The sequence below is a fragment of the Panicum virgatum genome, chromosome 6N (assembly GCF_016808335.1).
Source record: "Panicum virgatum strain AP13 chromosome 6N, P.virgatum_v5, whole genome shotgun sequence".
NCBI lineage: Eukaryota > Viridiplantae > Streptophyta > Magnoliopsida > Poales > Poaceae > Panicum > Panicum virgatum.
This window is the reverse complement of record NC_053150.1, coordinates 981,047-1,053,135: the sequence shown is the minus strand read 5'-3', so window position 1 is coordinate 1,053,135 and position 72,089 is coordinate 981,047. Positions and strand designations below refer to the sequence as shown.

General features: G+C 45.7%; 2 protein-coding genes and 3 pseudogenes across 2 annotated transcripts in view; 2 read left to right on the top strand and 3 right to left on the bottom strand.

The window, feature by feature from the left end:
- Window positions 1-1,551, top strand: part of LOC120679567 (GDP-mannose transporter GONST1-like) — a 4,873-nt gene extending 3,322 nt beyond the window's left edge. The window contains exons 7-10 of the mRNA XM_039961176.1: window positions 73-227; window positions 625-741; window positions 910-1,007; window positions 1,103-1,551. Coding sequence (XP_039817110.1) covers window positions 73-227; window positions 625-741; window positions 910-1,007; window positions 1,103-1,161 — 429 coding nt within the window. The 3' untranslated portion in view covers window positions 1,162-1,551. The remainder of the gene's footprint in view (window positions 1-72; window positions 228-624; window positions 742-909; window positions 1,008-1,102) is intronic.
- A 15,198-nt stretch (window positions 1,552-16,749) lies between these two features.
- On the top strand, window positions 16,750-21,090 carry LOC120679293 (annotated as a pseudogene).
- Window positions 21,091-35,305: 14,215 nt separating this feature from the next.
- LOC120679694 (wiskott-Aldrich syndrome protein family member 2-like) lies at window positions 35,306-35,725 on the bottom strand. The gene has a single exon (XM_039961348.1). It carries the CDS (start codon window positions 35,723-35,725, stop codon window positions 35,306-35,308), a length of 420 nt encoding a protein of 139 aa, XP_039817282.1.
- A 10,179-nt stretch (window positions 35,726-45,904) lies between these two features.
- LOC120679692 lies at window positions 45,905-50,607 on the bottom strand (annotated as a pseudogene).
- Window positions 50,608-56,358: 5,751 nt separating this feature from the next.
- LOC120679689 lies at window positions 56,359-61,603 on the bottom strand (annotated as a pseudogene).
- Between the last annotated feature and the right edge of the window lie 10,486 nt (window positions 61,604-72,089).

Genomic DNA, 72,089 nt, shown 5'->3' with positions numbered 1-72,089 from the left:
TGCACGGCTAGTAGTATATTTAGCTGTAAAGGTGTTCAACATTTACTTCAACTAATTAGCTATTCCTTTCAGCTTACATTGCGGCATGTCATGGACAGCGCTAAACAAGCCACCAAGTCTGGGAATTTGAACGAGCTCTCAATGGTGTTACTGAATAACATTCTTTCGCTGCCATTGGGAATTATTCTTGTTCTTGGTTTTAATGAAGTGGATTACCTTTTGGAGACGTAAGCTATTGATTCAAGCTTCACTCATTTCTCGTTTCTCTATCATAAACCTATGGAACTACCTGCAAACTGCTGCAATCTCCAATTCTCCATTATATGTAGCAATATTCATTTTTCATCAATAATTGTCATGTTTGTCTGTTCTGCCCTTCCTGGCCATGCAAATCATTTTAGGCATGTAAATGTGAACATGTAAATGTGAAATAAAACTGGAAGGACCTCTATTGTCGTACCTACTGTAAACTTAATAGGAAGGCAAATCCGAAGATAAGAAAAGACCAATAAATGTTGTCTCTTCTACTGTGGAACCATTACTCCATTGGTTCGGCTACTTCGAAATATTTACACATTTACTCTTTCATCTTGTGAGTTATATATTTGTGAACTGAATCTGCAGATCTCTCCTAAGGATGCCTGAATTTTGGCTGGTCATCACGGTCAGTGGAGTTTTGGGGCTTGGAATCAGTTTTACCTCAATGTGGTTTCTTCATCAGACAAGCGCGACTACATACAGGTACTAAGTGCATTATAATTTTGGAACTATTAATGTGAACACAGATAAGTTTCCTTACAACTAACCGGCAGTCAATAAAGGGCCACTAGTGGAATTCTCTAAAGTTGCTTTGCTGTTTATATTCTATACATCCTGTGTTTTCTGATGCCATTATTGCTTCTGATGCAGCCTTATAGGCTCCCTAAATAAGATCCCCCTCTCTGTTGCTGGCATTGTTCTTTTCAATGTTCGAACAAGCATGCAGAATTCGTTGAGTATTCTGTTCGGTATGTTATATTCACGACAGGGCTAAAGGTTTTGTTAGTGTTTCTTTTATCTACCATGTATCACTAATGAGTATGCTAAACACGTAACCATGCAGGTCTATTGGCAGGAGTATTTTTCGCAAGGGCCAAATTGCGAGATAACTCACCAACCTAGATTTTGGGCAGGCTTTATAGTGTGTAGATGGCACGACTTGGACAATCAACACAGAATGTTCCCTCAAACTCTCTCTCTGGGAAATTTGTGCAGATGCAATGGTTGTTTTCCCACTTGACTAGGCAAAGGGGCAACATTTCTAACTAGGCGGTTATCCTGGGGCTCTCCGGTTCCTTTTTTCCAAGCTGACCTGGACCCCCAGCTGTTGCTTTTGTGGTGGTATACGTCTTCATTGTTGTGTGTAACGGTGTAAGATACAAAAACGGATGAAACCGAAATCCCAGGCAGTTTCGGATAAAAAGCTCATTCAGTCGGTATATGTTGTAAAATTACGGTGGTTGGATCAAAGGGGCATGTACATTCTCGAGTACAGCAAACTTGTTTGTTGTTTTTTGGTTGTCTGTGATTCCACTTGAGCGTCGTCACTTTTCTTTTTTCTTCAGGAGTAGTAATATCCAAAATATGGATGTGAATATTTTTTAAAAAATATTATTTTAATAAATAATTGCAGAAATAAATGTTGTATAGAAAGAATTATAAGAATAGGTGCTTGTCGGCTCCCCAACAGCCGACAGGACATCCTTCCAGACGATATCCTACGTGGATGCCTGCGTGTCATCCTTCCAGACGAGTTGACCGCGGGCGCACTGGGCAGTCGGCGCCAGACTGGACCTATCGACTATTGCACTGCCGACAGGCCCCTATCGGGCCGACAGGCCAATCACTCTGTCGGCTCTTGAGTAGCCGACAGGTACATGGCTATGGCTAGCTTGTCGGCTTACCCAGGGCCGACTGGTGCATGCAGAGCAAAATGGCCATGGCCCTGCCTTTTCTCCTGCGGTCGTGGGCATGCATGCGCACGGCCCCTGCGTGCGAGTCCACTCTCTCTGTCTCTGGTCAAGCAAGGTGCATGCACCGCGTATCTGTCTCTCCAAGGAGCAGTCCGCGTTCCTAGAGGAGGAGCACAGCACCCTCTACCCCGTAAGCATCCTTCCAAAAGATTCGACATTTCTGATCGCAGCAAGCTTGTATAGTATTCCTACCTCGTTCTTGGTCTTGACGCTGACGGAACTTGCTGCCGCCGGGGGGCAGAAGCAGAAGGCGGCGCTGGAGAAGCTGCTCAACCTCCGGCCGCGCCAGGACCCTCCGCGGTGCACCCACGAGGAGCTGCTCATCAGGGGCTCGGCTAACCTTATCTTCTCCGTCCGGCAATGGGCGGACACACGCGTGCATGATGAAGCTGAAGCAGACGGACGCGCGTGTGCATGACGAAGCTGCGAGTACCTCGCTGCTCCTGCGAGCGAGTCGCCTCCTGCCCATGTGCCCCTCCTACGAGCGCGTCGGCTCCACCTCGGCGCCCGCATCATCTGTGCCGTCGGCCCCAACCGCCGTCGCAGCAGCCGCTACCGCCCTTGTCGTGCGCCCAGCTGCGTGGTGGGGGTGATGGCGGCCGGTCAGCTTTTAGGCCCATCGGCTACCAAGGAGCCGACGACGCCCCATATTGGTGCGACTGGCCTGTCGGCTACGCAGAGCCGATAGGATACTAGTCGGCGCCGACTACCAATGTGGCTCACTAATCGGCTGTTCACGCGCCAACGTGGCTCACTAATCGGCTAGTCACGAGCTGATAGGTGCCTGTCGGCGGTGCAGGGGCCGATAGGTCACCTATCAGCTATTGGGTAGTCGACAGACTACTAGATTTGCTATTTTTCTTTTTTACTATTTATTTCTTCAATTTTTTATTAAAATACTATTATTTAAAAAAAGTTCCGAGCAGTAGAAAAAATTTGTCCAACCAAAATGCAGTCTTGCCAAAAAAAAATGAAATGGAGTAAACTTGGAGACGAACAGTATTCCAGTGAGCAAATGTTTCAAAAACATTTTCCGGCAAGTAAGCATTCAAAAAGTGTAGTCAGCACAATAGTGAACATTTGAAAAGTGTAGTCAGCAAGGCCAAGGAAGTGGATTTCGAATGAGCGGTGAGCGGATCGAACACGCGACCTTCAGATCTTCAGTGTGACGCTCTCCCAACTGAACTATCCCCTCCTGCACGTACAGATCCACGACGCAGGATTCATCACCAGTTTAGCCGCTAATTACAGGGGGAGAAAAAAAAAATACTCCGACCCGCATCCGCAGCCGTCCGCGTCGAGGCCCGCGGCGGCCCCCGCCCGTGACGGAGGAGCATTACGCCGCCACCGTCATCCAAACCGCGTTCCGGGGCTACCTGGGTGCGGCGCGCTGCAGGTTGACAAGGCAGCAACGCTAGCGGTGGTCGGCGGGCGGCAGCGCAGCATCGCCGGGGGCCATCGCCGCCGGCGCCCAAGGTCTTGCAAAACTGTCCCTGATCCGATTTGGATCCGATTATTTGCAGACTGCCCCTCAGTTATTTACAAATAATTTGTTTCAAAAAAGTTATTTACATATAACCCCCTAGTTCAGTAGTTTGGATCACGATTAAGACTTGACCTCGCGTGGAGGAGGACTGGGAACACAAACAGCATCTCCTCCTGCATGCACGGCGGCGGCTGGAACCCGTGCGGCAACCACGGCGGATGCAGTCTGGGACCATGAACAGGGCAACTTGCCCATGAACTCGGCAGGATCAGCAATGTTGGTTCGAAACCTCGTTCAATTGTACATAGTTTTACCATGGACATTCTATTCAGCTGGCTGTGGCTGGCGGCTGGTGCTGATTTGTTGTGAGAGAAAAATACTGTTGGCTGGCTGGTGGCTGGTGCTAGGTTGTTGTGAAAGAAAAATACTGTTGGCTGGTTGCAGCGAACAGAATGGACTCGTTCACTTGCACTCTTATAAGAATACCATCCGCCTTCGGAGCCACGGGCCATCGCTGCCGGCCGCTGCTGCAGGTGCAGCCGTGGCAACGAAGCCGAGGAACCGCCGCGCCACAGGCCACCGGCTCTAGATCTACAGCCCCATCATGGAGGGATTCGCCAAATCGACCACCTCGCCTAGACACCGCCCCTGAGGGCCACGCTAGGACCCAGGCCACCAGACCCTGGCTGCATCAAGCACGCCTCGTCGTCGTGTTGGAGGTGAACCTGTCGCCCCACGATGCCAAACTCCTCCACCGATGCGCACACCACGTGCGCCGGGCTCGCGACGGCGTAGAACCCGGCGCAGTTGCTGCTATTGCTGGTGGTAGTGGGTTCGCCGCAGGGAGCGGAGGAGGGGGGGTGCACAATCAGGAGCGCGGACAGAGGAGCGGCGGGCAGGAGGCGCGTGAGGGCGATGTAGGGCAGCGAGGAGGAGAGGTGGCGGGCGCGGCCACAGAGCGGTGAGGGGACGTGGGCGGCCATGAATTGAACTAGAACATGAGGCGGGCTTTGCGCTCCTTATCTTTAGCAATAGGAACATAAATACACCTCTCATCAAAGGTCTAACTCAAGATGGACAAATTCAAGTATATATATATTATGCTATAAAAAATATATAGATTGTAACAAGGATTGAAAAGTTAATATTAATACATGGTATATAATTGCACCTAAAAGATTTTAGGCACACAGGAAAATATAAATTATATTGTCCCTGTTTTTCTGATCGGAGACTGTTGAAGCTGTCTCTGTAAGATTGCATTTGAGGTTCACTCACATGGCTTTTGCCTGCAGCTGTGAAGGTATCCTGATCGAAGAGTGCAACTGAAAAAAATACATTAATAAACAAATTGCTTCAAATTTCAGATCTAGGAGTGTGTAACAGAAGGTTACATTTTATAGCTGCAGACACAAACTCCTTGCAAAGGTGTGATTACCCAATCCAAGGGCGGGTCCAGATTGTAAAATTATCCAATTTCCCGTGCCCCTTGGATGTTGATCCGATAACCCAGATTGAAGTTTTCATAGTTTGTACGGAAAGGTTGGTTTGCACTTGATATGTTCCCTTTGTTACTGTAGATATATTTTGATTTAAGATCTGGGCAAAATTGCCTGGAATTCAAGTTTTCATCGTGTTAAGTCTAAGAAATAGAGTATAACCTTGTTTGTAGTCCTACAAATAATCAACACCATCATTAGATTGAAGCATCCCATTCTCCTCCAAGCTCCAAGTGCCTATCCATTTGTATGTGTTTATATAGAAAAAGTAAAAAAGCTTTAATAACTTATGGCATATGACCAACCATATCTTACATACAGGGTACAAATGGAAAAGATTTGAATTGGAGCAGATGGCACAATGTGCAAGCTTGTTTCTACTAAGTTCAGAGAGAAAGCAACTGGTACAATTTCAAATGTATGTGTTGACAGCCAATTCTGGCAGTTCAGAGGCCGACCGGTCAGACCGGTCTGTCCAGTTGTAATTCGAGTAGGCTTCGTTTTATTTTGGAAATTCTTGTACAAACCGACTTAGAGAGGGTACGACTTCCCCGGCCTATAAATATGAAGGCTAAGGCCGATTGAGGTATTCCCAATCGAATCAAATCAAAATACATCTACTTTTTGTTTCTTTCAAACCCTAGCTTTTCCAAACCCTAATTTGTTGTTCTTCTTGTGTCCCGGCGACGTTCGAAGGCGTTCTGAGTGGCCTGACCGGTCAGACCGGTTACCAGACCGGTCAGCCTGGTTACTCAGTACCATCGCCGGTGCCTCTTGAGACAATTCCAGGTTCGGCTGCCCCTGGCCGAACTAATGAATTGTCATTGTATACACCACCTCGCACCACTACTGTAGCAAGTGGATCACGAGGATCCGGGCCTAGTCAAGGACCGATCCCAAACTCCTCACAGACGTTGCCACATGGAAATCCTAATGCACATCGTCAGTTTTCTGAGTTTTATACCAGCCAGCACTATCAAGCCATTCTCCTTAAGTTTAAAGCAGATCTGGCTAATGCAATTAAGAGTAAGCTTGGGGTGGATATGGGTACTACGTGTTTATATCAAAAACCTTATCCCGCTGAGTTTGATTTTGTTTCTTTTTCTGCTGGTTGGCGTATTCCTGAGTTTACTAAATTTAATGGTGATGATTCTCGTACAACTTGGGAACATATTAGTCAGTATATCTTGCAGTTGGGAGAAGCCGGTTTCAATGATGCTTTGCGTGTGCATTTATTTTCTTTATCTTTGACTGGAACGGCTTTCTCTTGGTTTTCCTCGCTTGCTCCTAATTCTATTCGCAATTGGGCTCAATTGGAGCATAAATTTCATGATCACTTTTTTAGTGGGGAGACCGAAGCGAAATTGTTGGATTTGACATCGATTAAGCAACCGTGATGAATCGGCTTCAGATTATTTCAAAAGGTTTAAAGAAATTAAAAATCGGTGTTTTAGTTTGACAATTTCTGAAAAAGATTTGGCGGATTTGGCGTTTAATGGCTTACGTTCTTATTTGAAAGAGAAACTCGAGGGCTTTGAATACCATACCGTGAATTTCTTGCAAGTCAAAGTCATGGGTTTAGAATTTAAGCTTAAAAATGCCAAAGATACCTTTAAGCCTCATCGGTCCAATACTCATGTTCTTGACCACGATTCAGAAAGTTCGAATGATAAGAGCAAAGGAGTGTATGCCGCTGAGTTTGTTTGGCCATCAAAGGCCAAACCCGGTTCAGTTCCGTCTCTCAAGCCGATTCAAAAGAATCGGCAAGAGGAGCTGAAATTTACGTTTGATGTTTCTAAGTGTGATCGGATTTTTGATGAATTGCTTTAGAATGGTAATATCTGATTGTCACATGCTATTCCATCTCCTGATGAGCTTAAACGACATGCATATTGTAAGTGGCATAATTCTACATCTCATGCTACTAATGATTGTAATGTTTTCCGTCGACAGGTACAATCAGCCATTAATGAAGGACGATTGGTACTTTCTGAGATGCAAATTGACAAGGCTCATTTCCCTGTTCATACACTGGAATTGAACAATCCAAAGGTGCTCATTCGGTCGGAATAAGCCGAAGGAGCTAAGGGGAAGAATGTTGTCATCGGTGATCCAAGACCGATGAATACAAGTGATAAGATTCTTGCCAAGGAGGTTATCAAGGAAAAGACTGATGATGGCAAGGATACTCTGAATATCATAGTCAGAAATCCCAGACTCGGGGGGCAAGGAAGCTCTCCACTAGATAATCGGTCTGCTGATCAGGCACGACCGGTCAGACCGGTCCGACTGGTCAGACCGGTGCCTCAGGCCGGTCAGGCCGGTCTGGTGACCGTCCCCGGACTTTCAAGCCAAAGCATCCGGAAGTGGGTACTTGGAAGACGAACGAGGTGAAGGTGTAGGGAAGAGCTGCTAATCAGAAGCCCACCTTCAACCAGTTATTGAACAAGTACACAAAGGTCGTTCAAAAGGATCGGCCGCTAAAAAAGAGTCCGCGATCACCGCCGCGCCAAGATCGTCCAGTGTCCCCAAGAAGGGAATCCAGCAGGCGCAGGTGAAAGGATCTTGATGTCGCCTAGAGGGGGGGTGAATAGGTGTGATCTGAAAAATTACAACTAAAGCAGCGGATTAAAACTTACTGCCAGTCAAAATTTGTGCCACCGGTTTTGCAAAACCGGTGCCACCGGTTTTACTCTTAGCAGTGAACCTCTTAAAATCAAAAGTGAGGCTAATGAACTCAGTTGCAAACCAAAATTGGAGATGATGATCAGAGTGACTTTGTTGCCTATATCTCCAAGTACCTGCACTCAACAAGCATATAGAACACAAATGAGCAACTTCACAAAATTACAAGTAAGAGCAAGGAGACACAATATTTGCTTCACCGAAGTTCGGTCCACTGATTGTGCTACACAAGCACGCGCTACACAAGCACAGTGGACCTACTCTCCATTGAGGAATTCTCGTTGAGTCCGAGTTGACTCCCCCTCGTGGGTCGCAATCTCTTTCAATCGCGTTCCTCACTTCACTAGGGGGCTTCTTCCCTTGCGGAGGCGAAGCGCAACCTGCACAAACTTTCCAAGACTCGCCACAACCTTGGGAGCTCTTGGACAACGCCTAGCCGTTTAGGAGGATCACCTCCAAGAGTAGCAAATGCTTCACACGAGCTCAATGACGTCCAACAGTGCTCAAGGTGTTTGATTTCTCTCAGATCTGCTCACAAAGGCTTCTCTCTACTACCCAACTCCAAGGATCACACAAGATCAATCTACCTCACAAAGAGGGGTTGGGGAGAGCTAGAATGAGCTTTGGCTTGGTTTAGAACAACAAGGAATAACAGCAATAACCTCAGAACCAGCAGCAAGCCACGGTGGGGGACCAAGGCCTTAAATACCCATTCCCCCAAAAACTAGCCGTTGCAACCCAGAGAAATCCGGTGCCACCGGTTTTCCAAAACCGGTACCACCGAGATTTCAAACAACTAGCCGTTGGCTCAGCTGACACAAAACCGGTGCCACCGGTTTCCCAAAACCGGTTCCACCGGGTTTGCCTCTGTCAAACCCGAGTCATGTGTACGTGTGGCTTTTGTGTCTCTCATCAACTCTCTTGGGTTACTTGAGCACTGAGACATAATCAAGACTTCTTGTGATACATCCCTCTTGATAGTACGACATTCCTAAACTAAAGATCAAATATAAAATCAATATCATGCACTTGAGCTTCAGCAACATGAACCATGCCATACTCTGTCAATATGTCTATCTTGAGAGTTGCATCCATCTTTGTCTTTTTTGAAATGAGCATTTCAACCTTGAGCTAGTGACTTGAACCTTTGTCTTTCAATGAAATCCACTTCTAGTTCAACTCACTATGTAATTCTTGGAATAATTGACACTTGATTATATGAGCACCATACATGACCAAGATTCATCAAGTTGAACCCGAAGAAAGTTTCTTCGCCCTAGCATTGGTTCCTCGGCACAAACCAATTGCCCTTCTCCAAGCTTAGTTCCTCGAAACACTATCCCGAATTCCAACTCTTCATACTTGCGTCACATAGAGCTCCATCAAAGCTTGTATCACATTAAAATCAACTATGAAAACCATTTCTTCCTATATTCCTCATCACTAGCAAGCTCAACCAATTTGAGACCATATATATGCAACAAACCATGTCTCACTCTCATATGCTTTGCTTGCTTTCCTTGTACAACTTTGCTTTCATAAATAATTCCATAGCAACTATACAATCCTCTGAAATCTTAGAGCCAACATATCTATCAATAATTATTTGCTCAATGATATTTCTCATTTTGCTTGTAATACATCTAAATCGTGTTATATGGAATCACAACCTTGATCTTTTTAACACATGAGCTTCATATATAAATAACCATAAAAAATTACTTTGATATTCGACAATCTCCATAAAGCCTGCTCACATGCTTGAACCAAATTATTAGTCCATTAATCATGTTGTCATACAATACACCAAAACCCACTAGGGGCCTAGATGTTCTTTCAGCAGGGGTGATGTTGTCACATTGTATCCTCCCCAGATATGTGCTACTATGCCATGGGTACCTCCGGCGTCAAATGCAACAAATCCAGTGTGGGAGCATGGGGGGATATGGATGCAGTGCTTTCCAATGCCTTACCCTCCATATTATCAGGGGAAAAGCTTCAGAGTACCCGTGCATGACCGATTGGGATCATGCCAATCTAGTCCAGTGCAGCAGGCTGCACCGGTCAGACCGGTCGCCGCCGACCGGTCAGACCGGTCTCTTCAGAGGCCGGGCCAAGATACTGTTCCAAGATTTGAGTATCGCATCAAGGAGAGGAAGGAGGAGCAGAAGCTTGTTGTTAATCCAGAGAAGCCTGAAACCGATGCTGTTCAAATCGGTGAAATCAAGGTGCCCATAAAGGATACGGGCAAAAAGCCGATGGACATAGAGAAGTCGGTTGATGTTCCTTCATAGAAGCCGGTTATGGCCAATGACCATGAAGCCGGTGTTGTAAATATGCCCTAGAGGCAATCATAGAGATGATCATATTTCCTTGTATTCATGATTAATGAAGTGTTCCTTGAATATCCATGAAAGACAACTTGTATTGATTGACAATTATGTGAATTGTCTGTGAGACTGTTTACTTGTATGATTATTCTAAAGCTGTTCCTAGTCGGAGTTCATGTGAGGACACACATGGATTTTAGACTAGCACATGTATTAGTTGATGACTATGTTTCACAAGTCATGGACATGTAGATGTCAAACTAATAATGTTGGCTCATGTGGGACATGAGTCTGAATTGACCCAACACGAGATGATGACTTCTCATTACACAATATGTACGGTGTGTCCTAAGACCTGAGATCGTCGTATGTACTCAAGATGTGAACCGACTTACTTAGGAGCCATCAAACGCTGCACCGTAACAGGGTAGTCATAAAGGTGGCTTTCGGGTCTGTCAAGAAGCATGTTGTGAGACATAGTCGGTCAAGATGGGATTTGCCCCTCTCTACAAGAGAGGATATCTCTGGGCCCCTCGAGTGATTCGGATCAGGAAATGCATGGCCATGCTGGGGTTAAGAGTTAACAAAGGATTTCAAATCACAGAATCGAGAAAGAGCGGTTGGCTTGGAGCAAAAGGAACAACATGTATATGATATTGTGGCGGCTCGTCTGATATGATCTTTGTGTGCGTATAGGAGTTGACATGTCTTGCTAGAGGCCACTGTCTACTATTGGGCCGAGTAAGAGTACTCGGGCCATGTCTATTCGCATGTGAGCCCATAGGGTCACACACTTAAGGGAAAGAAGCCTGATAAGGATGAGATCCGAATTAGACTGGGCTTAGGTGCACTAATGGGCCTTTTCGGCCCAAAAGGGGGCGCCCAAGGTGGGGCCCAAGGCAGCCCACCTAAGGGGCTATATAAACAGAGGAGAGGGGGGGCGCCTAAACCCTAGACCGTTTACTATTCACGGTGCCATGAACAGTTGCCGCGGCGCGCTACAGTACCTCCCCTCCTTCGTGCCCAAGCCCTAGGTCGCCTTCGCGGATCTAGCAATCCGGATCGCGACGCTTCTTCCCATACGTGTGGATACCTTGGAGGTGCCGCATCTGCTGCACAAGGACGAGCCGCACGTGAGGAGGTTCTCGCAACTGCACTGCCGGCTTCCATCTGTTCGACTACATCGACGCGCGATAGAAGTTCCGCATCCGCGCGTCTAGTGGTAATCCCGTGATCTATAACTGTAGTAATCCTGGTTTATGCGGTAGAAATTTTTTTTGTTTTTGCTACCCCATATTTCTACAGCCAGTATCAGCAAGAGCGCAGCAGACAAGTATCATCAGCCTAGGTGGTGCCCATCAGGCTTGACTCACACACACAAGAGGAAGCTGCAACTCCTTCGCAACAAGGAAAGGAAGGAGAAGGAAGAAGAAATGCTGAGGGATGAAGACTTCAATAGATACAGACCCATGTTCCCTCAAGGCAAAGTCTGGAAGATCAAGGCAGTTGATCAGCCAGACAGACCGGTCGAACCGCCGCAGACGACCGGTCAGACCGGTCAGGAGGACCGGTCAGACCGCTTTGACCAAACAGTCAGACTGGTTGAGCCTACTGCAGAGCCAACAGCCAAATCGGTACAGCCCGTTTCAGTTTCTTCCATTGATGAAGTCCCAACGGTTCCTCTGACAGCAGAAGATGAGGAATTGGTGGATTATGAAGCGTCTCCGGAGTGCACCAACTTGGAGATCAACGTGGTGCACTTATCTTCAGATTACTTCGTGGTTCCGAAAGAGGATATGGCTCATCTTCAGTTCGGGCCCCGTGAAGCTGTGTTGCAGAAGCCAAGCGAGAAGGACAATCATCTCAAGGCTCTTTACGTGAGGGGACACATCAATGAAAGGCCGGTGACACGCATGCTAGTGGATGGTGGGGCCGTTGTAAATCTTATGCCCTACTCATTGTACCAGAAACTCGGTGGCCAAGACGAAGATTTAATCAAGATGAACATGACGGTCAGCGGCGTTGGAGGGAGCGAGCCCCTTAGCGCCAAAGGAGTTGCTTCCATGGACCTTACCATTGGGAGTAAGACGCTTGCTACGGCCTTCTTCGTCTCGGAGGTGTAAGATAATTACAATTTGATTCTTGGAAGGGATTGTATTCATGCAAATCAGTGCGTTCCTTTTACCTTGCATCAGTTTCTTGTTCAATGGATCGGCGATGCGGTTGAGATTGTCCATGGAGAGACTTCATCCTTTGTTGCTTTAGCCGATTCGGATTCTATTAGTGCACACAACAATATCAAGTGCTTATCGGGTGTGGATCTGTCCGATTATGATTTGATCAGTTGCACTAAGGATGGTTTTGTTTCTGCTGTATTAAAGTCGATGGATAATCGGATAAATCATTTAATGTAAATCAAATGAGTACAATAGAAGCTCCAGAAGCAATCGGTCAGACCGCTAGTGCCGGCCGGTTAGACCGGTCCAGTCCCGTTCGGCGCACAGAGCCGACCGGTCAGACCGGACCCCCCGACCGGTCAGACCGATCCAACGCAGAGTGGTTGCAGCAGAGGCTAGATCAATATCTGGCGCGTACGAACGATGTGTGTGAAGCCATTGAAGATTCTGATGATCTAGACAAGCTGGGCCAAGGGTTTACATCGGCCGTTCCTTTAGAAAAGGTAGACATTGGTGATGGAACTATTCCTAGGCCGACCTTTGTAAACAAAAATTTATCGGCTGAATATAAAGCCGATTTGGTTAATTTGTTGAAAGAATATGTTGATTGCTTTGCTTGGGAGTATCATGAAATGCCTGGTTTAAGTCGTGATCTTGTTGAGCATCGTTTACCGATTGAAGCCGGTTTTAGACCTTATAAGCAACTAGTTAGGCGTTTCAATCCTATTATTTATGACCGAATTAAAGCTGAAATTAATCATTTACTTGATGCTAGATTTGTTGGGTCTTGTCGTTATGCTGATTGGATCTCTAATATTGTGCCCGTTGAGAAAAAAATTCGGGGAAATTAGAGTGTGCATTGATTTTAGAGATCTTAATAAAGCTACTCCCAAGGATGAATATCCTATGCCCATAGCCGATATGTTGATCAATGAGGCTTCCGGACATCGTGTCATTAGTTTTCTTGATGGTAACGCCGGTTACAATCAAATATTTATGGCTGAGAAGATATATCTAAAACGGCCTTTAGATGTCTGGGATTTGTCAGTTTATTTGAGTGGGTTGTTATGACTTTTGGTTTGAAAAATGCGGGTGCTACTTATCAAAGAGCTATGAATTTAATCTTCCATGATTTGCTTGGTGTCATTTTGAAGTGTACATTGATGATATTGTCATTAAATCGGCCGGTTTGGATCATCATTTAGCCGATTTGAGACTTGCTCTTGAGAGGATGCGCCGGTATGGTTTGAAGATGAATCCACTCAAATGTGCTTTTGGTGTATCGGCTGGAAAGTTTCTTGGCTTCATTATTCATGAGAAGGGAATAGAGGTTGATCCTAAAAGAATTGAAGCCATGAAGAATGTTGAGGCCCCTACATGCAAGAAGGATTTACAAAAGTTCTTGGCCAAGGCAAATTTCTTGAGAAGGTTTATATCTAACTTGTCCGGGAAGATCGATGTTTTTACTCCTATTCTTTGGTTAAAGGATGAAACCGAATTTACTTGGGGGGCAAAACAGCAAGAAGCGTTTGAGAAGATCAAGATTTATTTGTCTTCACCACCCGTGCTCAAGGCGCCTAGGAGAGGAGTACCTTTCAGGCTTTATGTGGCTGCTGAAGACAAGGTTATTGGGGCTGTTTTGACTCAAGAAACCGAAGGGAAGGAGTATATCATTACATACTTAAGCTGACGACTTATTGATGCGGAGACAAGGTATACATTTATTGAGAAGTTGTGTTTGTCTCTTTATTATGCTTGTACCAAATTGAGACATTATCTACTATCTAGTACTTGCATAGTAGTATGTCAAACCGATGTGATCAAACATATGTTACAAAAGCCGATTTTGAGTGGTAGAATTGGCAAGTGGGCTTATGCGTTGGTTGAGTATGATTTGGCTTGTGAACCTTTAAAATCTATGAAAGGCCAAACTATAGCGGATTTTATTGTTGAGCATCGGATTAATGACAAGCATGATTTAGAAGTTGGCTATATTACTTGCACACCGTGGAAGTTGTACTTTGATGGATCGGTTTGTGATGATGGTCAAGGAATTGGTGCTGTTCTTATCTCTCCGAATGGTGCTGTTTTTGAGTTTTCAAATCGATTAGAAGAAGAGTGCACAAATAACCAAGTTGAATATGAAGCGCTTCTATTTGGCTTGGAATTCTTGCAATCCATGGGCGTGAAGCATGTTGAAGCCTTTGGAGACTCTCTTCTGGTGGTGCAGCAAGTATCCAAGGTATTCCAATGCTATAATGGTTCTCTAAATGCATATCTTGATAAATGCTTCGATATTATTTCTTCCTTCGATGAATTTATTATTAAACATATTCCGAGGGAAGAGAATGGAAAGACAAACACTCTTGCTCAGCAAACATCTGGCTATAATGTTACGAAAAAATATTTCAACATTCGCAAGCTGATGCAAACAAAAGCCGACTTTCTGGTTCTGGACCAACCGGTCCGACCGGTATGTGAAACCGGTCTGACCGCTCTCACCGGTCTAACCGGTCCAGAGACCGGTCTAACCGACAGTGCTGCTGTCAGTTCTGATTCGGCCAATAAAGATGATTCAGTTGTTTCGGCCGAAGCCCAGGATTGGAGGGTTCCTCTTATATCATATGTGAGAGATCCTGGTTGTGGTACGGAGAGAAATATTCGGCGTTTGGCTTTCAAGTATGTTTTAATTGACGATGAGTTTTATTGTCGAACTGCCGAAGATTTGCTTCTCAAGTGTTTAGACTCGGATCAAACCCGGGTTGCTATGGGTGAGGTTCATGAAGGTATTTGCGGTACTCATCAATCGGCTCCCAAGATGAAGTGGTTACTTAGAAGAGCCAGTTTCTATTGGCCCACCATGCTATCCGATTATTTCAAATACTATAAAGGGTGTGAAGAATGTCAGCGGTTTGGTGATTTACAATTGGTACCCGCTGCGTTGATGCATCCTATTATTAAACCATGGCCGTTCTGAGGTTGGGGGTTGGATTTTATTGGGCAAATTAATCCTCCATCTTCAAAGGGACATCGCTTCGTGTTAGTTGCTACGGATTATTTTACTAAGTGGACCGAAGCGGTTCCTTTGAATAATATGACACATAAGGAGGTAATTGAGTTTATTACTGAGCATATTATTCATATATTCGGTATTCCACAAACTTTGACGACGGATCAAGGTTCTTCATTTATATCATAAGAGGTGCGTGCCTTTGCCGAGTCTTACAAGATTAAGTTGCTCAATTCATCTCCATACTATGCTCAGGCCAATGGACAGGACGAGTCTAGTAATAAGATTTTGATCAAACTTGTCAAGAAGAAGATAGAAGAAAATCCTAGGAGGTGGCATGAAGTGTTATCCGAAGCATTATGGGCTCATCGTATATCTAGACATAGTGCTAATAAGGTTACTCCTTTTGAGCTTGTGTATGGTCAATAGGCCATTTTACCCGCTGTGGTAAATCTGGACGCTTATAGATTAGCAAAACAAAATGACCTCTCCGCTGTTGATTACCATGATTTGATGATGGATAATATTGATGAGGTAACCGATAAATATTTCAAGGCTTTGATGGAAATTGAGAAAGACAAGCTTCGGGTGGCCAGAGCATACAACAAAAAGGTAAAACTTAAATCTTTTCAGGTTGGGGATCTGGTTTGGAAAACAATTTTGCCTCTTGGGATGAAAAGCAACAAGTTTGGCAATTGGTCGCCAAGTTGGGAGGGTCCATACAAGATTATCAAGGTTATCTCCGGTAATTCATACATGATGGAGACGGTGCAAGGGGAGCGTTTACCAAGGGCTATCAATGGGAGATACTTGAAGAAGTTCTATCCTAGCGCGTGGCAAAGTGCATGAAGACAAAGACGGCCAGTATTGGATATCGCCCTTAGTTTTATTTTTAGACTTGTATGCTCTGTGTAAAACATGTACATCAGGATATTTCTTGCTTTTTGGCTTGTGAAACTCACCAAAAAACAGGGGGGCATATTTTGACAACCAATTATGGCAGTTCAGAGGCCGATCGGTCTGACCGGTCGGTCCAGTTGTAATCCAAGTAGCCTTCGTTTTATTTTGGAAATTCTTGTACAAACCGACTTGGAGAGGGGTACGACTTCCCCGGCCTATAAATATGAAGGATAAGGCCGATTGAGGTATTCCTAATCGAATCAAATCAAAATACATCTACTTTTTGTTCCTTTCAAACCCTAGCTTTTCCAAACCCAAATTTTTTTCTTCTTGCGTCCCGGCGACGTTCGAAGGTGTTATGAGTGGCCAAACCGAAACCCTTCCTTCCTTCCCCAAGCTCCCGCCACCGCCGCCTGCCCCCTTCCTTTCCCACCGGAGCTGCCGCTTGCTTGAAGAGATGGGTAATCGCCCCCGTCACCAGTTATAGTCGACGTCCTCCGTTTGTACCATTTGCCGCCTCATACGGAAAGGCGGCGGTGTCGCTGTCCTCGGCTCCTCTGCGGAGGACGTCGCCGACACCCTCCGCATCCAACGCCCCGAGCTCCGCCGCAAGAAGCTCAAACCCTTCATCGAACTAGTTCGCCGCATCCTAGCCACCATCCCCTCTCCTGATGACTCCGCCAACTGCCGCCGCCAATATGCCCACGCCACCTCCTCCTCCACCACCTCCGTCGGAGATTCGGATGTCAAGTACGCCTCGCAAACGCCCAAACAGAACCCCTGCACTAACCAGCAGGTGGAGATTGAGACATCTGACGGTGGGGGCGGCGGCGGCGATGCTAAGCCAGAGGCTCCTGTCTCCTCCGAACAAGTTGTCAGTAGTGTGGACAAGTGGCCGAGTTTTGCTCATCTCGGCGGAATGGAGGAGGTGATTGAGAAGCTGCTGGTGGAAGTGGTGGTGCCCCTGTGCTGTCCGGAGCTGCCGCGTAACCTTGGGGTTAGGCCTGTTGCCGGGCTACTACTGCACGGACCGCTCGGTTGTGGGAAGACCACCCTTGTACATGCCATTGCCAATGGGACTGGTGTGCCCTTCTACAAGATCTCAGCCCCCGACATCGTGTCTGGGGTATCTGGTACGTTTTCAACTCTTTCCCATCACAGATTGGGAACGTATTTGGACATATAGTTTTGAACTGATGCATCATGTTTGATGCTAGAAATGATTAAAATGAGGGCAATGGTCAGTGGTAGACCTGCGATTTAGATGTTCTAGCTTCTGAAACCTTATAGTCTTCATTAGGTACAATTTGACAAGGCTGCTCATTCTTTTCGTTGTTGTTTCTTCTGAAACCTTTTTCGTATAGTCTTCATTAGGTGCAATAGGTTGCGCATTCTTTTCATTGCTGCTTGAATATAAGCTATAAACTGCTTTTTATCGGGAACCCAAAATTACTTCAGTCACAAGTTAGAATGTAAAACCAATAATATGTGCTGCCCTTTTGAGCAACAAATGCAGCTGCACAAGATTAGGATTGTCAATTGCCGCAGAAAGTCAGTAGTTGAACGTATCATATGCATAGTGATTGATCAATAGAATATTGAAAAGGTGTTGCCACGGATGAAACTTGTCACTGCAATCATGAAATCATTATCACACTGAATAGCTTCTCAAGGTTCACAAATGATTTGCAGTTGAAAACAATTGATATCGCCTTAAACAATGAAGGAAAGGATATGCAGTTTCCCCCCTCAAAATTTATCAATGGTCTCCTGTTTTCCTTCTGATAAGTTGTGGTGTCAGGATTCATGCGTCAGATCATCACATACATAATGCCTATGTTCTTGTAGGAGGTTCTGAAGAGAACATCAGGGGCTTGTTTCAGAAGGCATATAGGACTGCTCCCTCAATTCTATTCATAGATGAGATAGACGCAATTGCATCCAAGAGGGAGAATCTGCAACGAGAGATGGAGCGACGGATAGTTACTCAACTGATGACATGCATGGATGAATTCCACCGGAACATTGGTGGCGATGATTCTGACGCCGCTTCATCTGAAAAGAATCCAGGTTATGTTATAGTCATTGACTCATTGGAGCTACGAATAGGCCTGATGCCGTGGACCAAGCTCTTCGAAGGCCAGGAAGGTTTGATCGAGAGATATATCTTGGCGTTCCAGATGAGAAGGCACGGAATCAGATACTGAGGATGCTTGCTCGGAAGCTTCGACTTGAAGGCCAGATTGACTTTTTCAAGATAGCAAGGGCCACGGCAGGTTTTGTTGGTGCTGACTTGGAGGCATTAGTCAATAATGTTGGGTATCTGGCAATGAGGAGAATGATTAATGACAAAAAAGTTCAATATTGTTGTGAGCATGAGGTAAACATGAAATGGTGGAAGAAGCTGTCTTGGGATGCAGGCGAGAGTGTACATGCTACCATGAATGACTTTGAGGTATAACTTTTATATGTAGAGCTTATGCCGAGAATTCTATTTAATTTCAACCAGTGCAAGCTCAATTTAGATTTTAACTTGACCTGTTTTTTCCGTAACAATATTTTTTTCCTTCCATATTGTTTAGTACAAGAGTTCCACTGTTAATTTTGTGTTGTGTAAGTTGATACATATTGCAAGATTACCTTTTCCTTCCTTGGTGTGTTCATGTTTTGTAGACGCTCCTTTCCCTCCAATTTTCTTCTGTTATTGGAATTTTTATAAGATTCACTTGGATTTACATTTTAACATGCATTTTCAGTTTGCATGTTTTTCTTTTCTTTCCCTGACTAGATTCACTTTACTTTGCTGAAGGAAGCAACAAAGTTGGTTCAACCCTCTTTGAGAAGGGAAGGATTTTCTTCTGTTCCTGATGTCACATGGGATGATGTTGGAGGTCTTGATTCATTGAGGAAAGAGTTTGAACGCTACATTGTTAGATGTATTAGGAGCCCTGAGGATTATGATGTGAGTAAATTGCACTTAAAATCCCAACGGACTGTGTTCTACTCTTATTACTTCCTGATTTGTTATGCTGTAGCCTTTAGTGTTTGACACATTAGGAGCTAAGTGCATTTCAGAATTTGTACGACAGACAACTGTGGTGTTTATTTGCTATACTTTGTAATACCTATAAATCTTTTATTAATATTTAGTACATGAGTTTTGTTTCTTGCCTATAAGGAATTTGGAGTGAGCATGCAAGATGGCTTCCTGCTGTTTGGACCTCCGGGTTGTGGGAAAACACTCATAGCAAAAGCAGTGGCACATGAGGCGGGGGCTAATTTTATTCATATTAAGGTAACTGATGTTTGCTTTTCCATATATTTATGCCACCTTATCAAGTTCACACAGATAATGCTGACATAATTCTCATTCTGGAACTAGGGGCCCGAGCTATTGAACAAGTATGTTGGGGAGAGTGAATCAGAAGTTAGGAAAATATTCAGCCGTGCACGCATTAACTCCCCGTGCATAATTTTTTTTGATGAGGTAAGGGTTTTTGTGTAGCCTGTCAGTACTTTATATTACGTTGAGGTAAAACTGTGTCAAAAACTTTAAACAAGTCTGGATGCTTGATGCCTCTATATACTATCAGAAGCAGTAAACGAAATTCAATGTGTTGGCTGTCAAACTGTAAAATATGTATATGTTGTTCAAGTGTTTATCCCCTTTCATTTGATAGGTAGATGCGCTGGCAACAAAAAGAGGTAAAGAGGGGGGATGGGTTGTTGAGCGCCTCCTTAACCAGGTTTGAATGTTTTGGGACAACCTCTAAAGTCTAAACCTTCCTGTTTTTTCCTTGCCATTGCTTTTCTGATGTATGTTATTCTGGTTCTTCTGTCTGCAGTTACTTGTCGAACTTGATGGTGCTGGTCAGCGTAGAGGTGTCTATGTGATAGGAGCTACAAACAGGTAACTGTCAATTGACCTATTGTTTAGATATGCGTTTAACGCTGAATGGAAGGTGAACTATAGCCCTTTTCTGGTACAGAATTGATGTGATAGATGATGCTATTCTACGGCCTGGTAGATTTGGAAAGAAACATTATGTACCTTTACCTGGTGCTGACGAACGGGTTTCAATATTAAAGGCACACGCTCGAAGCAGGCCCATCTCATCAGGAGTTGATTTGAATGCATTGGCATGCCGAGAAGAGTGCAGCAATCTCACTGGTGCAGACCTAGCATTCCTGGTAATACATGTGATCTCATCAAACAAACCTCTGTTTGAATATGCCCAAAGGGTGCATGAGTGCTTCTGTTTATAAAATTTAGATTCTTTTTAGCTCTGAGGATGAGTCTTGTATTATCAAATTGCAGCACTATTGTATTATTGCATTCTGTCTTGATCATCCTGTATTATTGCAGCACTATTGTGTGTGTATCAAATTGATAATTTTAAAATGTTCAACAAATGGAACTAACATGCTTTCTTCATCAGGTGGATGAGGCAGCCATGGCTGCTTTGGATGAGAGACGTGAGTTCCTTGAGAACGGGACATCATCGATGAGTTCGTCTCCTCGTTCGATTGAGCTCGCACACTTTGAACGAGCCTTATCAAAGGTGAAGCCATCAGTATCCGAACAGGCAAGTGCATAAGAGTAACTATGCATATATCTGCAGCAGGATGATATTATATAGACACTGTTTGCTAATCTTTGAGTTCACCATTGTGACACTGTTTGCTGTTTTCACCATGGCTCTCTTTCCTCTTGGTTACAGCAAAGGAAATATTATGAGGCATTGTCGAAGCGATACTCATCAACCTGATGGATCACATCTTGGCGTGTGTGGCATAAACTTTGTATGTCATCATTGCTACCCACTGCCGGCAATGCGGCATCCTAGGGAATAGTGCTCACGCGGTGCCAACCTATTTTGGTTTTGCTTTATCTTTACCTGCTTAACCTACAAATTCTGTTTGACTTTATAACCATAATAAATGAATGTACTACAATCATGTTTGAAATATGCAGAACACATTTTGTGCCATTGTGTTCTTTCCCTGATTTTGAGTTGTAATTGTGATTTTACCCTCATTTTTTAGGGTTTGTGATTTTATCCTCACTTTTTGAATCTAAAGCCCCTAATCCACTAATCCGTTAGACATTTAACAGGACTCCCTATTTACTCGTTTTGATAACATTCTTCATCCAATGGCGTCGGGTGTGGTGTACTAAAGCTCACACCCGAGGAAGAAAAATTTGTTTTGTGCTGAGCCGGCTGCTAGGCCTGCCCTATTTACTCGTTTTGATAACATTCTTCATCCAATGGCGTCGGGTGTGGTGTATTGAAGCTCACATCGAGGAAGAAAAATTCGTTTTGTGCTGAGCCGGCTGCTAGGCCTGGTTTAGCTGCGGGGTGTAAAATTTTTGAAATGGAATTTTTTCACATTTAAAGTATTAAATATAGATTAATCACAAAATTAATTGTAGAACTCGTCTATAAACTACGAGACGAATTTAACGAGCCTAGTTAATTCGCCATTAGCGCATAGTTGCTGTAGCAATTACTGTACTAATTTAGTGTCTAATTATGGCCTAATTAGGCTTATTAGATTCGTCTTGTAATTTACAAGCAAACTATGCACTTAGTTGTTTATTTTCTTTAAATTTAATACTTCATGCATGTAAGATTTCAATTTGATGTGATAGATTTAGAATTTTGAATTTTACAGCCTTAGGATATCACCGAAAAGGCGGCTGTGCTGGCCGCAAGTGCCTTTGGGCCGCCTCGCCTCGTTGGCCTGCGCACTCGTGGCTGGATGGTGCCGGGGCCTGCCCCGCCGTGTGCGTGTGCCTGGACCGCCCGCCGTCCCTCGTCTCGATTAGGGATGGCAACGGGCATACTACCCGCGGGTAGAGGATGTCAGACCCACACCCGTTAGATCATTTTCAGACTCGTACCCGTGCCCGCGACCCGCCACGGGTAACAAACTATGCCCGCGCCCATGACCCGCGGGTGCCGTGTACCCGCGGGCACGCCCGCCCGCCCGCCAAGATCTGCTGGAGCCGATTCGACGAGGGGCAAGTCGGCGACGGGCTTCAGGAGGCGGGTGGCGGCGAGCCGACGGCAGCTCAGGCTCTAGACGGTGTGCACGGGTCGGCGGCCGCTCAGGCACCAGGCGGGGCGCGGCGGCTGGCGGGAGGCCACGGGTCGGCAGCCCCTCGAGCTCCAGGCGGGGCGCGCCGGCCGGCGGGACGCCGCGGGTCGGCGGCCGCTGAAGCTCCAGGCGGGTTCCACGAGTTGGAGACGAGGGCGGACCGGCAGAGATGGGGGCACGGGGCGTCGGGGACTCAGTGTGGGGTGGCGGCGGCTAGGGTCTGGGGAACGGGAGGTCGGGAGGGGATTTGGGATGGAATGAGAGCAAACCCTAGAAGTGCTTGCTTATATACTTGTATATGGGGTCCACATGTCAGTTGATGTTGCGGGTTTATGGGTAGTGCAAGCACGGGTACAGTTTTTTCAAACCCGCGAAACTTTACCCGCCGGGTTTAAATACAAACCCGCACCCGTACCCGTGGGCACAAATCCAAACCCGAATCCTCACCCTAGCGGGTTTGTGCCCACGGGCACACGGGTAATTTGTACCCGTTGCCATCCATAGTCTCGATCTGCACAGGAAAAAGCAAACAGAGACAAAGAGGGAAGAACACAAGAACACGAGCAAACTTTGAATCCAAATTACTTCTTCATGGAGCAACAAAACAAGATGAAATTTGAGTCGTAGATGCACAACTACTAGACCTAATAGATCTAAGAAGAATCTCACGAAAATCTAAAGTATTCATCGCGAATCGAGCAAAAAAAACTGAAAACCATAGTAAAACTTAAAATCCGGATTGATTTCGCGGGATTTGAGGAGGGGATTGAACCAAAGTTACTCATGCCATTTTTATATTTTGTTAAACTTTGTTTGTGGTTGTCTCCAATGTACTAGTAGGAAATAAAGAGAATAAGGAATTGTAGCTAGTCAATTATTTATTGTGAAACAAATCATGGTATAGTCACAAAAAGCACATGCGCATTGACAAAATCTAAGTTAGCTTATTACAAACTTCTCTAAAAAAACATGCGCATTTTCGAAGTCTCTACATGAATTCGTTTAGGATTCTAGGTGGACACTCTAAAAAAGTAAAAACAGAGAAATTCTACAAACTTCTATAAATATTAGAAGCATCTGATCATCAATTCGTCAACTCTAATCATAATAGTCATTGAATCTGTTATTTTTTTTAATAAATTACTCATCTCTCCCATTATGAAAATAGACTAAAGTAACCCGCCGCTAAACATGTATCTCTCTACTGCAGCTTTAAATCGTATCCTCAGCTTTTTGGCGTGCGTTTCACCCTCATCTTCGGCTTTGCGTGGGTCGGTGAGTTGTATGGTCTGCTGGACATGGAGTGGCAGGGAGCAGACGAACATCGAAAGTGCTTAGAAGATGGGTTCTAGCGGGATCGGTGATGGAGAGTTTTCAGCTAGCTCCACGGCGATTCTCCTTGGTCTGCCAAAACATTCGCAACCGAGCGCTGCAACCATGGCAAGGAGACTGAAGCATTTGCCGAATCCCCCCGTGGTTACAATTGACCCACAAACTGTGGAGGTTCTACATACTCCGCTTCGCTTTGTCTGGGGGAGTTGGAAGAGTGGAGCAGAGAACCCTTGTAAGGGGCCAATTCGGTGGGATTTATCGCAAATCCTTGAAGCAATCCAAGTGCCGAGGAACTGCAATGGCGTGGAGGGAGTTCACAGGCGGTTTGGAGAAGATAGTGCAAGTGATGGGCCGTTCCCCAAGCCCACTCTGAAATCCACACCGCCGCCGCCGCCACCACAAACCAGCAGATGGGTTTGGGATCCTGATGCCGAGAGATTCCCGGCAACACAAAGTGAGATACAGAGATATGGTGGGCGTGCAAAGCATTTGAAGTGCATCTCACCGGCCAAAACCGATTCGCGGTCATACGTGGAGGTTGTGACGGAACCGTCAAATTAAATCTCTAATTAGGCGTAATAACCGTCACTTGAACACATCGGGCGCATTAGCTTAACGGTTTAATTTGGCGATCCTTTCTCAACCCACGGCCCGATCGAAACAGCACCATTAGTCCCACACGACGGTAGGCGCAGATGGTACAAACACGACAAAATACTTGAAAATATACAAGGATGAAAGAACCGATAAACAAGAGTTTTACAAACTGAGTTCAACTTTACACATGATAGTATAATTTACAAAACTTACAATATAGGTAACCGAAGTCCGAAAGAAAAAGAAATCTAATACTACATTAGCCTTCACTAGTTCTGAATTTTCATGACCGGTCGGACCGGTTTATCCAACCGGTCGGACCGGTCTCCTCTCCTCTGAAGCCTCCACCGGTCAGACCGGTCCCGCAGACCGGTCAGACTGTTCTGTGCAAAACAGAAAGGCTGAACACTCTGCCCTCAAGTGTTCATCCCGAAAATCTCCTAACCTACGGGTCTCGCTCCACCACCTCCCACCCCTCTGCATCCCGGCGGATGAACTTGACACAGCAGGGGCAGAAGTCCACGTCTGGGTGTCCTGTAATAATAATGGTGGCAACAAACCATGAGTATTCTAATACTCAGCAAGGCTTACCCGACCAGTGCGTATAACTTATCCCACATATCTAGACATGCAAGACTTTCTGGCTGGTGGTTATTTTACATAAAAAGCTTCTAAAATGAGTCCTTGTTTTTCCACTTTTAACTCCCAATTCTATATACTATCATTCTCAACTAGTATTAGCACCTGCTAAGAAATCATAACAGACATGGAGTAATAATTCATGGTAGTCATTTCCAATCATCACATAAGTTCCATAAGACATTACTACGATGCGGTGCTGCGATCGAGGTGCTCATATCCGAGAGCGACTGACGGCGAATCGATCCGATTTAACCTTGCAAGGTGGACCTAACCAACACGGCACGTCAAAGCCCCGTCGGACCCCACGCACCAACCTTTCCCCTCCCCTCCTCGAACTACAGGAATCAGCCCAACGACATATGGTCAGCCGAGCTCAACGTGAGACCACCAAAAGTAAACACATGCATCCCAATTCTCCGCGACTACTCGACTCGCCCCAGGAGTTGGGTGCAGGTTCCTATACTTTCGAAGCAAAGCAGTACTCGGCTTACCGGTTTCGACTACCTCCTACTCCCGGTATGCGGTTAGTATTGTTCAAACTCAATCATAGGGCCAGACAACGAACGGTCCTTAACCGACACAGACGGGGCTAACCTCTCCCCGCCCGGTCTCCAAATTCTTTTCCTTTCTTACCTAATTCAACATTCCATATATTTAACTTAACTAAATGCCCTATATCTCGCGAGTGACCCGAAATCACTCGACTTCTACCGAGTTCTATTAAGCATAGCATTTCTAGCGTCTTCTACATACTAGTACAACTCGAAGAAACCTAGGAATCATACAACTAGGGTTCCAAACAATTCCTAAACCTAATGCACAAGTAATAGCAACATAAATATAGGTGTCATAGTTTGAAATAAAAGGATGTGCATCGGGGCTTGCCTTGCGTCTGCTGCTCAACACTGGGGTGAGTTGGGCCTTGGGCCGACTCCCCGCGAACCTCCTCCTGCGGGGCTTGCCCCTGCGGCTCCTGTGGCTCCGCAACCACCTCGTATACGACCTCCTCCGCCGCGGCTGCTACACGTATGCATATGCATATGACATGAGAATACGTGCATGACTTATAAAAATTACTAGCAACTAATAGCCAAAATAATTTCTAACCGATTGTGCCCACTACCCCGACTTTACACCCTCTCAGCCAACCCCCACCGGTCAGACCGGTCCATCCGACCGGTCAGACCGGTCACACTAACCCAGCCGCATCACCGGTCAGACCGGTCCCTCTAACCGGTCAGACCGCTCCCAACCAAAACAGAAGCTAGAATCCATGACGCGGCAAAAATCGTCCACAAATTCTAAAACCCTTCTAGGATCTAGTTCAGGGATACACTAGGACGTATTTGACCGGAGGGAATCGATTACAGCCATTTAGAACGAGAGATCAAGCCAAACCCTTGTTTACCTTGAGGTGAGCTCTCCCTTACACCAAGAACTTAAATCCAAGCGACTCAAGGAAGGAACACAGGGAGTTTATGATCCTCCACGCCGATCGAAGCTTCCTTCAACCTTGGATCAAGTGGGAAGGGAGGGATTCAGATTCTAGGGTTTGGGGAGAAATGAGAGGGGGAAGAGCCTGAGCTCGGGCTGAGCACGGGGAGGGTGAGGGAGAGGGTGGGGAGAAGAGAGAGAGATTTAAATGATGTGGGGTCTAAAACCACCAGCTCGGGTCAGACCGGTCGCCCATACCGGTCAGACCGGCCCGGGCTGAACTGGCCCAGGGCTGACAGAAACAAGTTTGGTGCTTCGTCGTGTGGTTTGAAACTAATGACCGGAGATTAATTTAACTAACTAGTGGATTAACACCTGAGTGTTACAGAGGTGGCACGTCAAGGGATGGAGCACAGATTCCAGGGAGGTCGAGATGGGAGAGACGCTAGAGATTACCATGAATTCCGTGATAGTAGAGAGCGATTTCAGCCAAGTGGGAGGGGGCAACAAGCCCTGGGCGGCAGAGATTTTCAGATGTACGAGTGTGATCTGCGTGAGAATCTATCCAGGAAGAGGCAAGGGGAAAGAGGGGATGGTAGAGAGGTTCGACAGATGACTGAGAGTGACCTGAGATTCAAGTTAAACAAAGAACAGGAAGGCCGCAGGTTTCCACCAGCTTATCAATCTCGATGGGAGGCGCCAAGGAGAGAGGAGTTTAACAAGCGATCGGGGAAAGAGCCGCCTGAAGTTCACAATCTCTGCTACAACTGCAACATGGAGGGACATCAGAAATCTCAAGTGTCCCAACCCTCCCTTTTGCTATTGCTGTAAGCAGATTGGTCACATTGCTCCCAAGTGCCCCAATGTGAAGGTCAACAAAGGGATCAAGCTGTGTGCTTATGGTATGCCTGGACAAATCTTTATAGTCTCAACTTAACTGATGAACAAGTAGAGCCATCTTCTGAAATTAGAGGTATAGTGACGGTTGTTGAAGGTAGAGGAACTTGTTATAGGATCTCCACAGAGTTAAGGTATATTGCTGAATCAGATTGGGATTGGAAAGTTAGAAGAGTGTCTGAATCTGAATTTCTGATGACCATCCCATCGATGGTTGCTCTCAAACTATTACAGAAGATGGGTCAGTTTAAATTCACTTGCTCTGACATAATTGCTTCTGTTGCCGAAACCAATATGGAGCTGGATTCCTTTGCAGTTTTGTCTACTACATGGGTAAGAGCCACTGGGATACCAAAAGTTGCAAGAAAAGAAACTGCAGTCATGGAACTAGCTTACCTTGTTGGGGATCCTGAAGAGGTACACAAACCTTCCCTGGCTTGGAAAGATGTCTGGGTGAAAGTCGCTTGTAAAGACGCTAATAGAATTGAAGGTACTACTGAGGTTTTTATCAACAAGCAGGGGTATAAGATCACTGGCACACAGAAGAAAAACTTCTAGATAAACCACCTGCACTACTACAAAACTAGATTAACCGAGGCTCGGAGCCGGACAAGAAAAATAAACGCCTCGGTTAATGCCAGGCATTAACCGAGACGGTCATTGTTGCCAAAAATGCCTCGCAAAATAGATGATCCGAGGCGGTTTGAATAACCGCATCGGTTAATTATTTACGGAGTCGGACATCTATAAGACAACCACCTAAAAAAAATCCAGCCCAACCCAGGCCCAGTCAGCAGCCAACTGCGGCACTAAGCTATAAAATACCACTCCCACCTCACCACATCCCGCGCCGCGCCCTGCCTCCCCTTCCCATGCCTCTCTCTCTCTCTCTCTCTCTCTCTCTCTCTCTCTCTCTCTCTCTCGTCCGCCTTCTCCATCGCTGGCTCCCCTCTGCCTTCCGACACAGAGTGCCGCGCGCGGCCGTGGGCCGGGCAGAGCGTCGCGCGCGCGATGAGGAGTTGCAGCTGCGGGGAGCCTCCCGAAGGAGCAGGGCCTCGGCGGCGAAGGTGGCGGACCCTCTCCGGCCCGGATCCGCTCATCCCTCAAGCGGATCTGGCGAGGACGGCGGCCCAATCAGATGGCGGTGGCGCCCCTCATCCACCCAGACGACGGCGGCGGCGCCCCTCCTCCCCTACCCGGCCGTGGCGGCTGTTGACACCAATTTTGGCATAATCCAAAATATGGACAATAATTATACCTTATAAAATAAAATATGTTCATGGCTAGATTTTATCCAAACTAAAACCAAATCAAATAACACAAGTAAAGAGAATAAAAGTAAAGATATGAATACGGTCCCCGGCTCAAATACACGGCCAGCTGGCCAGGTACTCCTCCGTGAATACGAGCAATATAGATGAAAATATATTTATATATACTCCCCATGTAAATATGGTCTGTTCGGATGAATACGACGCCGGCTGGCCGACTACTCCAAAGATACAAAGAACATACCAATTAAAGGAAATACCCTCCTGGTTCACTAACTAAATAAAAAATGATCGGCTCACGCAGTCTGCTGTGTAATTTACGTGTTGATCAACATAAAAGTAAAAGAAATAGAAAAACATGCGTGCTCACGTGCATAACTCATTAGCCACATCTTGCTAATAAGGGGCCTGCACGAAACGTACATGCTTGCCTAGATAATCACCAAATTAAAGAAAAGAAAAGAAATAAATGCATCGTCTTGTTTATGTTCGCAAATATATTTGGTTGGACGGACGTTCCAACTAAACAGCTTTGAGCTAAATACACGTACCAGAAAAATAATATACGTAAGTTCACGTAGCATGCAAATTACTTATACCAAGACAGCATGCGTCCAACACACGTGTTGATGACGTGTTGGCCGGAAACTAATTAAGTATTTTCATTAATTACACGACTAAATGGAAAGGCCGGAGGCCCAGTTGCCAGGCCAAAACGATCATCACGGCGATGACAGACTTCCAAACGAATCAGGCGTTGATTGAGTCCAACTGTAACTTAATTGCAGCCGTGACCGAGTCCAAGTGATTCAAACCTTCACTGACACCAGGTCTCGCGCGTAATGGTCCAAATTACAGCGCGCTCGTGCGAGTAGTGAATTCGAAAATCAAACTGAGATAGCGCCATTTGCCTGCCCCCTTGTTCTATAAATAGCAGGCTGCTCCACCATTCCCGAAAGCAAGAGAAAATCACCGCCAGGCTACTGCGCTGAGCATCATCCACCAAAGCGCCGCGCCGCCAGGCTGCCGGCAACGAAATTTGTCTCTGCAAGCTGCCGCGGGACGACAAGTCCCTGAAGAAGGTGAGAAGCCTCATGGTGCTGCACTAATTTCTATCTTCCTCCGGTTCGCCGGCCACAAGCAAGGAAGACCAGCAAAAGCATCATGCTTGCGCCACGCAAGTTTGGCTCCATCCCATTGGGTTCATGAACGAAACTGGTTTGGACGCGATCTTGGCTCCATCCAATACATAAGTTGGTTATAGTTTTGCCATGGTTCGGTCTCTGCTGCCGCCGGCAACGTTCATCGATGGCTGTTCATTGATGGAACAAAAGGCAGACTGAAAAGAAATAAGGTTGCATGCTGTACTCGTAAGCATGTTGACCTGCTTTGGTCATTAAGTTAACCAAAATTAAGAAACAGCCATGCACGTCACTTGTTGTTTTGAAAGAAACAAGCTATGTGAAGAAACGTTTTAAATATTGCATCTTGATGATCTGCTCCGTTTGCCCAAGACAGAGAAATTAACGAGCTAGCATCAACTGGTATATAAAACCAACTAGCTTTGCATGATTCCTGGCATATATATCTGCGCCGAGACTCATATTCATGAAAAGCCATACCCGGCTAATAATAAATTGAATTAAACAATGTCATATGGTTGACACTTGCATTTCAACTAGCTAGTGTCGAGAACCATCAAATATCTTGGTCGAACCAAATAAATGAATTACGCCACGGCAAGTCCGGCGTCAAAACTAGCTGTGTGCATCATCTTGCACTGGGGCAAGTCATTCCACATAGTTAATGACTTAGTTTAATAATAATGGATCGCTTCAACAGGTAGCATCCTCCATATGCTTAGCACATAGGTCCTTCAAGTGCCTCACGCATTTCATGGGCGGTCACAAGCACTACTAGAAAACATGCCACGAAACCGGTTGGAAACACCCTTAGACACCGGTTTTCCAACTGGTTCCCCCAAACCGAGACCAATGGGGTCTCCCTAAGACCCCAGGTATTTAACCCGGTTCCTTAGGCAGCCATTGGCACCGGTTGGAAATGGCACCGGTTGGTCTTTCCAACCGGTGCCAATGACATTTTACCTTTTTTTCCCTATTTCCTGTTTTGTTTGTTATTTTTATTAGTGTTTATTCTTTTATAATTGCTAAACGCACCCGAGCTCTACAGTAGTATACGTTCATTGGTCGTACGTATGTGTTTGTTTTCATAGAATATTTGAAACTAATTAAAAGTGAACTGCGAGTATATAACTAAGCTAATTAGATGAACTAATATATTTACAAATATACAAACATCAAGGCATCACTTCAGAAATATATACAAATTTATAAGTCATGTTTGTAGTCAAACTACTGGGCCCCTTAGGACGTCGATGGAAATCCTCTATGGATGTGACCGTCGTGGTAGAACTTGCCTCTAGGATCCAAGATCTCGTTCAAAATGAATACGGCGAGCTGCTCGCACATGCCGTTGATCCGATCGGTAGAGTAACATTCGTCCGTCATTCGAGACATCTATAATTTAGGAAAAAATGATTGATATATTAACATAATGTGCGTTAGTATAATTATGAAAATGTATTACTGAATGGTTTGTACGTACCCTTAAGTCCTCCGTATTAGGCTTCCCGCATGGAGTCGTTTTGTGCAAGTAGTCGCATACGTAGTACCCGCACCAATCAGTTCCTTGTTTTTGTCTCACACACTTAAGGAGAAACAAATAAATTACTCAATTTAGAATAATTTGGGATTATATACTTAAGTAGACAAATGTTTGTGAATCAACATACTGGATAGTCCATTTTAACGTTCAGTTCAAAGGTAAGTTTGATATTCAGGAATTGCTATTAACAGAAAAAGGATTTGATTGTGCAAACTGAGCTTACCTGTTCAAGGGGTCTATGATATGTTGCATTGCGGACTTTGGATTTCTTAATGAGTCAAAGACTATAAGATTGCCGGTCTCTATGGCAAGTATGAGTAAAATCCAATGATAACTGCAGATATAGATAGGATATATACAAACATGCATTAGATGAATTAGTATTTATTTAGTAATATAACAGAGGATTGAGTCGAGCAAGGCTTACCCAAAGTTGTATGGTATGTATATATAAGATTTGAAACTTTGCCTAGTCAACGAATCGTACATGTTTTGGCATGTGTCTTTGTAATTTTGGTTGAGCATTTTTTGGTTGACTAGCAACGGAGACATGAAACCGATCTGATTGTGCCATCCATGTTTTCGACTTCTTTGAATCTCCTGTCTAAACAATACAATAGAAATTTGATAATGCACACAGATAATTATGTTATTGTTAACAAAAAGTATTAATGTAGAGGTAAGTGATACTTACAGAACCCAAATGGTGATGATAGAGACGTCGAGGGCTTGTCGATGGTAAATGTGATATAAATCTTCGAAGTACACCTAGAAGTCGTCCTCCCCGCGGAAGAAATCATAGTCATGATACTTGACTCCAAACATTTTACCTTCGTCATTCGACATTCGCAGATACCATCTCTGCAAATTGAACATCTGCGTGCCTAGATATTTCTCCTCTTCCTCAGTGACAAAAGGTTTTCCATGCTCGAATGGAGTAAGAATGGGAGCGACATGGGTTTCTGCTACCTCGTCTTTCCCTGTTGCCTGCTCTAGCATCACTCCAGTTTCTGAAAGAAATATCGCCGTCTGTAGGTCCGCCTGGAGTTGTACGTCCGTCGGGTGTAGGACTGGCAACCTTGGCACCCGGAGGGGCTCGAGTTCTTTTTGTTGCGTGCCAAGCTGAGGAATGGTCTTGCCACATTTCTTCTTCTCATTTCTCACCTTGTGGGCCTTTATCAGAGTATGATCATAGTCCGAGGGTAAGCTTTTCGGTTTTGGTGGGTTGTCAAGGTTCGCGAGAAGTTTTTTTCCCTAATTGTAGATCTACCTTTTCCCTCGGCGGGGGGACTTTAGGCTTGAACTGTTCTTTTATATATCGAGCTGTGTCCTCTTCCAACTCCTCAGCGGTCTTCTCGTAGGTCAGTTTTCTTTCGACCGTTTTCTACTTCTTCTTTGAGGGTCCAGCCGCTGGGAGGGATGCTATCTTTTTCTTTCCTTTTTTCTGGTGCAGGAGGAGTTGGAGTACTCGTGGCCCTTTGCGCCGGCGGAGACGGTGGTGAGGGAGCTGGTTGTGGGGACGGCAGTGAGGGAGGCCGCGGAGACGGGCGATCGGTCTGCACGGGAGCCGTTGTGCTTGCAGTAAGTTTGATGTCGGCCTTGCACCATAGAACGATCCCGTGCATTGCGTCTCCCAATGTCTTCTCTCCATCCCCTCCAACGAAGTCGAGCTCAAGATCCTCATTGTTTCCAACTATCTGCTCAACTGAGATGGAGGTGTAGCCAGGGAGTATCGGCCTTCCATGAATTGTAGTACAAGGATTCAGGGGCAGAGCTGACCCGTATGCGACATGAATGGATATATTCTTTGCTCGCACATGAAGCTCGCACGGTGTTGGCATGGTGACATCATCCACTGGATACCTCTGGTCATCTACCGCTGTTGGCTCAATCTGGGGTTGCTGTTCAACTTGTAAGTTGGGCGCGGCCGTGGATGCACAGCTGCTGCGTCGCTGAGAGGCCGGGCTTATCACAACATACGGGTGCGACCCTGCAGTGCCCCTTTGGCTCAGAGCTAGCGCAACTGCCTCATTGACCCTGGCGTCCATATGAGATTCCAAGGACGCAACCTTCCTGTTCATCTCTTGTTGGATGGCACGGAGTTTCTCTTCTTGTTCCGCTTTGCTCTTTTTGTGAGTCTTGTAAGAGGAATCTCCGGCCCAAACAATTTTCCATGGGACCACGCCGATGCCGCGGGCTCGTCCAGGGTGTTCCGGATTCTTTAATGCCCTTGTCAGCTCATCATTCTCTCTTTGAGGCTGGAATGTTCCTTGTTTGGCCTCATCTATTGCAGCGACCAGATCACGGGACACTTCTTACATTTGCTCGGGCACGACCAAACTACCATCCAACTGGTTTAGTGTCACGTCATTAGTAGTAAATAACCACCACTTGGATCTATCCGGCCAATCCCAAGTCATCGGTCTGATGCCTCTGTCCATAAGGTCCTGCTCCATCTTCTATCATTTTTTATTGCCTTCTTGTACCCTCCAGCCCCAAGGTGGTGGCTGTACTTCTTATTTGCTGCATTCACCTTGGCCTGTTGGGATTTTTCTTGGGCTTCCTCTGAAAGTTTGTATTGTTTGAACTCCTCCCAGTATGATTTAACTTGAGGATGATCATCCCAGTTCGGCTCCTTATCCTTCTTGATGTAATTGGTGTACAACTTCTTCTTGAAAGTTGCAAAGGCAAGGGCCATCTTTTTCAAGGCACATTTCTTCACAAGTTCTTAGTCAACTCCTTCAGGAAGAGTGAACATATCCTTGAGTTCTGTCCATAGCATTTCCTTCTGATGTGCCGGCACGGCGTGTTGCTGTTCTTCTGGTTTGCTCGATTTCCATAGTCTTGTGGTAATCGGAATTCTCGCCCGAACAATCACCCCACATTGTTTGACAAATTTCGTGTGTGCAGCCTCTAGAGCACTTGGACAGCCCTCCGCATCCACTTCTGTGACGACCTGTCTTCCCTCCAGTTTCTTGGTTGGCCATCGTCTCCCTTTTGACTGGTTCAACGAAGTTGATGCGGAGGTCGACTAAATTACAGAAAAGATATGTTAATCGCAAAATTAATCCCCTAATAGTCAACATGCATATAGTTTTAAGATTCATACTGGGACATGTTGCTGATGATTGGGCGGCGGCACAAAGTCATGATATTCTTCATCGGCATCTCCAGACATATTCAGGAACAAATCAGCTGTCCGAGCATCTTCTTCAGCGATTGGCTGGGTGGTGTTGGCCCACGTATCTTCGTTTATTGCGTCAACATGTATTGCCCAGCGGCCTCGCCATCACCGAAGGGGTCCATCCTTAACTGAAACCGTAAAAATGTGTTACAGTATGTGTGTGTGTGAGAGAGAGAGAGAGAGTGAGCTAGCGAGAGACAGAGCGTTGACCATTGGGGCTGGCTTGGTTGACACATGTGTGTGTGTGTGTGTGTGTGAGAGAGAGAGAGCTAGCGGGAGACCGAGCGTTGAACGAATATGTGTGAGTGTGTGTGTGAGAGTGAGCGAGCGAGAGACCGAGCGTCAGTGAGAACGAGACAGCGAGAGTTAGCGAGAGACCGAGCGTCGGTAAGAAGGAGAGAGCGTCGTTGAGTGACTGAGCGAGAGACCGAGCGTTATTCACTCTCTATTTAAATAAATAAAAGCATTACTCACTCTCTATTTAAATAAATAAAAGCATTATTCACTCACTATTTAAATAAATGAAAGCACTACTCACTCTCTTTTTAAATAAGTAAAAGCACTACTCACTCTCTTTTTAAATAAGTAAAAGCATTAGTCACTCTCTATTTAAATAAATAAAAGCATTACTCACTCTCTATTTAAATAAATAAAAGCATTATTCACTCACTATTTAAATAAATAAAAGCATTACTCACTCTCTATTTAAATAAGTAAAAGCATTATTCACTCTCTATTTAAATACATGATTAAATAAATCTTTGAATGACACAATTATATACTACATAAGACATAATAATAGAAATTCTCTCCAATTCTCTATTTCCTTCTCTAATTCTCTATTACATAGAACACTCTCTAATTGTTTAATGCATTATACACTCTCTATTTAAATTATTAAAAGCATTTCCTATAATATATCTATAATAAAATTAAAAGCATTTCCTATTTACTAATACATTATAATTCTCTAATACATTATAAACTCCCTATTCTATATATCTATAATAATTAAAAGCATTTCCTATTAACTAATAGAAATAATTAATATATCTATAAATTCTATAGAAAAAAGGCCGGCGGCCGCGCCCATACCACGTCGGGCACGACGTAGAGCGCGGCGTCGGAGTCGAGGGGGGCCGGCAGGTCGAGGAGGCGGCGCGGCGACGTCGAGGCAGGCCGGCGGGTCGAGGAGGCAGCGTCGGGGACGGCGCGACGATGTTGAAGGTGGAGCCGGCCGGCGGCGCGCAGGGGTGGGGTCGGGGGCAGCGGCGTCGAGGCACATGGCGGCGCGCAGGGGAAGGGCGGCGGCGCGTAGCGGTTCGGCCGCGGGCGACTCGAGGCGGGGCAGCGTCTAGGGGGCGGCGTCGAAGGGGCGTCGAGGCTAGGGGGCGGCGTGCCCGGCGTCGAGTCGGAGTCGAGGGTGCGGCGTCGAGGGACCGAGCGCGGCGCGGAGGGGGCGGCGGAGGCGACGATCGGCATGGAGGGGCGGCGACGATCGGCATAGAGCTAAATGAGGAAGAAGTGGAACGCGGCCGAGCCTTTTATTCCGCAGAGCCTTTGGCACCGGGTGAAAGCACCACCCGGTGCCAAAGAAGGCCTAAAGCACCGGTTGCGCAACCAACCGGTACCTAAGGCGAGACAAAGGCACCGGGTGAAAAGACCACCCGGTACCCTAGGGCTACAACGGGCGGGAATTGAAAACACGCTAAGGCACCGGTTAGTAATCAAAAACCGGTGCCTAAGCCTGATGAAATATATGTATTTTAACCCTCTTGCCGCCAACTAGTTCAAAAACACCTTGTAGCGCAGTGGTAACCCTATCTATTCTAATCGCCGAGGCCCGGGTTCGACTCCCGCGCACCCCCTTTTTTTTTGCGAAGCATTTGGTACCGGTTGAAAGCTTCCACCGGTACCAATAGGTTATTTAGAAATTCTAATAATTCAATAGTAAATCATTTAATTACATAATAAATTATTTTAGTGCATAATAAATCATTTAAATGCACAATAATTCTATTTTTTATCTAATAAATCATTTTAGTGCATAATAAATCTGATAACTGCATAATAAATCATTTAAATGCACAATAATTCTATTTTTTACCTAATAAATTATTTAAATGCATAATAAATCTGATAATTGCATAATAAATCATTTAAATGCACAACAACTCTATTTATTACCTAATAAATTATTTTAATGCATAATAAATCTGATAATTGCATAATAAATCATTTAAATGCACAATAATTCTATTTATTACCTAATAAATTATTTAAATGCATAATAAATCTAATAATTGCATAATAAATCATTTAAATGCATAATAAATTGGATAATTGCATAACAAAATCATTAAAGTGCATATTAAATCTGATTATTGACTAATAAATCAGGTCATTGCATAACAAATCTGATAATGTTCACAAAAAATATTACAAGACATAATCATTCAACTAAGGGAATATTAACGATGGTTCGCTTTACAATCGTCCCTTCATTGTGATCATGACGTGCGTAGGGAGCCTCCTCTTCGCCTAAAAGAATACTTGTGTCAACCTCCACTATGAATGGAGTCATATCTTCAACCTTATTGTATTCTTCTTCATCTGTGACATCGTCGACTCCCACAATTCTTCTTCATCTGTGACAACCTGCGGCACGCGGAGCCCTTGCCTGTGTCAAGGACACGGAGATGCCGTTCGTGCATGAGAAGGCCGCCTCCAGCTCTGGGGCGAAAGGGAGCGGCGGCAAAGACTCAAGCAGTTCGTTGGACAGCAGTAGGTACTTTGTCCGCGATGCTGATCCAGAGGCCGTTGCCTCTGAGCTTGGGGCGAAGCCTACGGCCGTGCATCTCAGCGGCAACATCGTCAAGTCTCTTCGCTTTGAGAGCCGAGACCGTGAGCATGAACTCTTGGCGGATGCAGGGGATCCTTCTGCTTCCCGTTGATGGAGAAGGAGTTGATGGAAACCGGGCTGGAGAACATGCTGGAGAGTGCACAAGATTTATCGCTCAAAGCCTTTGTGGTTGCGCGCTGTGCTGCCTAGTAGCTGGCGGCCGAAGGAAGCTCGAAGTCTGCTATCGCAGATCTGGAGGTGAAGGTGGCTGCTCTTGAGCAAGAAAAAGCTGCCTTGCAACAGCATCTCGACAAGTCAACTGAGGAAAATACAACTCTCACCTCGGAGCTCCTGGCAACGGCTGAGCAGGCAGTTAAAGCCGAAGACATGGCGAAGACAGCGAAAGGGCTCGCCGAAGAAGCAGAGACCCGCCGGACCCTGATGCGAAACCATTTTCGCACTTTCAAGGAGTCGGTGCGAACTGGAGCGGCGAAGTTGCAGAAAGAGCTTTTCGATCTCCTCGAGAAGTATGGGCTTGAGGCCCCCGAAGTGTCTTCAGAAGACAGCATCGGGGTGGATGCATTCTTCAAGTGACTTCACGCATGCGTCACTATGCTGGATGCTGGGGCTCACTTTCACGAAGACATCAGTGCTGTTGTCGCCGTTCGCACTTTGAGCGTCGCGGTGTATGGCTTGTTTTCCGCTGAGTCTGGCAACGCGGGCAGTGTGACGAAGGCACAGCTTCGTTCTCTTCGCGATGAGGGTTTTTCCTGGCCCAGAGAGGACGCTGTTCGTTCCGAGGCATTGCCGGCCTTGGCAAAAAATATCGCAAAGAACTTCATGGATCATTTCTTCAAAGGCGAAGGTCGTGCGCTCATGCGACGAGAGGTTGACCGGATGAAGCCCCAGGTGGTTTCTTGTTTTCTTCGCTCGCACAGTTTCTTCTCTTTGAATGTAACTGATCGTCTTCGAATTTTGTGTTTTTCAGCTCCAAGCGAAGGCCGATGCTGTTGCAGTGCTGTGACGTCCCAGGTTTTTAAATAGCCAATTCAGGGTAATTAGCACCAAATCATGCATCATTAAACAGGAAACTTTGAGATATTGCATGTGTATGTATGTGTGTTTATGTGTATATGAAATTTTGCACATGAAATGATGAGTTCTTCAAATCACAGTTTTTAAACGTTTAAATTATCTTTCAAATCGTAACGAACAGGTTTTAAAAATGAATTTTAAACTGTTGCTCAAATGAATTTTAGCCCAAAACCAATGTTATAGGTTTTCGAATGATGAACAACTTTCGTGTTCAAAGTTTTTCGAGTTGCTACACAAAAATGGGAGGAAACGTTGATTTCCGAAGCGTATACGACATTTTCAAATGCATTCAAGTTTCAATTTTTATCTTTCAAACCAGTGTTCAAATGAAAAAGTGCCTAAAACAAAAGTTGTAGATCTCGAAATTTTGAACAACTTTGGTATTCGAGATTTTTTCATTTGAGGCCAGGAAGAAGGAGAAAAACAGAATTTATAAACTGCATTTTGGAACTTCGAGTTAATTACGAGACTGCCATCACCTCCATCTCCTCCTCTGCTCTCGCCGCTGCAGCTTCTCGGCGTCCGTGTCCACGCGTCGCCGTGCCGATGCTCTCGTCGAAGCCATCTTCGACTTCGCTTCTTCATTCCTCGCGCCGAGCCCAGGGCCGAGCTCCCCTCCTCCTCGTCGCACGACCACGCCGCCGCCGTCCTCCATGGCCGCCTCCCCTCGAGTCCGCCGCGGAGCCCCCTCCTCCGCTCTTCCTCACCCCCAACAAAATCCCTAGCGAGCTTCCTCTCGGCGTCCTGCTGCTCCTCGGCCCGTTCCCGCTCGTCCTCGCCCGCCTGAGCACCTCCCGCCGCCGCCATGGTCGCCGCCGCGGGTAGCTTGCCGTCGAGCTTGTCGTCCCGCCCTCCCCCAGCTCTAATTGATCCCGGGAACGGAACCTCCTCGTCCCCTTGAAGCTTCTGAGCCCAGCCATCACCGCCCCCTCTCGCCGGGGCGCCGCCGCGCCGAGCGGCCATCACCGTCGGCCGCCCTGCTCCGTCGAGCCACCGCCTCCGAGCACCTCCCCGCGCCCCAAAACCAACCCGAGGTAGCCCGTGACCTCCTCTTGCTCCTCCCCCTCTTTCCCCTCGCCGCCGGTGAGGACCGTCGCCGAAATCGGGCTCCCCGTGCGCTCCTCTGTTCCTATTTCCGCCTAGGGGCCTCGTGCAAGAATAGATAAAAGTGCAGGGGTCTTTTTGTGAAGTCATAGACTCATATGAATAGTGTCGCGAAGGGACTTTTCAATATTTTAGCTGTAAACTTTGAAAATCCGTAGAAAATAGTAAAAAAATGCTAAAAATGCAAAACCAATTTTGCTAGCTTCATATTTTTATGTTCTATCTGATAGAACCATGAAATGTGTTGTTTGATAAATATTTCTGTGCAGTTTTATTTATGCAAGATAAATGCTTTTGTTGTTTGCTAAATGCATAAATGGAGTTAGGAGCATGCTAAAAATATAGAACCAATTGTCATAGCTTTGTTTTGATATGTAGAACTTAGGTAAAATATTTAACCTGCTGTTTGTTTAATGTTTTTGGGATGTATTGGTTTAATCATGCTTAACGCTTGTTTAAGCTCGTTTATTTTGAATCTGCAGGTCTGGTAGTCTAAAAATTATGAAATTTGTGTAGTAGCCCCATAATTGCATGTGTAGTTCACTGTAAAATTTCCAGGCCATAATTTGTATGCATGTTGGTAGATCTTTAATTGTTCCACTTGTCTTGCTAAGACCAAAATAATTGCTTCCTGTTATCACTAAAAATGTTAATAAATTTTTGTTGCATGCTTTATCAAAACCCTATCATGTTGGTAAAATTTGGTTATGTAAGGATCACCGGGGTGTCCGACCCTAGAGGGGGAGGGGGTGAATAGGGTCGCTAATCGCTTTTCTATCCTAGGGCTCAATCTAATTGCTTAAGATAAACCTAACACGTCCTACACATGCTAGTTATGACTAAGGTTTATCTATGCTACCCTCTACTTACCCCAAAAGACTTGCCACCTATAGCCAATCCTAATCAAACTAACTAGGAAAGTAAAGGTAAGCAAGAAAGAGTAAATGCGGAAACGTAATGCGGTAAGTAAAGCGGTAAGGGAGATGATATGCAAACTCCCGTGAAGACACCAAGACACACGATTTAACATGGTTCGGTTAGGACACCAAAGTCCCTCCCTACGTCCACGGCCACTTGCTCACAAAGAACAAGTGTGATACCGAGTCTCTTCGCTTGATCACCGTCTTGCCACGCCTCCAAGGCTCCCGACAAGCAAAGGCTAAGTGACACCAAGTCACAAAGACGAGGTCACCGCCACCGTCTATCTCGAAGCGTCACCACGGCACCGTCTTCACTATCTTGGAGCTTTAACACCAAGTAGGGGCCTCCTTCCCCGCACAAAGTGTCGTTGCCACTCCACACCAAGTCGGAGGGTCACACGACGAGTACAAGTGTTTGCTTGCCGCAGCAAGACTTCTCTCAAGGGAGCTCTCGCAAGAACTAATCCCTAATCAAGCACTAAGCACTCTAACAAGTGTGCTTAAGCATATATGATGTACAATGAAGCTCTATGGTGGTTGGAGATGATCTTTAGCTCTAGTATACTTCTTTGAACTCCAGCACACTCAAATGGTGCGGCCTTGGGGATATATATAGGCAGCACAAGCAAATATAGCCGTTGGAGAAAAGCTTGCCAGAAATGTGCTTAACACCGGTTAATCCGATGCTCCCCAAATCGCCATCGTCGGTTTAACCGGTGATACTAAACTGCCCACTGAAAACTAGCCGTTACGTGTACGGGCAATCAACCGACGCAATCGACCGGTGTATGTAATGTTAGCGTCGGTTTAACCGGTGAGTGCAACTTGTCCTCTGATCCTTGAAAAACAAACTCTCTGGACAACTGCACCGACGCCATTAACCGGTGCATCATCGGTTCATCCGATGTATGCATTTTCCTTGGTCTGCTTCTGCCATTGCACCGACGTATTCAAACTTCCTATCGTCGGTTCATCCGGTGCTAAACCCTAGCCCGCAGGCCATCTCTGTCATTGCACCGATGAGTACATTTTGCCTTACGTCGGTTCATCCGGTGATACTAAAACTCCCAGACGTGCTCAAGTCAATGCACCGACGTGTGTAATTTGCTTGGCGTCGGTTCAACCGGTGACTTGATTTCTTTTAGGTTTCAGGGCGCTGCCCTGAGACCCGCGAGGGGCGGCTCCCCTTCGACCCCCGTCCGCTAACCGGGTAGCGGAACCCCCGTAGGGGCGGCCCTTCGGGCCTAGCTTCGCCTCTCTTCTCTTTGTCATCACTTGAACCTAAAAGCCTGAGTATATCATCTAAGCAAACACATTAGTTCAAGTGTTGCGTGTGTCATCAATCGCCAAAACATTATATTGAAATATGGCATGAGAGGCCATTTTCGCTACAGGTTACAAGTTTAAGGCTGCAAGTCATGTTTCTGCTTTTGTTTAGTTGCTAGCCATAGCTTTCCAATTATAAGGGTTGCTATGCAATTCTTTTCTACAGGTTTAATGTCAGCAACTCATGTTGATCTGGTATAAGTTTTGTTAGCTCTTTTAAAGGCTAGATGCGGGTTACTTTTAAATCATTTGGTTCCATGTATCTTGTTAGTTAAATAAATTCTTCTATTTGCTCCTAATTGCCTTATATCTTTGCTTAATTTTTCTTAAACAAGTGTAGTAATGCTTTTTAAAGAAAACACTTCAGGTTAAAATAAATTGAATGAACTCTCGTGTTGTAGCACCAACCCATTTTTTGCCTTTTGAGCTTGATTGCGGTGCTTACTCGATAAATGATTGCCCAGTCATGTCTTTTTTTAGTCGCATTGCATTGCATTGCATCAGGAGCACTCATGCATCGTGTGTCATTTTTCTTGAGTTCATACATATGCATTGTTGCATTTCATTTATGTACGATAGATGAACCACGTGAAGGATGTGATGTTGGAGCCGAGCCAGAACACGCTGAATAGTGGACACGTCTAGAACATGGACGGATGTATCCCGATGTACCAGACCGAAGGAAGATGCTCGCCGAGCAATTATCCTCTAACTAACACTGACCTAGTGTCAATCCCAGGCAAGCCCCGGCGCATCAATCCCAGTATTTTAAATACTATTCAAATTATGTTTCTATTATGTATCTGTGCATTTACGTTTACAGGAGTTGACTGGAACCTTAGATGCATGATCCTAGGTACTCAGGTACTGATTACTAGAAGTTAAGTGCGAGTAGATGCCCTGCTAATCAGGATAGTTAAAAGTCGAGTGGTTTCCTGCCGCTCGCGAGATGATAGGTTCTCTACTACATACTGCAGAATATAAGGTCTACGGGCGGGGTCAGCGTACTATGTTTCTGGATGAGACCCCGTCTGTTTAGTGAAGAAGATGCTAAGGCCGCAGTGTGTGGTAGTGGTGGTTAAGCGTTTGAACGTACTAGACACATGCCGAGAATATGGTAATCGGTAAGCTTAAGTACTGGATTGAACCGAGGCCGGAACAAACTCCCCACTGTCTTGACTTTGGTCTCATCTGGGATGACGGGTGCAGAGCCGGGCTCTGTAGTCGAGGGCGGTGGGCCTGTTCCGTGAAGCGGGAATTGAAGGGAAAAGTTGCATGTGTGACTCTGGGAGTAACCACATGATGTGTGTTTAGGTCTGCCTGGCTAGGTTAATAAATTCGATTCGAATCATCCACTTCTCATGGTTTGGGACTGATTAACCCTTTTACCACATAGAGTAAGAAGTGGAAGATGATGATGATGAATATGGCTGGTTGGATGATGAAAGATAATTTGTTTCACCATGTATGCTATTGGATAGATGCTCACTTAGAATGGTTAATTGAACTAGAATCTGAAAGCTAAAACCTGAAATTAAGGATCTACTCTTTACTGCTTTTCGGCAAAACAAACCACTCAAGCCAAAAGCCTTGCATGTCTAGATAAAGGGCTAAGTATACCCTTAGTCAGGTAAGCCTTGCTGAGTATCAGTATACTCAGCCTTGCTTGTGGCTTTGTTTTTCAGGTGGTACATCAGAGGATATGGTGGATGTCATGTACGGGCTTCATCATGATGTCCTATTTCGTCACTAGACTAACGTTCGTTTTCCGCCACACTTGAACTCTGTATTTCTTTTGAAAAATTCAAACTCGTTTTGTAATGATAATGCAGTTTCATACTTTGTACTGTAAAATTTGCGGAATGTTGTATTCTCTGAACTGCTTTGTCGATCCTATTTCAAGTGGTTTAATCGGGATTTTACCCGACAACACTACCGGATTTACTCCGTTTTAAGTGCGTGTTAACCCTGGTTGCCATTTCGAGGTCGACGACCACCGTGTCGGCATGCCACACCTCGTTCTCGCCACCCTCGACGACCCTGGTGCGCGTCATGCGGGACGAGGCCGGGCTCTTTGGGTCCACCGGCGCATCCCCAAAGCCGCCGCCGCCAACCTCATCGGTATCACGGCCGCCGCACTCGCCCTCGCCCTGGTCCGCTGCCGGTGCCACAACAGGAAGGCTCGCGACGATGGTGGTGGCGGCATCTCCATGGTGTGATGACGCTTCATTCTGCGCTTGTGGCGGCTAGGCCGAGCTCCACCTCTCGACCAAATTCGATGCAATGGTGAGCTCCTTGTTCGATTCCTTCAGTCAACTCCTTCCTCGACCTCTCGCAATGCCCTGACCGCGACGTGCTTCTTCTCCTTGCCCTCGTCGTCCTCCGGGAGCGCGGCGAGGAGGGGCGAGGCGGAGGTGCTGGAGGGCCAGAGCACGTCGAGCTCAAGCAGGTCGGCGTTGGCATAGCGGGCGGCGGTGGGCGAGGCGGCCAGTCCCGTGATGGGCGCGGCGAACGGCCAAAGGTGTTCAGAGGAGGGGCGGTGAGATTGAGAGAGGAGGGAGAGAGAAGAGAGAGGGTTCTGACATATGGGTCCCACCGCCACATGTTGTCCATGTCAGCGAAACCACCCACCAAAACCACTGGATGGTCAATTATGAACGATTTTGATAGTTGAGTGGTCACATATATCCGGTTTTGAAGTTAGATGGCTAAAATCAAACTCGGGTGATAGTTGGATGGCCAAAAATAGACTTTTTCCTTTCCGCAAAGATGTTTTCTCAGCTGAAATGCAAATGAGTGCATTAGTACCAATTCTTTTAAATACACATTGAAACGGATAATTACTATCTAGTGAAAATATGACGTGCTGAATAGAGGGCTATGCAAATATATATACATATATAACCCCGACTTATGTTGGTAAATCAATCTGAAATGTAAACTGTTGAAGAAGTATATGAGCATAACATAGGAGGAAGAAGGTAAAGAAATATGTACACAATATGTAGCGGAACATCAGGATTCCATTAGAATTTAACATTAATGTGTAAATCAGAGGATTGGAAAGAGGAAAATTGAACTTAACTGATTAGAGGTTGCGTGAGGGTTGGTTTCTAGTGATATAGAAGTACAGTGGGACTGCACAAATTTAAACAGAAATCTACGTGATGGGAGAGAAAGCTTGGCTCATGGGCAAAATGATTTTTACCGCTGCTGTGAGTGAGTGAGATTGAGAATGATGGGGTTGTGCCAGAGGAAGCAGCATACGGCGTGGGCTCTTCGATGCCCGGCGATGAGCACGTCGCTGATGGTCGTGTAGGTGCTAGGGCAGTAGGAGCTGAGGCAGACGTTGTCGTGGTCATCATCGGATTACCCCCGCCGCCGCAGCCCACGCGTACGCGCCGGCCGTCGCAGCCATTCCGTGGTTCTTGCTGCGCGCTGCCACCCGTGCGCGCGATTCTCGAGTAGCTGCGCATCGCAGACTGCCGCCGGCCATCCAGGAGGCCTCACTCCGGCCAGGTGCCATGGCGGCTGTAGCCGGCGAGCTGCGGTGGGCCCACGCGGTCCAGGGCCAGCTGGAACCTTACGAGCAGAGAAGCAAGGGAACAGGCTCGTAGTGCCGATTTCGGCCGGTGGGGAGGCTCTCCGGCGATGAGCACGGGCTCGAGCTCCAGGTCAGACTTGGGAGAACGCGTGGGCGCCCGCCGCTACGGCGTCCGCTACGGACCAAATCGTCCCCCGCCGATCTTTATAACCACTGCAATTGGATCTCTGGGAAGAGCAAATCGGGACCATCGCCGCCGGCATCATCCCCTTCCGTGGGCGCCGCCTCCGCCACGCCGGCGCAAGCGGGCCGGTGCTTCCCCTGCTCCTGGCGTCGCGCCGCTGGGCCACTGCCTCTCTCGTCTGGCCCGGGTCGCCGATGGAATCGAGCTCTGCAGGACAGCAACCGCGGGGAAGGGGAGAAGGAGAGCACCGCGTGCCTGTAGCGGAAGCGGAGGGGAGTCGGACCGGCAACGGGCAGGAGGCGCGCCATCGTGGCAGCTCGGCGCGGGTGCCCGTCGGGCAAGTCGACACTGCGGCTCCTCCTCCGTTCTCCTCTGTGGCGGCCTGGCGGGTATCTCCGCGTGGCGCGGGCGGCCCGCGTGGCCTCACCGGTCGCGCTGAGGAGGAGCCCGGTGGCGAAGCGGAGAGCCGTGATCCTGTTTTCGCGGCGAGGCGACGGGGACGAACGCCGTCACAGGGCGGGGCGGGGCGGACGACCGTAGACGCTGAGGTTTCGCGAATAATTTGGAATGCCCGATTGTTCGCTTAATGGGTGAGAGACCACATCGGACAGTTCAGGTTGCTCCATGGCTTGGCTTGATCCGGTGGCTAGCAGGTTAGCGGGTGCCTGCTTTTGGTGCAGAAATCGTAGATAGAGATACTGATCAATGAGCAGAGCCCGCCTATGAAGTTGTGATCAATCACATCATCACCGTCCTCGACATGCGCAGCTTCACCCTCAGGACAATTCCAACCCAAAAACCATGAAGTGGTTTCTATATCATGCCATAGACACTACCATAGAAACTATTGTCCCTAATGCATAGTTTCTATATATGTTCACACAATTTATTTGCCACTAAATCTTCTCTCTCCAACAACCAATCATCTTTCTTTCTACACCTATCACATAGACACCACTATCACCACTATCCTCCAATGCAAAATTGGTGGTTTCTAGTGCCTTGGATTTCACGCAGACACCATTTCTTGCATGAGATCTAGTTTTTTCACATTTTCATTCTCTCTCTCATTTAATACAGCGCCACAACATCAAAATGTTCTAGATGGCACTATAATTAATGATATAGAAACTATCCTATGTGGAGGGTTGGGACTGCCCTCACACCACCCCACAACTCCAGCACTCTCGAACCACGCCTTCAGCTCGCGCAGCTGCAACAGGACACCCCCATCCCCGCCGTACACCGCCGAGGACAGCGCGCAGTCCAATCCCACGTCGGTGACGGACGACACGTAGCGCCGGAGTACGCGGCGGGGTCCAGTGCCTTGATTTACGGCCGCTCCAGGCGCCACATGACCCTGACGTCGGAGACGAGGAATCCGAGGAGGACGCTGGTGGAGCCGCGGTCCTTGGCGACGTACGGCTCCGGCGAGCTCGGCGGCCAGGTGCAAGCCTCGATCTTGATGTTGATGACGGAGGGCCCGTCGAGGCCGGTGAGGAGGTCTTCTAGGACGAGGTACGGGTGCGGCTCGTCGGGCTGCGCAGCGGTGGAGAGGAGGCGCGTGCCGTGGAACCCCGGGAAGAAGGCATGACGGATGCGGCTCGAGACGGTCGGGTGAGCGGAGAACGCCTCGTAGAAGGCGGCCTCGTCACTACGATAAATCGGTAATTCGCCGGACGCAAATCATCGGCCACATGTCAAAGAGAGATTTTGTCATGGGCCAAATACAAAACACACAGCCAAAATAAAAGCACACGGCGAAATTAGACTTCGCCGTGTGCCCTAAGCTCAGCACACGGCAAACAAACCTCTTTGCAGTGTGCCACAGACCAGCACACAGAAAACATTAAGGTTTGATGTGTGCCACTACCTTGGCACACGGCAAAATAAACAAAACGCTACGAACTTGCTAACAATCGAATGTGTCGCTAAGAGTTTTATAAATTCCATAAAATCGAAACGTAGTCTGAAAATTATGAAATTTGTCAAGCGGTCATAATATCATGCAAGGAGGCTATGGTAAAAATTTGATTACATTTATCATTTTTTTGACAAACGCTGCTTAACAAACTTAAGTTTCTCCGAAAAAGATCGATATAGTTTCTAAGATTGCAGTTACGTCTGTACGCCTAATGATGTTCAAATTATAATTTGTGTTCCAAATTTTTTCTGTAGACAATAAACCACATGAAGTAGTTCATGTTCAATTATGGCAATTTTTTGGACTTGTTTGCCATTTTTTGAATTTTTTAGTAATATTAGAATTTAGTTGAAAATAATGAAATTGAGCTATATATGCATAAAATAATGAAAAATTTTCAAAGAAGCATATCATATGCAATGTTTAGTGAGTTTGGTAATATTTTTCAATATACATTTCATTAAATTTAGTGAAACATGTTTTAAAAACAAATTAGTTGACTACATGAAATAACAGAAATTCATTGAAAAATGTATTTTCCCATCTTTGCCGAGGTTGTGGCACACGGCGAAGTTTATAGATTTTCCGTGTGCCCAGATCTGTGGCACGGCAAAAATGAATTTCAAAACAAAAAAAAAGAAAAAAAATCTTTGCCGTGCGTCCTACGGCGAACTCCCGCACACATAGACATTTTCAAACAGCTAGCATCTCTCTCAGCTCTCTCTCACTCTCTCACTCACTCTCTCCCCACCGCCGCGCCGGACGCCCCGCCCCGCCGCCGCTGCATGGCGCGCAGCGCCGTCCCGCAGCCGCCCCGCAGCCCCTGCCTGGCGGCGCGGCCCCGCCCGCCCCGCCCCGGCGTCGCCCCGCCACCGCGGCCCTGCCCCAGCCCCGCCTCGCCGGCGCGGCCCCGCCCGGGCCCCGCCCCACCCCGGCTCTCCCTCCTCTACCCTGCCCCGCCGGCGCCCTCCGCCGTGGCCCTGGTCCGGCGCGGCCCCGCCGGCCTCGCCCTGCCCTGCCCCGATGCGGCCCTGTCCCGGCGCCGGCCAGGCCCGGCTCCCCCATCCCCTCCCCCCCCCGGCGCCGCCCCACCCTGACGGTGCCGCGGCTCCGTCGCGGCCCTAGACCGCGGCGTCTTGGGGCCGCTGCATCACCGCCCCACCGCACCCCGACGCGGCCCTTGGTGGTAGCTGCTCCGCCACACTCCAATGTTAATTTTTTTAGTCATGGCATTGAAATTTTGACCTATACTTATGTTGTAATTGATGGAATTAAATTTGAATGAGGAGGAGAGAGGAGGACAAGGAAAAGGAGGCCACGCCGCGCACGTCGTCAAGCCCATAGGTGAGCGGCATAAGCAACCTCTCTTTTCGTGTTATGCATAAGCCCATAGGTCACGTAATTTAGGCGTCTCCCGTTCGAAAGAGATACGATTGGGAATATGCAAATCTTTGCATATCTATATCCGTATCTGTTTCGAATTGTCCACATTTTTTGGACAGCTCGAGGGTGCGTAAATGTTGTTAGTTTCCATGGTCTACTCCGATCCGAGCCAGAGTTTCGGCATCACCTCCCTGTTGTTCTCCGGATACACAATCTCCTTGCCAGGATGTGTATTTGGAGAGCAGCGGGGAGGTGCTGTTGAAATTCTGTCTTAGACAGAAGTAGATCATGGAAACTAACCATATCTACGCACCCTCGGGTGGGATTAGGACCTATCTTCACCTATTATATATTGTTAGACATCGTGTAGATGCAATCGGTTTTTAAATTTCTCGCTCGTATATTAAAGGATGGATGACCATGAGTGGATGTACAAGGGCAGGCAGAGCGAGCAAGAGTATGTTGAGTTTGGTCTAAAGGTCAATGATTTCTTGAAAAAGGCATTTGATAGAAGACAGAGTAGAATGCCATGTCCATGCAACAAGTGTCAAAATAGGATACATCTATCACAACTCACTATGGGTAAACACATTATTAGAAATGGGTTTGTGGAAAACTATACCGGATGGATCTGCCATGGTGAAGCCCATCGTGCGAGAGAAGAGATCGTCAAACAACGCATCGATGATTATGATGCTGATGCCGGTTGCGCAGACATGTTAGCTGACTTTTATGAAGCACACTTCGAAGAAGGACCTAGAGAGGAACCGCCAAAGCCTACGGCAAAGCACTATTACGACATGTTGTCTGCGGCACAGAAACCACTTCACGGGCATACCACTGTTTCTCAATTCGATGCTATTGCACGCATACTGGCCCTAAAGTCTGAGTGTGGCATTAGTCGGGATGGCTTCGACAAAATGTTGATAATTTTTGGTAGTTTGCTTCCGGAAGGACACATTCTTTCAAAGAGCATGTATGAGGCACAAAAACTTCTTCGTACTCTTAAGATGCCATATGAGAAGATACATGCTTGTCCGAAGGGATGCATGTTGTTTAGGAGACCTAGAGATTTAGACTTGCTTAGATTATAACTTGAGAACTTGGTTTTTGTCTCACCTGCAATTTACTGTCTTACATTTTTTGCAGAATCAATCGGCGGCATCGAATACGCCAGAATTATCGCCGGGCATCTCACCGACTCTACCCCCACAGCAGTTGTTCCCACCTCAGTTCGGCGGCCCACCACCGTTCGACGACCCACTTCAGCCATAAACTTGTTGATTTATGCACTTATGGACTTGTAAACTTTGCATCGGACTTGTGGATTTGCATTGAACTTTTAGACTTTCTATTGCACTTGTGGATTTGCATTGGACTTGTACTTTGTATTGGACTTGTGAATTAGCGGCTTTATATGTTGTGATGCTATGATGTTTGTTGTGATATATACTGTCTTGCATGTTGTTTGTGATATATGTATTGATATAAGTTGGACTGGGGTCCTTTAAACCTAAAAATCAAAGTTTCTTCGTCGTGTGCCGTACCTGGGGCACACGGCGAAGTGTTGTTCCAGGCCGGCCCATATGGTCACTTTGCCATGTGCCTACTGTCCGGGCACACGGCAAAGCCTGGGTTTTCACTGTGTGTCCACGGTGCGGACACACGGCGAAAAACCGCCGGCGCCGTCAGCTGGGCACACGCCGTCTGCTCGCTTTTTTTCACCGGTGTGCCTGTATTTACACACGGCGAATAATTTTGCCGTGTGCCCGACGAATGGCACACGGCAAATACGGCCTTCGCTGTCCCCATGGCTGTCGTCGGCGCTTTGTCGTCGGCCACCGTCGGCGAAGTCTTCGCCGTGTGCCTACGGGGCTTCGCCGTGTGCCTTGGGCACATGGCGAAATCGTGGATTCCGATAGTGTGCTCCCCGCGGTCGCCGGCCTGGAGCGGCTTGTAGAAGAGGTCGACGAGCCGGCCGAGCTTGTTGATGGAGGCGCGGTGGCTGCGACCTGGCGCTCGGGCGCGCGGAGGTTCGACATCCGAGTCCGACATGGCGCGGGCGCGAGGAGGGGGCGGCGTTGTGATTGGGAATGGGAACTGCATCTCGCGATTTAGATCCCAACAACCATGGATCCAACAATCAAGTGGACAGACAACGTCTCTTTCCTCCCTTTTTTTCAATTGAATGAATGAATGCTTGGACTAATTCCATTCAAGTATTCGAAGCAGCAAACGTAAGCAAAGCACAACATAGCCAACTGCAGTTCCTAGGATTTCTTCTTTTCCCCTTCGTTGAGGATCAATAAATGTCACAACCCCATACACTTGAATTACCTAATCGTGCTGGCTTATCGAGTGTGCCCACTAGCACAACCCGTTACTTCCAAGCAACACATGTTTGATAACTGCTGTCTATAATAAAGTATAAACAGAAATCATTAGTGCGCGGCTGTTGTTTGGTGACTCAGTCGAATGAATATGATAACCAAAATTTAGGAAACTGCAGCAATAAACATTTTATACGCTGGCTTACCCTAACAGAAACCACGTTTGATGTAAAATAGTTTCAAACTGGTGCTACAATTTCTTACAGCGTAACAATTCACAGCATGCCCAAAAATAGGTGTGCGCATAACATTTCACAGCATACAGCCACACACAAGAATAGCTGTGCGCGCAACATCAAACAGCATACCAAAGAGTCAGCACAATGTCACTGTTCACTCTTCTGCCAAACCAACAAATGCAGTATTCGGCATTATCAAATGCATGGCATAGGTTGGTAGCACCTAAATAAACGTAAATTACTGAAGTATGCAAGGCTAATGGCCAAACTTCTGTTACAGTATTAGGCATTATAGACCCAAAACTCAGTACAGCATCTTTACCAAGGGATCTTCCGGCGTTCACCTGAACCAGAAAGCACTAGGAAGGAACCTGCATAATGAACCATATTTTGTTGTTCAGTGTCTAACTAGATTGCAACATTATAGGAAAGATGCATGACATATGAAGGAGAAGTATTGTACTTGTATAGGCATGTTCCCATCCCTACATGCTAGCGAGCCAAGAACAAAATACAAATTTAACAGATTGCAAATAAAATCACCTCTCACCAGTTCACAGTTCAAATTGAACAGGGTGCAAATTTCACAAAACTACAATTGTTGTTGCCAAAAAGCAACACATACATGGTGTCATGGCATAAATTTGGCAAATATAACAGACGCTCCTGAAATACTTAACTATACAAGTCCACTCCTGTCAAAATCCATGAAATAAATTCGTACGAGTCAACACTACTACGAATTCAAGTTAATCGTAGTGAGTGAACATCTATAATGCAAAAAGTATCTCATTTACAAATGCATCATAAGATATCTTCAAATGTAACTGGTTTTTATTACCAACACCATATCAACTGTTTTCTGAACGCATATCTGTACTTAGAATTACCTTTTCAAATTCCATCTAATGCAGAGATACAAACATTACTCTGTAGCAGAAAGCACATTTAGCCTAAGTATCCTGAATTCGTCTACAAATGCAACAGCGCCCTTGTTCAATAGGTCACCCCTAGCATCTAGTTTACCATTGCATTTACCAACAAAAAATGTGGCTGTAGCTCAGAAGCAACACATACAAAGGTGTCGCAGCTTTCATGGACAAATAGAATGTGTTCAAGCTGACCAATCAAGGACTGAAATGACACTACTGCAAATATGGGTCACCAAAAACTGACTCATCACTCCAATGCTATCATGTTGGCAACATATATGTTCAGATCTATAGCATCGACCAAGTACACCGTTTATGGTCCGAACTCTGAACATACAATGAATTGAAATTTGAAAAAGTCTATAGAACAGTGCAAGTCTACAATGTGAATGCAAGCAAATAGATATACGTAGGCATTAATAAATTAATGCATCAGCGAGCTAAGAATATTTTTTTTATTTTTAACCTATTTTTCAATTTTATTTTAAAAATAACGCACCTGGATATATATTTGCAGATCTAACCCTTTTGGTCGCGCCGGTCTGCGTGGCGTGACAAAAGCACACTGTCGCGCCACATGCATTGGCGTGACAAGATGTGCCACGTTGGCACGCTTCGGAGCGCTCGGAAGGGGTCTGCCAGCTCATATTCCACGTGTCAACCTTGTCACGCCACTCCCACCGGCGTGACAGTACAACCTTGTCACGCCACCCCCGCTGGCGTGACAAGGTCTGACTTTAGAAAAATCATATCTTTTTCATACGTACTCGGATGGAGATGATTTTTATATGAAAATTGTAGCTCTCAACGAGATCCACAACTTTGTAGTTTTGAGTTTTTTCATTTGAAGTAATTAAGATGGTTAAATAATTGATTTAAACTTTTGACAGCATATTAATCACTTTACCTCTATCGGATCATCTCTAACTTGACATATTTATCATGGTTCTACAAATTAAGTTCTATATAATGTTTGATATATGAAATAATATGGACTAAATAATAATAGTTCGATAAGAGATACAATGAGAAATCAAACTATATCATTCTTGTGTATGAAATATAATGCAACACCCTAAATATTAATTATAGCTATAAGCTAGATCAAATATTTTTTTGAAAGATTAAGATCTTAAAATATGATAACAGTTTGAAAAAGATACAAATGTGTAAGTTTTATACTAGTAATTAAGTGGTTTAGATGAAATGAGTACTTTGTTGTTCTCCATCTTATGGCCTTCTTTTCATTGTATCTCCTTTGGTCAGCGCAACGCTTATCGATTGCACTGCTTGGTTTGGCTAGCCAAGATCATCGCTCAAGGTGCCTCCATGGTCTCACCACTCTAGATATATATTATATTAATAAGCAAGTGTTGTTATAGAAGAAAAGAGAGCCACCACGTTCGTCGAGAGGGTCTAGAAATTTATACATTAATCTAAAAAGGAGAAGAATTTACACAATTGGATTTTAAGAAGAACTAATGATCTAAACTGACTCAAGAGGCCATATCAAATACAATTGAAAAATATCTAATTTCATAATTAAAGAATTAAAAAAATTAGAATATAATTATAGAGTCCATGCCGAATACAAAAATTCGTCAAACTTTCCCACCCAATCAAGACTACGCCGTATGGCACGTCTAATGGGGATCAAAACTGGTTGATCCTGATAGATGGAAGTAAAATGATGGGGCATGATGGGGTCAAAACAACATAATATATGGATGCAAAACAATGACACAATTATTGATTGTTTTATATGCTTATTTGTATATGGGCTTCCAACAACGTCAGGGACCATAAGAAATTCGGCACAACGGTAGTAGAGAAGTCTCCATACAGGTGGTGGTGGCAAAACAGTTGTACATATGCTCATGTAACTTCGGAGTTGATTTGTACAAAATAGATATAATGTATATGCACGTAATTTGATAGGCAATGTGAAAATATGTATAATAAGACTTAGTGATGTATAGTGGTTGAAGAACAAACTCTAGGGGAACAAACAAAATAGCCTGCTACAACAAAGTATTTATAATAAAAAACAAAACGTAGCAAAACTAGCCACACTATTAGCATGGACCAACTCACAAGTTAAAGCTATAATTAATAATACCTAGAGTGTTGCATTATATTCCGTACTCAATGATGATATAGTTTGATTTCTCATTGTATCTCTTATCGAACTATTATTATTTAGTCCATATTACTTCATATATCAAACATTATATAGAACTTATGTAGCAAAAATGGCCTCTCATGCCATATTTCAATATAATGTTTTGGCGATTGATGACACACACAACACTTGGACTAATATGATTGTTAAGATGAACATTCGCAGGCTTTTAGGCTCAAGTGATGACAAAGAGAAGATAAGCGTAGCTAGGCCCGAAGGGCCACCCCTGAAAGCTCTTCGGTCCAAGGGAGAAGAATTGAGGTATTTTGCTATCATCGGTTAAACCGACGTAGGGCAAAATGAACTCACCGATGCAATCACAGAGAAGGTTTGCGGGCCAGGGTTTTACACCGGATGAACCGATGCTACGGAAGTTATATACGTCGGTGCATTGGCAGAAGAAGACCGAGGAAAATACCTACACCGGTTGAACCGACGATGCATCGGTCAATTGCATCGGTTCAGTTGTCCAGAGAGGTGGTTTTTGGAGGAACGTAAAGAAGTTACAATCACTGGTTAAACCGACGCTAATTTTACATACACCGGTTGATTGCATCGGTTAAACCGGCGATACACCGGTTAATTGCTAACGGCTAGTTTTTCAAGTGGCAGTTTACATACACCGGTTGAACCGATGATGGCTTTTGGGGTACGTCGGATTAACCGGCGTTAAGCACATTTCTGGCAGCTTTTCTCCAACGGCTATATTTGCTTGTGCTGCCTATATATACCCCCAAGGCTAGGTCATTTGAGCGTGCTGGAGTTCAAGGAAGTATACAAGAGCTAAAGATCATCTCCAACCACCATAGAGCTTCATTGTACATCATATAGGCTTAAGCACACTTGTGAGAGTGCTTAGTGCCTGTTTAGGCTTAGTTCTTGAGAGAACTAGCTTGAGAGAAAGCCTTGCTGTGGCAAGCACCTTGTGTACTCGTCGTGTGACCCTCCGACTTGGTGTGGAGTGGCAACGACACTTTGTACGGGGAAGGAGGCCCCTACTTGGTGTTAAAACTCCAAGATAGTGAAGACGGTGCCGTGGTGACGCTTCGAGATAGACGGTGGCGGTGACCTCGTCTTTGTGACTTGGCATCACTTAGCCTTTGCTTGTCGGGAGCCTTGGAAGCGTGGCAAGACGGTGATCAAGCGAAGATACTCGGCATCACACTTGTTTGTGTTGGACAAGTGGCCGTGGACGTAGGGAGGGACTTTGGTGTCCTAACCGAACCACGTTAAATCGTGTGTCTTGGTGTCTTCACGGGAGTTTGCATATCCTCTCCCTTACCGCTTTACTTACCGCATTACATTTCCGCATTTACTCTTTCTTGCTTACCTTCACTTTTCTAGTTAGTTTGATTAGGATTGGCTATAGGTTGCAAGTCTTTTGGGGTAAGTAGAGAATAGTAAAGATAAACCTTAGAAATAACTAGCATGTATAGGACGTGTTAGGTTTATGTTATGCAAGTAGTTTGAGCCCTAGGTTAAAAAGCGATTAGCGACCCTATTCACCCCCTCCCCCTCTAGGGTCGGACACCCCGGTGATTCTTACAACTTAATTTGTAGAACCATGATAAACATGTCAAGTTAGAGATGATCCGATAGAGGTAAAGTGCTTAATATGCTGTTAAAAGTTTAAATCAATTATTTAACCATCTTAATGACTTCAAATGAAAAAAACTCAAAACTACAAAGTTGTAGATCTCGTTGAGAGCTACAATTTTCGTATAAAAATCATCTCCATCCAAGTTCGTATGAAAAAGATATGATTTTTCTAAAATCAGACCTTGTCACGCTAGCATGGTGGCGTGACAAGGCTGTACTGTCACGCCGGTGGGAGTGGCGTGACAAGATTGACACGTGAAATATGAGTTGGCATACCCCTTCCGAGCGCTCCAAAGTGTGCCAACGTGGGACATCTTGTCACGCCAATGCATGTGGCGCGACAGCGTGTTTTTGTCACGCCACGCAGACCAGCGCGACCAAAAGGGTTAGATCTGCAAATATATATCCGGTGGGTTATTTTTAAAATAAAATTAAAAAATAGGTTAAAAATAAAAAAAATATTCGCGAGCTAATCACATCTCACCGCGATACCTTGATATGAACAGTCGCATTACCGCCTAAGGAAGGGTGGCAAATGATTGTGACTATCGTAGCGGTTGGGTATGGTCTGGTTTGACAGAAGGCTCTCCTTCAACATGAAACCCAGTAGCTTCATCGGGTAGTCCAATCCTTGCGTCCTTACAATAGTCCGAGCATTTCCATTCCTGTCATAGCATGTGATATGGTCGAGCACATTGACCAGATAATGTCCATCTTCATTGCATATAAAACCAGACCAACTAACATTCACTCCAAGCTGGGTAATAATATGCATTTCAGGCTCCACTGGCACCTGTACTTCCAGATTGTGTACCCAGTTATCATTGGTATACATCCAAAGATCAATGTGTGTTGGCCCTGTGGGAACCATTACATTCACAGATTCAGCAGAGGACACTGATGCAGCCAGTTGATCATTCAAATTCAGTAACACGGTCCAATGCGGTATCCGGTTCTCAGTCAAAGGTGGTACAGGAATGGAGTTCAATGTTTCTGAACTTGTATCAAACACCGATATCCCTGCTATCCCATCCTGCTCATGAACCCAATACACACAGTCTCGCACCTGCACAGGTACAGGGTCCACAACCTCATTAAAACTTGTGTTAGCAATGCTGCGCGGATTAAACCGACCAGGCTCAAGCTCCACAACAAAGTAATGAGAGGTCCCCATGAATCTATTATCCTCCTTCAGAATGCGAAAACAGCCACTTTCTTTGTGGTGGTACAGGCACAGCATGCTCTGATTGTTGTGGGGGGTATAAGCAAAACGAGACCAATGTCGGGTGATGGGGTTGGAGAGGTACAAATCCTCACGAAATGACAAAAGCAACACACCGTTGCAAGATCCATGTATCTTGAAACAGTTCACCCACTGATCTCTTGGACAATTAGAGCCCGATACCATAGAGAAGTCATGATTCTTTAAGGTATGCAGGTCAAGGGCATCCATCCAGAAATACGGAAACTTATCATCGCCCATGCGGAGCAAGAGGGGACGCTGCTGCTGGCTTTGGTAACGTAGTTGTAGGAAGGTGGCGTCAGATACAACACTGTGCCAGTTTTTGCAGACACTGCCACAGCGAAAGACCCATTTTGGCTCAAGGCGCAAAAAGATCCCTCCATACACGAAAATAAGGGAACGACTTATACAAAGTGACCACATACACGAAAAGGTGCTCATGTTAGGTGCAACAGCTACAAACTGGTGAATTAGATTATGGCACATTTACATCCCTCCATACCACATTATGTCGTTTTGGACTATGTCACGAGAATTAAGGGTGCATGAAAAAGTACAGAGCATGCTGAAAACTAGCATTGTGTTTGCAGGACAAACCTTTCTTTTTTCCACGGCGCCTAATTCCCAAGGCAAGCAATGCCCGTATTTCAGCATTGTCCTCAGTGCATTTCATCGATTGGAGCTCCTGTAGAGGATGGGATGTGATCCTCTCTGACCGATTCGGTTTCATCACCACAGTAAATTTTATGTGCGCTACAAGGTCACCAGTGTAAGGCAAAAATAATTACCACTTAAACGACAAGGATCATATATGCATTCATATAAAGATGACCTTTGCAGATAATCAGCAATGAATGAATGAGAATGTATAAAATAATAAAAGGTATGTCCCGCAATCCACTCCACTGTAATTCAAGACAAGGGGGGTTGCATTTCTCTACCTGGCTCCTCATGAAGTACATGGTATTTCTTCAACAGATTCGGCTCTGTGGATTTTAGTATTGTTAAGCTGCTCTCTTCCAGAGCCCTGTAGAAATTCACAATAGCATGTATTAATAGAAAAATGAAAAAATTTAGGGCCTCAGAACTCAAAAGACGGTGAGCAGCAGCAAACCTAGAAGTAAAGGCGAACTCCTTTCTGCCCCGCTTTTTGTAGACGGTGGTCTGCTCCTCATCCAATAACTTGGGCTGCCATGAATATTTGAACAGAAATATAAATGCAAAGAGAAACAAAGGGAGCATCATAAAGACAACAGTGATTCACACCTTTCCCTCTCCCGTGCTCATGGTTATATCAACGGCATAGACTTCATTCTCCTGAAACTCAGCATCCTCCTTTGTATGAGCCTTGGACTTATCAAACTTGTCATCAGATATGAAAAATTGTTTCAGCTGATGGCTAATAGCACCACCCACAATGTTGCAATCATAAGCAGCAGCAACTTTTTGAACTGCTTCAGATAGATCCTTTTCCTGCAGGCAGGAAAAGGAAATGCACTATCTAAGTCATAAAACAGATTTCTATTAATATACATAAGCAGATAAAGTATAACTGACATGCCTAGGGAATATACAAAAGCAGAGAAAGTATAACTGACGTGCCTAGGGAACAACCAGCCATCCCCGTGATTCATGAAAGAAAAAACACTTAAGAAACTCTGCTACTCCAGCTTTCTACTCAAGTAAACTACATTTGTCATCCTAACACCGTAAATAAATCCGGAAGAGTACTTTTTTAAAAAAATTGTACCTTCTTCCCAGGCCTAACAAGCCTCAGAGCGACTTCTGCTGCTTTGTTGGCAGCAACAAGGACATCAGCTGCTCTTCCAGTGACTGGCCCATTTGTAACGACATGTGTGAGCCAGTACAGCATTAAAACCATCAATATGGCAGCCCATATCTCTGTCCAAGATTACACAATTAGTCAAGGTTCTAAATATCCTGCTATAGCCACCGTTATAGCTTGCTATAGCTTTTGAAAGAAGAAAAAGCTAAAATATTTATCTCTTAGCTTTGAAAGGCTAAATACGCTAATAGGCGGCTATATCCCGCTATAACCGCTAAATTAAGATTTATTTAGCTAGCTAAATCATATAACTAATTTCTATTTATTGTTAGTTTAATATTGAGCTTCGTCATTTATAAAATTTAGTATTTCTTCAATGTTGTAACAAGAGAATGAAGCCTCGGAGTACTTCAGTATATGAAATTTTCTTGATTTCATGTTTATATGAAAAATTACTCATAGATTTATGCATGGTGTTGAAGTAGAAATGTATAATTGTGAGAAGCTTCTAGAAGATTAGTGAGTATACTTGAATCATGGTTACCATGCTTCATGGTAAAATATGAATACTCTAGAAATTAGATACTTGTATGGTTAGATAAGTATGAGAAAAATTCTGAAGTTAGATATTTTGTAAAGAAGTGTGTAGAAGATGAACACATGGCAAAACCATATGAGCCATGGAGTCCTACAAATAGGGGGTGTTTCCCTCTCCTCTTGCCATACCATGTCATAAGAGGTCTTAAGTAGGAGATGTCATGGTTGCTATGTAGTTTAGTAGTGTCATGGTACGATAGCTACATAAATAGTGCAACGGTCTTGTGTTATATTAATTTACGGTGAATAAAGAATTGAGTTCCCTTATAGAGTTGATTAGAGTCATCAATTTATCCACACATTGCATTTACACAACTGCTAAATTGGTTAGCTAGGTTATAACTCGCTATAGCCTTTCTTAGCCTATACAAACACCAACCGCTAAATGCTTTAGCCCGCTATTTTAAACATTGCAATTAGTTGAAGTCCATGGTGCAGATTTTCCAATGAAATAGAGAAAACACTATAAACAATTGCAACAGAGGATTACATTTTAACAACATCATTCTGTTTCAAGACTGACTCATCAGTTGCAGGCGGAGAAAAGTGGCAGACTGTGTTGTTCACAGATAAACAAGTTGGGAAAGCAATGCCCTTTTCAATAGACCCCTTCTTGTAAACTTTTGAAGTTTCCCTGTCCCAATAAAAAATGCCGAGTAAGAAGGCAAGTCTGCGTGAAAGCAGCAATCAAGAGACATAAAACAAAAAAGATATATTGTATTACTCTCTTATGTAAGCATCACCCATCTCACAGAGGTCGACGATCTTGGCATTTGGCGTGCAGTTAGAAACTACCAGCGCCAAAGCATCTGTATATGAAAAATGCAACAGTGTATTTCATTGTTATTATATTTCTGCACTTAATATAACCCAGATTAAATTCATTTCTAAAAAAGGCCCAAATTAAAGACACCCCCACCCCACCATAATTCAGTCACTAACTGAAGGATATTACATCACTATCAGAAAGGTTTGCCAGCAAAGGGACTTTATGCCATGCATTTGAAACACAATAGGAAAACAAACATTCAAATCAAATGAAGGTAAGGGTAGTTATATCGCATTCCTTCTATCATAGAAATGTTACTGTATCCAAGGTAATTTAGGGGTGGCTGTCATGGGCGGCGGTTTGCGAACCCGTGAAGAGGTAACCAGACCTCATTTCCCATCAGAAGCCACCCCATGGGAAGAGATCCATGGGCCATCACGATCAAAACCAACCCCTCTGTTGGGACCCCCTACCCCCTTTTCCCGATCCCGTCAGCCTAGAAACAGAAACACAGCCATAGCCATTCCGTCACGAAAACCCTCTAATGCAAACCCAGTAAGCAGCAAAGTCAAGAAGGATGGGAGGGTGAAGTTACTTTTGAGGATAAAGGAGGCGTCCCTGTACTTGGAGAAGTCTGCACCGGAGCCTGACATCTGCAGCGAACGTAAAAACGAAAGACAACACAAAACGATCAGAAATGGCGAGAAATTCTCAACGGCCGTGGAATCCATCCGGGAGAACGTGCAAGGTGACAGAGGATACTCACGGCTCCGGCCCGCTTGCCGCGGCGGCGGCGCACTGGGTGAGAGGATTAGGGTTAGCCGGTTAGGGTTCGGAGGAAGCGGAGTCTGGTCGTGGAGTGGAGGGGGTCCCGATTATAAATGGTTTAGCCAATGTCGTTGTGGCGCCTGGCGGGTGGGGCGTCGGGATCTGGGCCGGGCCAAGTTTGCTCAAGTCCAATAATCTGGACAGGACTTGAAACTGTATTGGATAACTTATTTTAAGACCCTGTTCGGTGAAAAGTTGTTGGTTTTTTTATATTTTGTTATTATTTGATAAATAACATCCCATCATAACTAATTAAGATTAAAAGATTCATCTCATGATAATCAGTTAGACTGTGTAATTAATTATTTTTTTAACTGCATTTAATACTATGTATATATATGTGTTCGAACATTCGATGTGATGTGTACTGTAGAAAATAAATTTATTGGGAACTAAACAAGACCCGAATCATATGAGTTGGAAGCCTGAGACTGGCGCTTGTTGTGTTTACAGCATCGCTACTTGTTTACGTTCCGTTACCTTACCTTGGTGAAGCTCTCCGTCTCTGCTCGTGTCGTGGTTTGAGCAGGCATTGCAGCTCGCCCGAAGAGCAGAAAGATATTGCAAATAATTGAACTTAAAACTGCTACTATTATTTATTTGAGACAAAGCTGCACCTTTTTTTTTTTTGCTGCTGCTTAGACGACCTCTTGCGTTATTGGTTGCTGTCTTCACGTAATTGTTGGCGTTAGGATAAACAAACCAGTTCAGTTTTGAATTGCCTTTGCTTGTCTCATATTCAGCATTTTGCATCCGGAGAGAGTGCTAACATAAGAATAACTTTAATCTAAGTCATCAGATCAATATTCAAGAGGCATCGGAGATTGGGTAATTTTACAATCTGGACTCGCCCTTGAATTGAGTAATCATATTTTTGCAAATCTCCCCTCCCACCCCCTGTGCCTCTCCCTTTGGATGTTGATCTGATGACTCATATGGAAATTTTCATAGTTTATACGGAGAGGTTGGTTTGCACCTAATACGTTCCCTAACCGAACATCACTATTATAGACTACTTTCTCCGTTCATTCACGGGATGCTGATGATCGGGACGAACGGGAAGTAGATAATGATAGGCAGTCCTCCCATGCCACAGGGAGCGACGACTATTATAGACTACGTACTCCGTTTCAACATACTCATAAATACTAGGGAAAATTCCTTCCATGTCACTCCCTTAAAGTCTAATAATCCCGTTGAAACCACCGAAAAAAAAAGTATATTCCCGCCGGTGCCATCGGCACTAAATTTAGCTGCCGTTGGTGCCATTGCCGTTCCTTTTCGGGAAAGCTATATTACACTCGACCATTTCTACTCCTCCCCACACTCGAATTTCGCTGCCTATTCTTCTTGAGCTCCGTCGGAGAGAAATCGCGCGTCGAGGTTGGAGGGGTGGGAGATGGGCGGCGGCGGCCGGCGGCGGCATTTAGGGTTTGGGTTTCTGGGGGTCGGGGGGAGGCTCCAATGGCCGGCGGATCAAGAGGAGGTCGGGGGCGGCAGTCAGTGGCGGACCCAGTGGGTAGGCCATATAAGCCTAGGACTACCCAAAATTTGAGCAATCTTTTCTTTACTAGTTGATTTCCTTTACTATCCATAATTATTTGAAAACTCTTATAGTTATGTTACCTAATTGTATACTGAATTATACCATTTTGTATCTTGAAGTTTTAACTAGGCATACCCTAAATTCAAATCCTGGGTCCGCCACTGGCGGCAGTTGGACAGGCGGAGGTGGTGGTTCGGCTGGCGGCGGAGGGCGAGGCAGCGCTGGAGCGCCGCCGGCCAGGCGGGGTCGGATATCCGGTGGCCGGTGGTGGGGGAGAAGAAGGGCGGGGTCGATGACAACAACGGTGGGCTGTGGCGGGGTAGGAAGGCGGCTGCCGCAGGCGGGCTAGGGTCTCGCCGGAGCTCTGCGGCGGTGCCGCGGAGCGCCGGCGAGACCCTAGCCCGCCGCAGCAGGGCGGGGGCACGCAGGGCGGCGGCAAATGAGGACCTCCGTGGAGATGGTTGGAGGAGGAGGAAGATTATGCCTCACGGAAGCTGGAGGTTGAAGATGACCGTGGTTTGTTGGATCTTCATCCAACGGTGAAAAAAATTCTGAGTGTAGAGCAGCTAAAAATTACTCGGGCATAGTATAGACAACCCCTTCCTTTTCCCTATTAGCACGGGATGGCGCGGGGCGGCGCACGCCGCTGTGTGACGCCAGCAGCCGCAGGACGATGCGGGACCGAGCTCGTAGGCTCGTAGCGCGCTGCGCGCGGGGCAGGCCCGCGATCTTGCGCCTTGCTGGGATGGGGTGGCGCGCGGCCGAGCGGCGAGGGGATGCGCAACATGAAGGAGGGGAAACGGGTGGAGCGTCCCGCGGCCATGGAGCTCGCCGTGGAGCTTGAACCGGGAGCCCGCGATGGCAAGGAGCTGCAGGTGGATTTGTCTGCTCGGAATTGGAAGAAAGGGAGCCTAATGTTTGCTAGCACTGCACGAATTGGAGAGCTACATCACTCTTATGCTTGGATTTAGGGATGGACGAGCAATTCAAGGAGCAAGATTTGGAGCCGGTGGAATTGATCTGGCGTGGGAAGGAATTGATCTGCAGCTGTGAGCACGGACAAGAATAGAGCTTTTGAGCTGCTGTAGGTTGCTTCGGTGGAGAAGAAGCAGAGCAGAAGGGTGGCGGCAGCGTGGAGAAAAGGGAAGAGAGACAGGTGCGGCGGCGGTGGCGATGAAATTAAGGGAAGAGGAGGGGTAATTACTATTTGGCAAAATAGTCAAATTCGTTCCGAACGATCACGTCTGGCTCAATTTTGTCCCTCAACTATCAAAATATTCGATTTAGTTCCTGAACTATCTATATTGGTCCAATTTCGTCCTTGTGCTGAGATGGCGTGCTGCGGTGGACTGTCTTCATCAGCACACAGTCAGATTATGCTTCCAACTCATGTCGAAATGTCAATTTTACCCTTATTCTTTCTTGTCAAGACATCTGCCTCTTCCCTCCCTCTCACCCAGCTCCTCTCGCTCCCTGGCAGTCAGGCCACCGCACCTCGCCGCCCCCTCCTAGCCTGCTCGCCGTCCCCAGCAAGCTTGCTCACCGGCTCCTCCCCAGCCGCTCGCTGGCCCTTACAGGGCGCCACGCAAGTCACTGCTCCTACAATGCCGTGCGGATCTGCTCAAGGGCGAGGCGGAGGCTCAACCTGAGCGAGCAAGGAGAAAGTAGCACACGCATTCAGACGTGGTCTTTCAGGTAGGTGTCAGAGTTCTGTTGAAATTGCAACCGTAGGTGCAATCCTCCTTGATTTTTTTTTGAGATTATGCAATCCTCCTTGATGACTCGTCCTTTTCCAAAACTAGCTATGAAATATTTCGGCCCATATACAGTGTTGGAGCACATTGGCTCGGCCCATATACAGTGTTGAAGCACATTGGCTCCATGTCATACAAGCTGGATCTTCCTCCTTTGATTCACTCAACTTTTCATGTATCGCAGTTGAAAGCTTTTGTACTAGCCGTCTTCATGATCTTCCTCCTCAACTACACCGCATGACTTTGATACCCATCATGGCCGCTGAACCGAATATGTAAACAGAAATTACAAAGACTTGACACAATAGTTTACAAAACAAGTATGCCGCACCAAGTTTATGGAAGTCATAGAAATGTTTGATTACTGCCACAAGTCCACGACTCTAGACTGCCTAAGTTCTTAGTCTGCCCATTTACGAACGCAGAAAACTTATCAGCCTATACTGCACCAGCCAAAGTTGACCAAGTCACCAAACGGGGCCTTAAGAGATTCTGGTGAATTAGATAAAGACTAATGGATTGGGACGGACGGACGGACGGTTGGCGTATTGCGCATTGGGCGCTACTCGAGGTCGGTCACCTTCGGGTGCCCATCGACGAAGCAGAAGAAGCCGATTTTGAGCCTGATGAGTCTTCCATGTCCATGTCCATGGTAGATGGACACCGACGTACGTGAAAACTCCATTGACAAGGCAGGCAGGAGTGGAGCTCTGCATGCATGCCATGGCAGGTTGCCAGGCCGGGCCCCGGCCCCCGGCCCCCGGCCCCCGGCAAGCACCAGTGTTCGTGTCAGGTCCATCGGATTCTCTCGTCCAGGATTCGGAGCGGAGATAAAAAAAAGATAAAAATAGTATGGCCCAAATTGATCGGTCCGGTGGAGAGCAGGATCCAGACGGGATCGGCCCAGATCATTACACCAAGCAACTAGCTAGTAGCTGAATGCCTCCGGTCAACAGATTCTGAAGGCTGTTTATTTTCCATCTGGTGATCTCCTCCGCGCGCAAGTCGGGAACAATCCATCTAAGACATGGAGGGCTATATGTGATGGGATTGAAGTGCTTAAGCAAGGGCTAATAAAACGTATTGGTGATGGTGAAAGCACGCATATTTGGAACTGTAATTGGATTCCGAGAACTGGAATGTTCACGCCTATAGCCTCAAAAGTAGCTAATCCACCATCAAGAGTTTGTGAGCTCATTGACCATACTTCTATGTCATGGAAATCTGAAGAAGTGAGGAAATATTTCTTGGAAATAGACAGTGAAGCTATCCTCCAAATTCCACTTAGTATGAGGAAGCAAGAAGACTGTTGGGCTTGGCATCATGAAAGAAATGGTCTATTTACTGTTCGCTCAGCTTATAGGATGTTAATTGAAGCTAAGAAGAGGAGGGAGGATTATTTTGAAGGTCGTGGCAGCTGTTCCGATGCTGAAAGGAATTATAAAGAGTGGAAACAACTGTGGAAACTGAAGCTTCCATCAAAAATCAAGGTGTTTTGCTGGCGCTTAGCACTTGACTCAATTCCTACAGCGAGTGTGCTGAAAAGGAAGAATCTGGCAGCAACACCAGAATGCAAAATATGTGGGGCAGAAGATGATACATGGGATCACTCCTTGCTGCGCTGTACAATGTCTCGGTGCGTTTGGGCTTTACTGGACGAAGACCTCTCTGAATTATTAGCTTCTTTACGTATTGTTGATCCTAAGCAATGGCTCTTCTTTATGTGCAGCAATGTTCCACAAGCAGAAAGTACTCACATCTTGGTTACATGTTGGGCCATTTGGAATGCTAGAAGAAAATTTATTCATGAGGGGATTATGCAAAGCCCCTTCTCAATTATGACCATGGCCAAGCGCTTAATAGAAGAATTGGAGTTTGTGAACAGAGCCCAATTTAAGGAAACCAGCAAGTGTCAGCCAAGATTAGGATCTCAATGTTGGAGAGCTCCTGAGAGTGGTTTCTCCAAGTTGAAAACAGATGCTGCTATTAGTAAATCAGGTTCACATGGAGCTGTGGCAGCAGTTTGTAGAGATAATCAGGGGGCTTTTATTGCTTGTAGTGCTTTGGTTGTACGGAATGTCTCCGATCCCGAAACTCTTGAAGCAATGGCTTGTTTGGAGGCGCTGGCTCTTGCAGAGGACTGCAGAATAAATAAAGTGCTGGTGGCATCAGATTGTCTCAATGTTATCAATAATATTAATGTAATGCCCCGTTGTGTTTATATGATGGTTCTTCAGGATATTCATTTGACTGTGTGCGCTTCGCACACGAAGGTAGGGAATCAAATACAGATGCTCATTTCCTTGCTAAATATGCTTGTACTCTAGGGGTTGGCCGACATATTTGGCTTACCTCTCCTCCTATTTTTATTGATGTAAACACTCAAAATTGAGTAATGAAATCCCTACCTTCCTCTCAAAAAAAAAAAGCTAGTAGCTGAATTTCGAAAATTGACGCGTGTGAGAGTAGATCAATATCAAAATTGAAATAAATATTCATTTTGGCTTTAGTTTTTGCTACGCTCCAAGATAGATATACTCTATATCTATCGAGATACATAAAAAATATATATTTTAAAAAACCAAAACAATCGATATAATTTTGGAACGAAGGGAAATAGTATTTTGTTCGCAACACTGTCGACTTCGGCAGTATTCATTTTGGCTTAGTATTCCTAATTGAGACAGACTCAAACGATGCGATTTGGATAGAATAAAGAATTCATGGATCTTGTGATTTGAAATTGCAAGCCAAATGGCTTATGGTATATAGAACACAAGATTAATACAGACTACTGATTTATGGAAACTTAAATATGGCTATTGGAAAGAGCAAACTTTCAGTAATACAACGTCAAACCTCAACTGGCCATTGTGCTAATTGCTCAGTGCTTGTTCATGGCTTTCTAGTTGCTTCACAAATTCAATTTCCCTATCTTAGCTAGAAATTTGAAATAAACAGCTTCTTTTTTATTTTGGTTAGTTTAGTTTCGGCTTTTATTGTTGCTATTTCAATATAAATATGGCACGCAAATGCGAGGCGCTTTTGGTATTAATTTTATTTTCGCGTGAGTCGGTCCTACCTAAAATTTTGAGTGAGCTACGTCACCGGTAGTACGGGTAGCAGTCACCGTGTGCTTACGTACCTAGTATTGATGATGTATCCGCGTGCGGAAAACGTACCATGCTGTCTCGTGTTCTTCATCTTTGCCTCGAAAGAAAACAGGAGCCTATAGCAGCTGCTTTATTGGTTGCCCGGCCGGCACTATTACATGCCAGCATATATATGTCGGGAATATTCATCTACTACCGTGGGTAGCTGCCCACCCTTCACGGTGTTAGGTACCGTTAAAATGAGCGCTACATGCGACGGGGTGTGAGAACCGCCCAATTTAATACTATTTTAAACGAACCGTCGGTCATTATCATTCAGATGAGATTTAACACGTGCTTGACAGAGAGTGTGCCACGTGTTATCCCACATCTAGAGACACGAATAACCGACACGTCATTCATCCAAAATAATATCAAATCCGATAGTCCCGGTATGTGCTCCAACATACGCCCAGAATCAGAATATGCACATACCGTTTACAATCGAATACATCACCAAAAATCCATAAAGAGCAGTTTTATACTATCAGAGTTCACAGATTAATATTACAAGTTCAACATAGGTGGGTTTCAAACTTTATTTACAAGCCTTGGGCTCACGAAAGTCATATTAAACAGAAACATAAAGTTTATTGCATTTACATGCTCTCCCGAAGCTCGATTACGATAAAGACTTACTAAAGTAATGACGTCTTGCTCAAGGACATCATTACAGCCACCACGACCTACTCTTCCCCCGCGTTTGGATCAGCGGGGTAGAAGTGGCCGTACACTACTTCCGGCTCACCTGCAACTAGGTTTAGAAAGCACCCTGAGTACAAAGGTACTCCGCAAGACTTACGCGGATAAATAAGCAAGGATCATGTATTGGCTCAAGTAAAAGCTTTAAGGTTAAGTAATTATTGCATAAGCATTAGCTCTCTACACTATCACCTATCAAAATTAATTAATCTTGCCCAACCCCAAACACTTTTAGTTAATTAAAAGAGTACTATAATAATCAATAGATCAATGACAAGACATGATTCCAAAACCAACAATACCGAAACTCTCTAAGAGGAACTCGGCGAACCAAGAGCTTGCTCATATCCGAGAACGCGGCAATTCGAATTGATTATAACCTTGCAAGGGTGTACTACTTTACCCACACGACGCGAGGACCATGCGACTCACCCAACCGGCCAGAGTTGGATAAGGGGATACTCGCGTCAGCCGTTCCCAACAAGGCTCGATCATTGAACCTCACACCTAGATTACGAGTAGAGACTTAGTTCCACCAGGGACATCTCTAACTTTCCTACACATAGGTCCACCTGGGGACACACTAAACCTCTCTGCATAGCCCGTAGCCACGTATCTAGGACTGCACATCAATGATCAAGTCAAAGAAGGTAATTGGCTTATCCATTCCATTATATTGGATATGTGGTAGCACGGAAAGGTGCTCAAGGCCGATGGCATCCACTCGGTCCTTAATCGATCCAAGCGGACTATGCCCATGTGACTTCATTCTCTAGGCCCTACCATTCCGCTCGAATCTCGGTACTACCACTTCACTAGCCACTAGACCAAACCAGTGCGATCAAGGGTAACCGGTAAATGTGATACTCCAGCTGTTCCTTCTAGTAAGCCAATTGGGTATTCTAAGCAGAACTAAGCATCTAGTCAAATTAAGTTATTAACTGACTGACATGTGGCAAGGACATGGTTAAACAATTCAAGGAAGGATAGTGCATCAAAATAGGTATAAAAATGCAATACATACATACTATATATAACCCAACATTACCCAAGTGAGATAACTAAGCTAGTCAAATTAGATAGGTGCAAAGAATTATGCTTAGCTACTTGCCTTGGTTAGCTTCGGACTCGACCACGAACGGGACTCCGGGTTCAGGCTCCACGGACTCAGTGGGCTCCACGGGTTCGTTCTCCGACGGTTCGGTCACTAAAATGCATGAATGCGATGCTAGAATTAAGAGACGAAATAAACAAGTATGAATTATGAAATAATTTGAGCATGCAGAGCACAATACAAAGAACACATGAAAATTGGTTTTGCAGCAAAAGCATTTTCCTATAATTAATCATAATTAAAACAGTTCTCAGCCACTCTAAACAAAGTAATTCAGAAAAGGAATGCAAACTAAACTAAACAAATCCAAGAAAATTATCACAGAAACTAGGCATGAACACAAAGCTAACAAAATTGGTTTTACTATTTTCTCACTTTCCAAGAAAAAGTTCTATATTAAACTATTTTTAGACAAAGCATATGGAAACAAGCTGAAACTTTGATAAACAGAAAGGAAACATGTGAACAAGTTACACCACTGAAAACTACACCTTACAAGGAGTCTAACAAAATTTGGTTTGGCATTTTTTGAGCAGTACACAAATAACTAAGCAATAAACTCACTTTTGCAAGATAAAACTATAAATAAAGCTACAACAAAATAACATGCACAACAATATTTTTACTAATTAGATCTAAGCTAGAGGAATCCAACAAAACAAGTTTCATAATTTTTGGAGCTATACATGAATTTCTAGGGATTTTACAAGTTTGCAGAAAATTAAAACCTAAAGAAACCCTAACAATATCGCTAGATACACCCGTATCCGGCCACACCCGCCAGCCAGAGGCCGACAGGTGGGCCCAGGGCCAGCGGCCCACCCCAGGCCGGGTCAAGGCAGGCTGCGGCCTTGACCGCGGCGTGAACGCGGCCACGACGTCGAGCGCGTCGCGCGGTGCGCGCGCGCACGCGCGTGCGCGGCGACGACGAGCGGCGGCGGCGCAAGGCGGCGCGACAAGGCGGGGCCAGAGCGGGGAAGGGGAGGTGCGCATGGCGATGCGGAGGTGGTGGCGAGCCTCACCAGCGGGCTGGACAGCGGGAAACGGCGGCGAGGAGGCGGCGAGACGGACAGGGGCGGCTGCGAATGGAGGGCGCTCGCCGGCGGCCCTGTAGGGGGAAAGAGGGGGCCGGGTTAGGGACGAAATCGAGCGAGGGAAGCGAGGAGATGCTCCCCGTGCGAGGGATTGAGCCACGGCTCACCGGAGCGGGCGAATCGCGGCAGCGAGCGGCGGCGGCACGGCTTGGGGGCGGCGGTGGCAGTGGGGATTCGGGGCAAGGGTTTGGAGCGGAAGAAGGCCGGTCGGGCACGGGAACTAGCGGAGGGGATGAGGCCGAGGGCGAGGCCGCGGATAAGGCCACGCGGAACGAGGATGGTCGACGGTGAGGGGGCGATGCGTGCGCGCGCTCCGCGCAGAACAGAGAGAGGAGGAGAGGGAGAGACTAACGGGTGGGCCCGGCGGGGGATTTTTCTTTTTTTTTCTTTGGGCTGTGACAACTCTCCCCCCTTAAGAAAATCTCGTCCCGAGATTTAGGTAGACAAGAGGGGAAGGATAAAACTCGGACTAGGTTGAGGCCATATTCACCTAGACAAGATAAACAACTAAGAGATGATGCACAAAGGCAGGGATGATGTGGTGTGATACATTCCTAGGGTTTTCTTGATGGTGACTGTGTACACATATAACAGTATCTCGGAAGATGAACTTCATCAAGAAAGTGGAGTGTGGTAGAGAGAAAACTTACTCATCGGAAAAGAAATCTGGGTATTCTTGACGTAACCGATCCTCACGTTCCCACGTGGCTTCATCTTCGGTATGATTACTCCATTGAACCTTTACAAACTTCACCATACTGCGCTTCACTCTTCTTTCATCACGATCAAGAATGGCAATTGGGTGTTCCTCGTAGGTAAGGCCCGGTTGAAGGTCAAGTGACTCAAGGTCGACGGCGTCAGTTGGAACACGATGACACTGCTTCAATTGAGAGATATGAAAGACATTGTGCACTGCGGAGAGTGATTGAGGAAGTTCCAATTGATAAGCCACGGCTCCAACCTTCTTGATGATCCAAAAGGGTCCCACATAGCGTGGCGCTAATTTTCCTCTGACTTGAAAACAGCGAGTGCCCTTAAATGGAGAAACCTTGAGATAGACATAATCACCAATTTTGAGATGTAGTTCTCGGCGACGACGATCAGCATAAGTCTTCTGGCGAGATTGAGCAATGCGAAGATTCTCACGAATAATCCTGACTTGATCCTCGACATCTTTCACCAAATCTGGACCAAAGAAAGGCCTTTCTCCCGATTCGGACCAATTGATCGGAGTTCTGCACCGTCTTCCATAGAGAGCTTCAAAAGGTGACATTTTGATACTTGCTTGATAACTATTGTTATAAGAGAATTCTGCGAACGGCAAGCAAGTAACCCATTTCTTCTCATATATAAGAGCACAAGCTCGTAGCATATCTTCTAAGATCTGATTGACCCTCTCAGCTTGACCGTCGGTTTGAGGATGATAAGCAATACTGTAAGTGAGATCGGTTCCCATTGCTTCATGAAGACTTCTCCAGAAGTGAGCGACAAACTGAGGACCACGATCAGAGACAATCTTTTTAGGAACACCATGCAGACAGACAATGCGAGTGAGATATAACTATGCATATTGCTTGACATGATACGTAGTCTTTACCGGAAGAAAATGAGCCGACTTCGTCAATCGATCCACAATTACCCAGATAGAATCATACCC

Excerpts from the sequence above, each read along its gene's own strand:
- LOC120679694 (XM_039961348.1), bottom strand. The coding sequence starts at position 35,725 with ATGCCGATCGTCGCCTCCGCCGCCCCCTCCGCGCCGCGCTCGGTCCCT.